General features: G+C 38.6%; 1 protein-coding gene across 1 annotated transcript; it reads right to left on the bottom strand.

The window, feature by feature from the left end:
* Window positions 1-27,995: 27,995 nt before the first annotated feature.
* LOC149253107 (uncharacterized) lies at window positions 27,996-35,975 on the bottom strand. Its single transcript, XM_089454371.1, has 3 exons — window positions 34,106-35,975; window positions 33,829-33,899; window positions 27,996-28,190 (listed from the first exon to the last, which is right to left on the bottom strand). Exons 1-3 carry the CDS (start codon window positions 35,889-35,891, stop codon window positions 27,996-27,998), a joined length of 2,052 nt encoding a protein of 683 aa, XP_089310497.1. The 5' UTR covers window positions 35,892-35,975.
* Window positions 35,976-72,089: the final 36,114 nt, after the last annotated feature.

The raw sequence follows: 72,089 nt of genomic DNA, 5'->3' as shown, positions 1-72,089 counted from the left end.
CTTCTCTCTAATGTCTACACTAGATTTCTCAGAGTAAGAACCCTCTTGATTAATTGAATGGTCTCAGTCCTGTTGGGAATTCCCATGGTAGCTAACTGAGTACTTGTCTTATGATTAAGCACATTAATCATTCTGGTGGCAACTTCAGGCATATTGCTCAGGGCATTCCTTGATCTGTGAATCTCAGCCTGTGCCTTTGGAATGAGCTCTAGCTGCTCATGGATGGTTTCAATATACGGCCATTGGTCAGTAATAGACTGGCCAATATTAGCCCACAACACTGTTCTAAGCTCAGCCACAATTTTATCTAACTTGAGCTCATTTTCCAGCTCTTTGATCTTATCTTTGAGGGCTTTTACTTCCCTGCCCTTTTCTGCCACAGCCTGCTTTGATTTGTCATATCTATCATTGACTTTGGCCAATTTCTCCCTGGTCTCATTTAATTCTGTCATTTGAGCTTCCAGGGCTTGAATCTCAGTCCTTAGCTTTTGCATATCCAAGCTTTGGGCCTGTTCTGTTGTTGGTGGTGCTGAAGTAGAAGGTGCTGCTTGATCAGTCTGCTGAGGAGGAGGAGTAGTAATGGGAGCAGTTTCCTCAAGATTAATGATTTGAGGAGGAGGCTGAGAGGTCTGGCCTTCTTCTCTTTGTTTCAAGGTTGCCTGTAATGCTGCCTGTGCAACCTCTGATTCTCCCAGCTTTTCTTGTGTCTGGATAAGCTGCTTATAGAGAGTCACCAGCAGAGCTGTGGCATCTTTATCATGCCTTTGTTGAGCTACTTCATCTGTTTGAGGGTGAATCGTGGCTGGGAGTTTGATCTTTCTTCTTAGAGCTGCCATATCAGCATCCCTTAATTTCAATATTTCCTGTATTCCATTGATATCTTTGGGATCATGCCCAATCTCAATAATTATATCCTCTAAGGACCTTATTCTGTTGTCCTTTGCCTGGGATGATGCTCTCTCCAACTCTAGTTGAGAGGCTGTATTGTTAAGGCTACTTTGTAGCCTGTAGTTGTCCAATGTTTGGTCTGCCAGGGAAGCATAGACCATCTCACCTGTCTGCTTGTGCAATTCAATTTTATCCATTGGGTGAATGTCCTTGGCAAGGACCTCAAGATTGGTCCTTAGGTAATCAGAAGGGGACTGTGGCTGCAATGTAGTTGGCATGAAGTGGCTCATGATCATCTTGCCCTCACTAACATCAAATGCAGACATTAAGCGCTGCTGGTTGGTGGGAGCCATTTTCAACAGATGGTTATATAGCTGTATTTTTATTGGCTCACTCCTCTTCTTTATTTCAATGAACTGTTGCTTGATGCTCAGTTCACCCTCTCTCTGCTGGCTAGAGGAACTGACTTCTCCTCCCAATGTTCTATCTTGTTCCTGCTGAAAGGAACTGGCGGATGCTTCTCTGCTTGGTGGGCCCATGCCTAATGACTGCCTTATTGTCATATCCTCTTCAGAAAAATCATTCAATCTTTGCCTTTTTTCTCCCTGATTTATAGAAGATGTTAGGGGAGTCTCTCTGTCTCTCTTTCTGCTTACATCCTCCTTTTGTGGAGTTTGGAGGATTGATGCATCAACTGATGTTTCTTGCCTTGGAGGCACAGTTTGTTGTGGCTGTTGCTCAGTGGATTTTGGGGCTTCCACTGTTTGTTCTGGCTGCACAGGCTGTTCCTGCCTTTGTTCTTCCTGTTGTTGCTGTTGTTGTTGTTCTTCTTGCTGCTGCACTTCTCCCTGCTGCTCCATCTCTTTATCTGTTTGTTCTTGAGTCATAGGAGGTAGCTGTTCCTCCTCCACATGCTTTTCTTTGTCTTTGCTGGATGCTTGCTGAGTTTTCATGGCCGCTTGCTGATGTGTTGTTGAAGATGAGGCAGCTTCTCCAAGTTGCCTTTGGTATGAGAAAGAGACCTGTCCACAAGTTTCCAAGTCAGCCTCCTTTTGTAGATTTCTAGCTTCATTCTCTAGCATCTGCTCTTTAGTAATTGGCTCTTCTAGAGTGCCTTCTTTCCAGCTCAAGGCATTAGCATACTTCTCAATATGAGGCAACTTCACATGTGCATATGTGCCTAATTTGTGTTTTATTCTCCTGAGGGAAATAAAGTGATTACGATCATAAGGTGACCATCTGAAGCTGGTTTGAAATCTGAGGCCCTCTAGGATTCTATCTGCCTCCCTCCATCCCTCTTCTCTTTTTTTATATAAGAAAGGACCTAGCTGGCTCCTTACCTTCAGTTGCACCTTCTTGTTTTTACTTTGGAAATGGATGTAGTCAGCATTTCCAAACTGTCTGAAGTATTCTAGGGCAAAGAGCCTCATGGGGACATACCTTGGAAGCCTAAAAGGGTCCAACTCACAGCCATAAACTCTGATTACTGTGTGGTGTTGGTAGAAGTACCAATCACCAATGTTGTAGGCTTTAGAGAGGTGGAGGACTCTTTGCATCTCATCAGTTAGCCTTGGAGGAGGTACGCCATATAGCAAGGTCATTGCTGGGTAAATGAACAAGTCTATGAACTCACAGTATGTGTATGGTGAGAGAGAAGCACAATGAAAAACTGAAGACCAAAAGACAACTGATCTTGGAATTCCCTGGGCATTTAGTTTCTTGAGGGGAATAGGGAAGCTGTCTGGTTGATAGAACAAGAACAGATGGTAGATGTATGAGGTGAATCTGAACACTCTTTCCCTTGGTAGATTCATTAGCTGCTCATGAATCTTTTCTACAATATAGGTAGCATAGTCATAGTGTACAGCAGGAGGCATTCCCCGGGAAAATATGGACAGCATTGCCATTATGGTGTCATCAACATCTTCAATTCCTCTATACCCTAGGACATAACTGATCAAGTCCACTAGCATTCTGCCCAAGTCATTCAGGTACAGATATCTAATAGGAGGAGTTCTTACAGTTTCGGAACCTGAATCTACAAACAACTGGTTGATCTTGACAATCTGGGCATGTGACAAATTAGTTCCCTTCTTTACTAAATCCAGCATGGACAGGGGTGTCAATGGTCTTGCAGTGTGGAAGTGGAGCATCTCATTAATGGTTTCTGGAGTGATGTAGAACAACACTGAACCTGTAGGAGTAAGAACAACTCTTTGGCAAGGATCATAGCATTCCTGGCACTTGTGGATCAAGTCTGGAAGGGGATTGACTTGAGGGAGGTTGTAAATGGGCAAATTTGAATCCCAAATCCCTAAAATATCAGCCCCACTAAGGTGCTGGGCTTTCATTTGATTGATCATATGAATATTATACTTGGAGCCCATTGGAAACCAATCTAACATTTGATAATCCATGTCCCCCAGGGGTTTCCAATCTATCTCTTTTTGAGGGGCATTCAGAGGCTGGATGTTTAGAGCTATTGGTGTCTCCATGGCTACTGAGGCTCTTGATTTGTATGTAAACCGGTTCCAATTGAACAGAACGACACAGAGGAGTGTTTCTTTGCAAGGGAGGTGAAATATAAGAAACAGAAGGCAAATTGAGTAAAACAGCAATTGAAATACTGTTTAAAGGACTGATAAAACAGTAGCAGGACTGAGCAAAGTGTTTTCTGTGGTGAATTTGGTCAGTTAAGGTTCCTAGTTCACGACTGCGCGAACTAGCTGTGAATTTCAACTCAATTTGTCAAATGCGGCCCTGCAGGAGTTTAATGGCTTCACTGGCTGGATATAAGTGCAGGTCACTGTGTGTTTAACGGTGAAAACAGAGTTTTACAGTCTGTTAACAGTTTATTTGCGGAATTATGGATAAAACCAGGCTTATGGGATGATTTTGAAGAATACCTGGTGAATTCGTCGGCAAGAGTTGCGAATGCAGGTGCAATGGAGGCTCTGGCGGTCTCGGAATCGACTTTAGCAGGCTGGTGCTGGTTTGGACGTGAGCAGCATGCAGAAATAGCAGTAGTGTCTTTTGCCAAAAGTGGAAAAAACATGAGATTTTGGCCTAAAAATGGATTTTTGGCAATATTGGCGCGTTTTTGGGATGACGTCAGCGTGACGTCATCGGGTGGGGTCGGAGTCGGATGACGTCAGCATGATGTCACCGGGTGATGTGGCAGGTCCTGGTTGGTCCACGGATATGCTGAAGTGGCGGACATGTCAGCGAAGGGACGGACGAATGAGGTGATGCGACGGCGGGGTGGCAGCGACGTGGCTCTGACGTGGGCATGACATGGGACCAGCAAAACCAGGTGGTAAGTGAAACAGTGGTAACGGTTTTCTCGGACCGCTTACAATACGGCCCCGGTTTTGTCAGAGGCCAACCCGAGAAGCTGTGAGGGCGACACGTGGCGGAGGCCTGACGTCACCCTCTGACAGTTTCTCGGGTGCTAAACGTCGGACCTCGGGCCCAACCCGATATGGATAATAGCCGTCCGATCAATGTTGCCCGATCGGACGGTTGACGGGTTGACGATGTGATCGATCGATACGGACGCGGGCGGGGGATTAAATATTATTTGTTTTGGATTTTGCGCCCGGCGGAAAACATTAGGATATGGTGTTTTGTAAAGCTTTTCAATGTATTTTGAAAAATCAAACATATGCGCCGAAACTTTGGATAAGTGCCAAAAGGTGGGTTTTTGGGTTATTTCACAATTTCAAAGGGGGTTATGGGTAGGAGGGGTTTTTTGCAAGTTTTTTTTTTTTTTTTTGGGCAGAGGGAAGGTGAGAGCTTAGGGGAAAGGTTGTTGCTCATAACCAGAGGTTAGAGCAGCCCCAGGACAGGGTTGACCACAGTCCCAGGTGGACTAAAGTCTCCCTTTAGACAGACATATTTAGCTATAATGCTAAAAGGAGGATATTTATAGAATGCTTGGGGGTTTATACACCATGGTGTTAATAATACTAGGGAAAGGGGTAACATAAGGGAATTACATATTAGAGTTAGGGGTTAATATGGATGAAAGAGTGAATGAGGGGGAAACCACTAAGTTTATTTGAAACTTACTTAGTTTAGGGAGTAGATCAAAATGAAAAGAACTTTAGACAAGAAATGTGGCTTCTAAAAGATTAAGAACCACCATGAAACCATAATTTCTTCCATGAATCTCCACTGATGAGGGGATGTTAGTAATGAAAATGGGAAAGGGGAGAAAGGGAGGTTAGACATGCTTCTTTGCTTCGCTGTCACCTGATGGAGAAGAACAGTTTCTCAAATCATTGATTCTGCTTTGGTAAACAAAGTTAACACACATGCAATTGTAAAAATAACCTTTCTGCAACCCCACCTGCCTACCCATCTATTTACCTAGCATTTTTTATTTCTTCTTGGAGGGTGCATTTAGGCTTGCAGACCCTTGTTTGCCTTTTCTTTTCTTTGGCTTTTTTCCTTTGATTCTCTATCTAACTCTACCCTTATTTCTTCCAAGGTCCCAGATTAAGCTGTTGGGAACCTTTCTTCTCTACCTAAACTATTTGTCTGCCAAGATTAAACAGTTTGGACAGACCTCTTTCTCTATTCTACAACTGAAAATTCAAAACATGGCATGATCCAGATTAGGCTGTTGGACCATCCATCAAATTTGAGCCCACATCAAGCTATAAGCACAGATTGTATTCTCTTGGAAATATGTGATCTTTGAATCATCAAAGCAGAGCATATTTGGACCTTTTCAATGCCGATCATGAAATATGAAACCTATTGGTATAGGTAGCTAACAGTGGCTCCACATGGGGATGGTTTTTCATTTGAAAGACCAAGAACAGCAGGTCAGATTGCCTTGCTCCTTGACTGCTCTTGCCAACCTTGAAGTTTGCTGCTTTGAAATGCCAAAATTGTGTGCTTCTCTTCTTGGTAGACCTCTGATTCTATTTACCTTTTGCTGGCAGTTTAAGAAAACTTTGCGAAATTGCATTTTTACATGTTGACAGAAAATAATATACACATCTGGATATGTACAAGGGAAAACTCAGGCTGCACTTATGGGTGATATTCAAAATAGTGCTTCAGCATCCTGCCATTCACAGGGCCTTCATCCAAATCAGTTTCATTGAGACTTTTAAGGAAATAAGTGTTGTTTCCTTGTACTGCTTGGACAGCAAATGGTCCTCTCCAAAGGGAATCAAATTTTCCATGTTTTCCCTTATCCTCTCTTCTTGAATCCCACTTGAGGACTTTGTCACCAATGTTGAAATCTTCTGCTTTAGTTCTTCTGTCAAAGGCCTTCTTTAATTTTTCTTGTAGAACTTGAACTCTGCTGAAAACTTGGTCTCTAGTTTGCTGTAAACATATAATTTGATTGATTCTTCTTTGCATATCATTTGGTTCAGCTTGGCTTTCTTGAAGAAGTTTCATAACAGGTACCCCTAGTGATGAAGGAAATTTGGCTTCTAATCCATAAACCAACTCATATGAGCTGGTTCCAATTGATCTCTTGGTTGTTAGTCTATCTGCCCATAGAGCATTCACAAGCTTCTTATGCCAATTCTTTTTGTTCTCTTCTAGCACTTTCTTTATGATGTTTACCAGACTTTTATTTGATGACTCAACAAGGCCATTTCCTTGGGGATAGTATGCAGTAGAATGGCCTAAGGTAATGTGAAATTTGTGGCAGAAATTCACCATTTTCTTGGATCTGAAAGCAGCAGCATTGTCTGTTATTATTTTATCAGGACAGCCAAATCTAGCCAATATGTTGTTCTCCAAGAACTGAATGATAGTGGAATCATTTGCTTGTCTGCATGGAACAGCTTCAATCCACTTGGTGAAGTAGTCTGTGGCTGTTAAGATCCATCTATGTTGGCCTGAAGATGAGGGATGAATTTCCCCAATGAAATCCAAACCCCATTGTTGAAAAGGTCTCTCTGTTGCAATAGGCCTCAAGGGAAGTGGCAGCAGCTGTCTCTTTCCCTCAAACACTTGACATTTATGACATGAGGTGGCGAATTTCTTGACATTAGAGAACATGGTGGGCCAGTAGTAACCAGCCCTTAGTATTTTATCCACAGTGGACTTCCAGTACAAGTGTCCACCACAGTCACCTGCATGAAATTCCTTTGTGATATTGTCAGTTTCATTCTCAATCAGGCAGTTTAGCAATATGCCTTCATGGTTTTTCCACAATAGATTTCCATTTATAACACAGAATTTAGAAGCTTTCATTTTTAAGAACCTACATCTAGTTCTGGACAATCCTGGGGGAGCACACAAGTTTTGCAATATATAGCATATATCAGAGTACCAAGGGGATTGTTCAAAGGCTACATTGATCTTTGGAGTCGCCAGCTCCGGTTCACTGTCCAGCTGGTTGATGTCTAAGGCTTGGAAATTTGCTTCTGTCATTAGTTTGGCCAAACCTTGCCCTTTTATTAATTTTGTAGGTTTTATCTCAATATCAAATTCCAAAATGTTGGCAATCCACTTTCCTCTTCTGCCCTCTAAGTTTTCTTGGGTGAGAATGTCTTTGACAATAGGACTTGGTACATAAGCTATCACATGTGAGTAAAGGATGTAAATCCTAAAGTCCTTAATGGCCTTAACCAAAGCATAAGCTTGCTTTTCCATGATTTGATATTTTAAAGGTGCATCTCTAAGAGCTCTGCTAAAGAAAGCAATTGGTTTCTCATTTCCTTGGTCATCTTTTTGTAACAAAACAGCAGCAATAGTATGCTGGGAGGCAAAAGAGAAGATGATAAATTCTCTGTCAAATTGAGGATTGGTCAAGACTGGGGTTTGGGTAAGAGCCAGCTTTATACCTTCAAAGGCTTGATTTGCTTCAACTGTCCATTTTACTTTTGAATCTTTCTTTAGCATGTTATTTAATAGTCTGATTAGTTCAGCTAAGTTGGGGATAAACCTTCTCAAGAAATTGATTTTTCCCAAGAATCCTTGCAGTTCTTTGATATTTCTTGGGTGGGGCATTTGTAGGATAGCTTGTATCATGTCTGGATCAATTCTAATGCCATCTTTAGAAATAATGTGGCCCAAGAGTTTACCTTCCTCTAAACCAAACAGGGATTTCTTGGGATTCAAGGAAATTCCATATTTTCTGCATTTTAGGAAGATCTGTCTCAAATGTTTTATATGTTCTTGGTCTGATTTTGAGAAAGGTGTTAGGTCATCTAAGTAAATGACAAGGAAGTCATGAATCTCTTTGGAAAAAGCAATATCCATTGCTCTTTGAAAAGTTGCCCCTGCATTTTTCAATCCAAAAGGCATTTTCACATATTTGAAGGTTCCCCATGGGGTTGTGAATGTTGTTTTGTCTTGATCATCAGGGTGCACCAGGATTTGATTGAAGCCTAAAAATCCATCCAGTAATGAGATCCTTGAGGCCCCTACCACTCTTTGGAGAATGTGATCCATCTTGGGTAAGGGATAGTTGTCTTTGAGGGATACTTGGTTCAGATTTCTTAGGTCCACACATAGCCTTATTTCACCAGTTTTCTTTCTTGTAGGGACTAAGTTGGAGATCCATTCAGAGAATCTGATTGGTGCTATGATGCCTGCCTTGAACATTTTCTGTACTTCTTGTTCCATTGCTGGGAGAAGCATAGGATTGATTCTCCTCAATTTTTGTTTAAAGGGCTTTTGATCAGGCTTGAGAGGGATTGTATGCTGGATAACAGAGGTGTCATAGGACTTTAGGTCCTCATAACTCCATGCAAAAACATCCTGGAACTCTTTAAAGAGGTCAATGTATTTAGGCTTTTGGTCAGGAGGTAAAGAAGCAGACAATTTAATTATTTTGGGCTTGTCAATGGTACCAATGTTGCATTCTTCAATGGCTGCATTTAAGGGCTGCATTTTTGGTTTTCTGGGAATATCATTTGAATCAAAGATGTCCTCTAGTGGAGTTAGGCCTGTTGGTAGAAAATTGTCTTTCAGCTCTATGATTTCAGTTTCAGCATTGGCCACTTCCTCACAATTGATTGATTGAATTTGCTGAATGCTGTCCTTGTTGAAAATAGTTGGATTTAGCATTTGTTTTGCTGTTCTAGGTGATATTGGGTGAGTAATCTTTTGAAACTGTATTTGTGATGGACTTGCTCTTTCAAGTATTTGTGATTGACTTGCTGTATCAAGTATTTGTGATTGACTTGCTGTATCAAGTATTTGTGATTGACTTGCTGTATCAGTGTCAATATTTAATCCTGCAAATTCTTGTTGCAGAGTTAAAAAATGGTTTATTTGCTTGTCATCCTCAAATACTTGCCAATCATTAACATTGTTTGGAATGGAGGGTCTGTGTTTTACCTCAGTTGTAAAACAATGATGGGGCTCAAAAGGAAGCTTGCAGGTACTTGCAAAGGTGGCTAAACTATGAGCATGCAGATTGTGGGTTCTAGGAATTTTTGTGATTTGGAATTCAGAGAAAAAGTTTAGTACCTCAGCAACAGCAGACCTATAAGTCCTTAGTCTTTTGTCATTGGTGACAAAATTTCCCTTCACTTGTTGGATAACTAAATCTGAATCACCCATGATTGAAACCCTGGCAGCTTGTAAGAACTTTACTAACTTGAGGCCTAGTAAAAGAGCTTCATATTCTGCCATATTATTAGTACATCTGAAGTTTAATCTGTAGGCTCTGCCTTCTGCATGACTATTTTCTTTATTGTGTACCCAAACTCCAGCTCCTGCCCCTAATTTGTTGACTGAGCCATCAAATTCAAGGAACCATAGAATATCCTGTTGGGAAGGCGATTTAATGATCTGTTCATGGGCTGGCAATGTAAGTAGAAGTTTTGGTTTTTCATCTGGCTTGTCTTCTAGGACAGTTTCATCATTTGATTGGGTATGCTTGATATTTAGAACAGCAGCAGTGTCTAGTATTTGATTGACTGTTGTTTCATGGGTGGTAATTCTTTCATTAGAGTCTTCCTCCTGTATGAGTGTTTTGGTTTCAACATCATTTTTTGAGAGAATTGTGCTGTTATTGAAGAGAATGTATGAGTCTATGTCTGAATGGACAGCATATATGGGAAATTTTTGGGGCTTTTCTTCACTGCTGACCATGTATTTCATGAGTGTTTCTCTGTATATTCTTTTTGGTTGCCCAAAAACAGAGATGGTGGCATATGACATGTCTAATTGTAGGGAACCTTGGAGTTTAGCTCCCCAGGATCTTGATAACAGCATCCCATACTTAGGTGGGATATCAGCAACTACCACATCCATTAGGATTGTTTTGTTTGGGTATTGGACCAGAGATACACATAAATCTTTTATGAGACCCAAACACTTGACTTGGCTGGAGTCAAAGGAAAACAGGTCCTTGTATGGTCTTGTTATATCTAGATTCAATCTCTCCATGACTGCTTTTGGCATGAGATTGTGAGAGGCACCTGAGTCAAACATTGCATTATGTAATATTTTATCATGAATATGTAAGCTGACATAGAAAGGTAACACCCCTGTGATTACCGTTTTTCCATCCACTTCTGGGCCGAACAGTAATTCTGGGGTGTCATCCAGCACATTGACATCATCTTTGTTGCTAGCGAGTTGAAGGGACTTCTTGATCTGTAGTTTATAGATGTCATGCTTGGCTAGTTCTGAGAGAGGAATTGCTATCTTTAGTTTTCCAATTTCATTTTCTAGGTCAAAGGGTTTTTCAGATTGGGTCTTAGGGTTATGGATGACAGTCCTTTCCTTGTTCATTAAATCTTCTTCTTGATTTTTATCTTGATTTTGGGACTTGTCTCTTTTACTCATCTCTTGGGGAGTAGCATTTAAATTAGGTTGAGAGGGTGAAGTGGCCATAGGCTGCTGTTTTAAGGACAGTGGTTCAGTGATCTCTTCAATAATCACTTCTTCTGCAGGTGAATTTGTTTTGGCATTAGGCTCTGTGACTATGACTCTTTTAGGCTGCTGATTATCCTTTATCTTTTCAAGCTGATTTACGTTCACAGTTCTGCTCCTTAGCTTGTATTGTTTATGGACTTCGTAGACAGTAGTGTCATAGCCTTGTTTAAAGTCAAAGGATTCACCTGATTTAGTTTGGAACAGTTTGATTTCATCATCCTCATGATCTTCTTGTGTTAAGAAAACTTGACTTTCACCATCTAGACCCATTAAATTAATCTCGGGATCTTCATTGGGCTCAGTTGCGGTGGAAGTTTCTGCATAATTTTCTTGGAAAGGGGGTCTTATGTCTTGATCAGCACTGGCTTTTCCAATGCCTGGGTTTTGAGTTCTCCTAAAATTTGGATTCCTAGGAGGGTTGTTTTGTGGTGCTTCCCATGATGATTTTCTTTGAACCGATTCCACTCTATCACCCAATCTTTTCATTCCATTGAGTATTGCATCCAGCTTCTGATCAAAGGCAGAGGGTTCCTCTTTGAAAACAGTCCTCTTTTCCAACCTTGCTCTGTTTCTTTTGGCAATTAGGTTGGCTTCCACTGTAACAGCAACCCTTTGGGCCTCTGCAAGGGATTGAGGATCTCTCTCCTTTAACTGATAGGCCATGTCAGGGTCAAAACCATCAGGGAATTTGTACAAAGCTAGATCAGGAGGAGGTCTTAAATTTTGTGGGATTGCGTTATATACATTGTTGAATCTTGCACAATACTCCAAAACAGTCTCTTGGGGACCTCTTTTGATAGTGTCATATTCCCCAAGTATGTGCAGAGGATCCTTTTTCTTCTCCCATCTGCTAGTAAAGGCTTGATACAGTTCATCAGGAGTTGTGATGGAATTTGCATTCAGGGATCTAAACCAAGTTCTTACATCCCCAGTTAGGCTTTGCACAAACATCCTCATTCTCACACTGTCATCATCTATTTCATAGGTCTCAAAATGGTCTTGCATCCTTTTGGCATGCTGGACAGCTGTCAGAGGGCCATTGGAATCAAAATATGAGATTTTGGTTTGGTAGTCTTGGGGTAGAGCTGCAGCATTAGATGGTATTTGCAAGGGTGCATATCTGTTGGCCATATTTACAGGGTTTAGAGGATTAACAGGGGCAGCTGGGAGTATAGGAACAGTGGGTACCACAGGGGTAATAGGTAAGGGTGAACCTGGAGTGTTGGTCAAGGGGATATGTGCGGTGGATGAGGATGTGAGAGGAGGACTTTGAGATGTGGATGGTGAACTAGGGGAACTAGGGGTAGACCGGAAAAGAACCTTGCATGGAGTAGAGATAAGGCTAGGATGCTCTGAATCTGAGGTTAAATCAGCAGGCTGCTCCTGCCTTTGCTGCCTCCTGATGTTTCTAGGGATGGTATTTGGATTATCAACAATGATGGGTGGATTAGGGTCAGGATTTGCCCTAGTATGCCGTGGATTTTTCTTGGGAGCCAGCTTCTAACTGTTTTTTAGGATTTTATAGGAAGTTTTTATGTCTGCAAGGACTGGATAAAGATTTTGGAATGGCTATATATATTCCAAAGCTGAGATGAAGACTCACTGAAAAAGCTCTTCCCTAAAGTTGTCAATGTGATACAGAAACAGTTTTGAAGGCCTCCTGACTAATTTCAGGCTTGATTTGCAGCTTTGAGAGATGTATAGAAATTGGAAAATCCTAAGAAGTCCCCAGTGGAGTCGCCAATTATGTTAACACCCAGGTTGTTCCCTATGACTCCCAAGGGAATACGGCCGGGGTAACCACTAACCAATCTTTGGATTACAGCTTCTAGCCAAACTGTAATCAGAGAGGGCTCTCTCTTTATGATTTGTCTCTGTTTTGTTAATGTTTCAGGCTAGCTATTATGCTCAGGTTTTGATTTATGATTTGGGTTGGAGGACTTCTCTCATTGCTTTAAGATGTAATGTTTAAACAGTTATATTTCATTGGGCAATGGAGTCTAGAGGTTTGAAGTGCTTGAAATGCTTGAAAGAGAATGCTTAGCCTGCAGGGCCTATTGGGTATCCAACAAAACAATTTAAACTTAAGTGATGAAGTATGATTAGCCCATGGAAAGCAGTTAAGAATTCTCCATTAAGCTGGTGATGTGAAAGTGAAATATGTTGCCCAGGAGCAAAGTTGAATTCCTGAAAACTATGATCACTGTGAAGGATATATCCTGAAAGTGCAGCAATTAAGAATTACACTTATACAGATTATAGCTGAAGAAAAACATTCATTAACAACATAGATTGAGCCCAGGGTATTCAATGAATAAATCCTGAAGGCTATTCTTTTTCTTTGCAGTTAAACATTTAGAAACTCAGAAACATATATGGATTGCTAAAGATTTAAACACATAACAAAGAGAGTTACAGAAAAACTTATTGTATTGTGAGATGCACAGGGATCCTGCTTTATTCAGCAAACACCAGAATGCATTCAAAGAACTTCAGAACTCCAGAAATTCCATCACTTTCCTTTATTAAACTGTGAAAAGATTACAACAGAAGAACTTCTTCAAGAGAAATTAACATTGATCAACCAACCCCTGCAAGCTTGTGCGAGAGGCAAATATATACAAACAGTATTACAAAATATCTAAGGCGTTGAGTCATCTGAGAAATAAATGTTTTACCAACTTTGTACAGAATGGTAGATAAGAAGTTATTGCAGCCTTTAATAGAACATAAATGATCTTTTAATCTGTCAGAAGATATTTTGGCTTTTGGAGGCCAACAAGTCGGTTGAAATGATCTGCGTTAATGCTGAAGAACGCGCTTTTGGAGCTGCTCGGCTGTAGCTTCTCGGTCTGGACACCTGTAGCTTTTCATCTTGCTTTGTTGGCTGTAGGTTCTGCTGAGTTGGCTCAGCTTTCATCTTTAATGCATGCTGATTTTATTAAACTGTGCTGTGCATGACAATTCATATTTTTATGAACAAAATTTGGTGAATGGCTCACTGTTTACAAAATCGTTTGTATTGCCTTGGTCCACCAGTCCTGTGTAGGTAATTGATGCCTGAGGATTGCATCCATAGTCTCCTCCGCCTCTGTATACTTATAAAAATTTGGAGCTACTGCAAACAAGTGTTTGATTTCATTCATTATAAAAAATAAACTTTCCACTTTGTTGTAGAGAGTATGTCCTGTAGCTGGCCCTATTTCTTCTGAGGTGCTGGGCTTCTCATTGATCTGACTTGTGGCAAATGCATTCACCCTTTTGGCATACTGTTCATGTGTGAATAGTCTCCCTGATCTGTTCAGTAAGCTAGGAAGCCCTCTGTTTTGTAGCACCTGAAACTTCTCCATGAACCTGTTCACCTCAGTCTGCATGTCTTGGGTTCTTCTCTCTAATGTCTGCACTAGATTTCTCAGAGTAAGAACCCTCTTGATTAATTGAATGGTCTCAGTCCTGTTGGGAATTCCCATGGTAGCTAACTGAGTACTTGTCTTATGATTAAGCACATTAATCATTCTGGTGGCAACTTCAGGCATATTGCTCAGGGCATTCCTTGATCTGTGAATCTCAGCCTGTGCCTTTGGAATGAGCTCTAGCTGCTCATGGATGGTTTCAATATACGGCCATTGGTCAGTAATAGACTGGCCAATATTAGCCCACAGCACTGTTCTAAGCTCAGCCACAATTTTATCTAACTTGAGCTCATTTTCCAGCTCTTTGATCTTATCTTTGAGGGCTTTTACTTCCCTGCCCTTTTCTGCCACAGCCTGCTTTGATTTGTCATATCTATCATTGACTTTGGCCAATTTCTCCCTGGTCACATTTAATTCTGTCATTTGAGCTTCCAGGGCTTGAATCTCAGTCCTTAGCTTTTGCATATCCAAGCTTTGGGCCTGTTCTGTTGTTGGTGGTGCTGAAGTAGAAGGTGCTGCTTGATCAGTCTGCTGAGGAGGAGGAGTAGTAATGGGAGCAGTTTCCTCAAGATTAATGATTTGAGGAGGAGGCTGAGAGGTCTGGCCTTCTTCTCTTTGTTTCAAGGTTGCCTGTAATGCTGCCTGTGCAGCCTCTGATTCTCCCAGCTTTTCTTGTGTCTGGATAAGCTGCTTATAGAGAGTCACCAGCAGAGCTGTGGCATCTTTATCATGCCTTTGTTGAGCTACTTCATCTGTTTGAGGGTGAATCGTGGCTGGGAGTTTGATCTTTCTTCTTAGAGCTGCCATATCAGCATCCCTTAATTTCAATATTTCCTGTATTCCCTTGATATCTTTGGGATCATGCCCAATCTCAATAATTATATCCTCTAAGGACCTTATTCTGTTGTCCTTTGCCTGGGATGATGCTCTCTCCAACTCTAGTTGAGAGGTTGTATTGTTAAGGCTACTTTGTAGCCTGTAGTTGTCCAATGTTTGGTCTGCCAGGGAAGCATAGACCATCTCACCTGTCTGCTTGTGCAATTCAATTTTATCCATTGGGTGAATGTCCTTGGCAAGGACCTCAAGATTGGTCCTTAGGTAATCAGAAGGGGACTGTGGTTGCAATGTAGTTGGCATGAAGTGGCTCATGATCATCTTGCCCTCACTAACATCAAATCCAGACATTAGGCGCTGCTGGTTGGTGGGAGCCATTTTCAACAGATGGTTATATAGCTGTATTTTTATTGGCTCACTCCTCTTCTTTATTTCAATGAACTGCTGCTTGATGCTCAGTTCACCCTCTCTCTGCTGGCTAGAGGAACTGACTTCTCCTCCCAATGTTCTATCTTGTTCCTGCTGAAAGGAACTGGCAGATGCTTCTCTGCTTGGTGGGCCCATGCCTAATGACTGCCTTATTGTCATATCCTCTTCAGAAAAATCATTCAATCTTTGCCTTTTTTCTCCCTGATTTATAGAAGATGTTAGGGGAGTCTCTCTGTCTCTCTTTCTGCTTACATCCTCCTTTTGTGGAGTTTGGAGGATTGATGCATCAACTGATGTTTCTTTCCTTAGAGGCACAGTTTGCTGTGGCTGTTGCTCAGTGGATTTTGGGGCTTCCACTGTTTGTTCTGGCTGCACAGGCTGTTCCTGCCTTTGTTCTTCCTGTTGTTGTTGTTGTTGCTGTTCTTCTTGCTGCTGCACTTCTCCCTGCTGCTCCATCTCTTTATCTGTTTGTTCTTGAGTCATAGGAGGTAGCTGTTCCTCCTCCACATGCTTTTCTTTGTCTTTGCTGGATGCTTGCTGAGTTTTCATGGCCGCTTGCTGATGTGTTGTTGAAGATGAGGCAGCTTCTCCAAGTTGCCTTTGGTATGAGAAAGAGACCTGTCCACAAGTTTCCAAGTCAGCCTCCTTTTGTAGATTTCTAGCTTGATTCTCTAGCATCTGTTCTCTAGTAATTGGCTCTTCTAGAGTGCCTTCTTTCCAACTCAAGGCATTAGCATACTTCTCAATATGAGGCAACTTCACATGTGCATATGTGCCTAATTTGTGTTTTATTCTCCTGAGGGAAATAAAGTGATTACGGTCATAAGGTGACCATCTGAAGCTGGTTTGAAATCTGAGGCCCTCTAGGATTCTATCTGCCTCCCTCCATCCCTCTTCTCTTTTGTTATATAAGAAAGGACCTAGCTGGCTCCTTACCTTCAGTTGCACCTTCTTGTTTTTACTTTGGAAATGGATGTAGTCAGCATTTCCAAACTGTCTGAAGTATTCTAGGGCAAAGAGCCTCATGGGGACATACCTTGGAAGCCTAAAAGGGTCCAACTCACAGCCATAAACTCTGATTACTGTGTGGTGTTGGTAGAAGTACCAATCACCAATGCTGTAGGCTTTAGAGAGGTGGAGGACTCTTTGCATCTCATCAGTTAGCCTGGGAGGAGGTACGCCATATAGCAAGGTCATTGCTGGGTAAATAAACAAGTCTATGAACTCACAGTATGTGTATGGTGAGAGAGAAGCACAATGAAAAACTGAAGACCAAAAGACAACTGATCTTGGAATTCCCTGGGCATTTAGTTTCTTGAGGGGAACAGGGAAGTTGTCTGGTTGATAGAACAAGAACAGATGGTAGATGTATGAGGTGAATCTGAACACTCTTTCCCTTGGTAGATTCATTAGCTGCTCATGAATCTTTTCTGCAATATAGGTAGCATAGTCATAGTGTACAGCAGGAGGCATTCCCGGGGAAAATATGGACAGCATTGCCATTATGGTGTCATCAACATCTTCAATTCCTCTATACCCCAGGACATAACTGATCAAGTCCACTAGCATTCTGCCCAAGTCATTCAGGTACAGATATCCAATAGGAGGAGTTCTTACAGTTTCAGAACCTGAATCTACAAACAACTGGTTGATCTTGACAATCTGGGCATGTGACAAATTAGTTCCCTTCTTTACTAAATCCAGCATGGACAGGGGTGTCAATGGTCTTGCAGTGTGGAAGTGGAGCATCTCATTAATGGTTTCTGGAGTGATGTAGAACAACACTGAACCTGTAGGAGTAAGAACAGCTCTTTGGCAAGGATCATAGCATTCCTGGCACTTGTGGATCAAGTCTGGAAGGGGATTGACTTGAGGGAGGTTGTAAATGGGCAAATTTGAATCCCAAATCCCTAAAATATCAACCCCACTAAGGTGTTGGGCTTTCATTTGATTGATCATATGAATATTATACTTGGAGCCCATTGGAAACCAATCTAACATTTGATAATCCATGTCCCCCAGGGGTTTCCAATCTATCTCTTTTTTAGGGGCATTCAGAGGCTGGATGTTTAGAGCTATTGGTGTCTCCATGGCTATTGAGGCTCTTGATTTGTATGTAAACCGGTTCCAATTGAACAAAACGACACAGAGGAGTGTTTCTTTGCAAGGGAGGTGAAATATAAGAAACAGAAGGCAAATTGAGTATAACAGCAATTTAAATACTGTTTAAAGGACTGATAAACAGTAGCAGGACTGAGCAAAGTGTTTTCTGTGGTGAATTTGGTGAGTTAAGGTTCCTAGTTCACGACTGCGCGAACTAGCTGTGAATTTCAACTCAATTTGTCAAATGCGGCCCTGCAGGAGTTTAATGGCTTCACTGGCTGGATATAAGTGCAGGTCACTGTGTGTTTAACGGTGAAAACAGAGTTTTACAGTCTGTTAACAGTTTATTTGCGGAATTATGGATAAAACCAGGCTTATGGGATGATTTTGAAGAATACCTGGTGAATTCGTCGGCAAGAGTTGCGAATGCAGGTGCAATGGAGGCTCTGGCGGTCTCAGAATCGACTTTAGCAAGCTGGTGCTGGTTTGGACGTGAGCAGCATGCAGAAATAGCAGTAGTGTCTTTTGCCAAAAGTGGAAAAAACATGAGATTTTGGCCTAAAAATGGATTTTTGGCAATATTGGCGCGTTTTTGGGATGACGTCAGCGTGACGTCATCGGGTGGGGTCGGAGTCGGATGACGTCAGCATGACGTCACCGGGTGATGTGGCAGGTCCTGGTTGGTCCATGGATATTCTGAAGTGGCAGACATGTCAGCGAAGGGACGGACGAATGAGGTGATGCGACGGTGGGGTGGCAGCGACGTGGCTCTGACGTGGGCATGACATGGGACCAACAAAACCAGGTGGTAAGTGAAACAGCGGTAACGGTTTTCTCGGACCGCTTACAATACGGCCCCGGTTTTGTCAGAGGCCGACCCGAGAAGCTGTGAGGGCGACGCGTGGCGGAGGCCTGACGTCACCCTCTGACAGTTTCTCGGGTGCTAAACGTCGGACCTCGGGCCCAACCCGATATGGATAATAGCCGTCCGATCAATGTTGCCCGATCAGACGGTTGACGGGTTGACGATGTGATCGATCAATACGGACGCGGGCGGGGGATTAAATATTATTTGTTTTGGATTTTGCGCCTGGCGGAAAACATTAGGATATGGTGTTTTGTAAAGCTTTTCAATGTATTTTGAAAAATAAAACATATGCGCCGAAACTTTGGATAAGTGCCAAAAGGTGGGTTTTTGGGTTATTTCACAATTTCAAAGGGGGTTATGGGTAGGAGGGGTTTTTTGCAAGGTTTTTTTTTTTTTTTTTTTTTTTTTTTTTTTTTTGGGCAGAGGGAAGGTGAGAGCTTAGGGGAAAGGTTGTTGCTCATAACCAGAGGTTAGAGCAGCCCCAGGATAGGGTTGACCACAGTCCCAGGTGGACTAAAGTCTCCCTTTAGACAGACATATTTAGCTATAATGCTAAAAGGAGGATATTTATAGAATGCTTGGGGGTTTATACACCATGGTGTTAATAATACTAGGGAAAGGGGTAACATAAGGGAATTACATATTAGAGTTAGGGGTTAATATGGATGAAAGAGTGAATGAGGGGGAAACCACTAAGTTTATTTGAAACTTACTTAGTTTAGGGAGTAGATCAAAATGAAAAGAACTTTAGACAAGAAATGTGGCTTCTAAAAGATTAAGAACCACCATGAAACCATAATTTCTTCCATGAATCTCCACTGATGAGGGGATGTTAGTAATGAAAATGGGAAAGGGGAGAAAGGGAGGTTAGACATGCTTCTTTGCTTTGCTGTCACCTGATGGAGAAGAACAGTTTCTCAAATCATTGATTCTGCTTTGGTAAACAAAGTTAACACACATGCAATTGTAAAAATAACCTTTCTGCAACCCCACCTGCCTACCCATCTATTTACCTAGCATTTTTTATTTCTTCTTGGAGGGTGCATTTAGGCTTGCAGACCCTTGTTTTCCTTTTCTTTTCTTTGGCTTTTTTCCTTTGATTCTCTATCTAACTCTACCCTTATTTCTTCCAAGGTCCCAAATTAAGCTGTTGGGAACCTTTCTTCTCTACCTAAACTACTTGTCTGCCAAGATTAAACAGTTTGGACAGACCTCTTTCTCTATTCTACAACTGAAAATTCAAAACATGGCATGATCCAGATTAGGCTGTTGGACCATCCATCAAATTTGAGCCCACATCAAGCTATAAGCACAGATTGTATTCTCTTGGAAATATGTGATCTTTGAATCATCAAAGCAGAGCATATTTGGACCTTTTCAATGCCGATCATGAAATATGAAACCTATTGGTATAGGTAGCTAAGAGATAGATTTCCCTCCAAGATTGTGTAGTTTTGACCGAAAACCCATTGACTGGATCTGAACCAAGTGCTGGGTTAGCTTGTGGTTGACCAACAGGACAAGTGAATGAACACAAGCTGTTAAGCGACTGATGAAATCAAATAAACATAAGTACCTAATTAGTGCCAGATAAATGTTATGATTTCAAGGAGGGAGGCTCCAAAATGACATGAAGGAAAAATTTTGGAGGGTGGATGTAGTCAATACAACATTAGTGACACACTCATAGAACTCCAGCTCTCTTTATGGACCTTGTTCGTGAAAATAGAGTTGTTGTAGTGGCCACAAATCCCTCCAAAATTTTGGCCTGCATCTAATTTTGGAGCTTTCCCGGGGTTTTTCCTTGATGTTTGCAAGCACTCGGGCTCATCTTGTGAGCTCATGTTGATTCTTTGCACCCTCTTCGCTTGACCATTCATTGCACATATTTTTGCATGTTGGTCACAATGTCATGCTTGCAACCATGTTCTGGCTATGCATGAGGTTTGTCTTCATGTGTACAAGTTGTATTCACTATGTAAACATCCGTTGCACTCACACACGAAGTTGGATGCACTGTCGCACAAGTGTCGTTGCAGTCGTTTAATGATCTATCACAAGTGTTGCGCTTGTCGCTTGCACCGTCGGTCAGTCACACTGAGTGTATGTTGTCTTGATGGTTTGAGGCATATTGTCATCAAATCATGTTGAATGTGTGTTCGCAAGGTCATGCATGTATGAAGTCACTCGTTCACACACAGTCATTTTGTTGAAGCTATGTCGACTAGACCAACATCAACAATTGGACCTACGCTTAGCTACACTGCACAATTTCAACCCTTAGTGAACATGTACTGCTACCCAGAATTGCGCAGAGCTTGAGGTTACTTCCCAGGCAGTCTGCATTACACAATCCTAAGTTGACTTGACTGACAGTCACCAGAACAATGCAGAAGTTTCCCAGCAAGCCATCTCAATCTGCGCTGCCCACAAGCAACATCAACCAATCCACCAGTTGGTCAACCAGAGGGTTTGAAAGGACAGTGACCTTGGGCGTCACTCCTCTGAAAATTTGTGCAGAAGCTGCCAAGCATGCTTGCTTCCATTGGTTGAAGAAAATTTGGAGACATGTTCGATAGACACTTGTTGCCTATCAATGCGCTTCCCTAAAAAATTGCACATTTTTTACAACCACTTGCCCTGTCTACTGACCTGTTGCTCTTGAAAACTATGCAGTTTTCATGAGCAGTCTCCCAGCTGCCCAGCATCCTGCGCAGCTCAGAAACTGTGCAGGGATGTCCAGCAGGCCAGCCTCCTAGCTCTGCACAGTTTTTTCCAGCAGCCTCTTGTAGCCCACTGCCAGGTCCCCGGAGAAATTACGCAATTTTTTCCAATATCCTCTCGCAGCCCGCTGCTAGCTCCCCAGAGAAATTGTGCAGTTTTCACTGCCAGTCTCTCCCTGCTACCTGCACTATCTACCTGAAAACATTACAGATATCTTCCCTCCATCCGAGCCAAATACCTTGGACAATTACTACTGATCCAGATTGCCAATCTCAGCCTCCTAGTGACCTCTGTGCTATTTTCATGGAAAGTGCTTGGAGTTTGCATCTCGACCTTAAATGTCCTCCGCATAGTTTCAAAGCCTTGTCCTCTCTCTCGGTCACTTGCATCCGAAAGAGAAAGACAATGCATCATGGTAGACTAGGAGATTTCTGGATTTGATGTCATCTCGTCATGAATGATTGCAGATATATGTACATGGACGAGACATGGCACGACGATGAACGGGATGAACAAGGAGCGCATGCAAGGAGACTTGTTCATGAATGGATGAACACATGGACCATGCCAAAGTACAAGCGAAGGAGATACATGCACGTGAAACATCAAGTGAACACCAAGACCATTGAAGACTCTGCACACCTTGTCATGCAGAGGTGAAGCTATGATACACCAAGAGAACATTCATCACTCAGTATCACTACAGCTCAGCATGGACACCACCAACAGCATGAACATACCACCTCTGTCATGTTGAGTCATGTCATGAGTCATCTCAACCACACCACTATTGTGGGCCATATTGTTGTAATCAATGTAATGTAACGTGGAAGTCCAAGAGACCCACATGTAAATCTGAAGAGTCATGTAAAGTTGAAGAGTCATGTAAGTTAAACAGTCATGAGGGAAGTTGAATAGTCACAAGGGCCAGTTTTACCCTTGGCTATAAATACCCCTCATTTGTACATGCAAATGACTTTTCACCTTGGATCCTCCCACATAGCCTTGAGAGTTTGTAATCTTTTCTTTGAGGAGAGAGCAGTGGCTCCAACGCACCACTATCGCAGTTAGTGATGTAATGGTGTACGAATGTGTCTTGGGAATTTCACTTAATTCATAAGCCTATTAATAGGCCAACACGTTTTCACGTGTGTATTGTATTTGTTTGTAAGACTATTCTTTGGATGCTTGTAATGCATGTTGTGTTAACCTGTATTAAGACATTTGAACTATTTCGGTTGTTTTAGTACATGTGTTATTAGGAATGTGTTGTATCAGTTGCTAACATTATCTCACCCGTGCGGGCTATCCCTCCGGACACTTGACAGATTCATTCTTGTAATCTTGTTATAACGCCCGTTGCACTCTTGTGGACTATTCCATTGTGTGTTATACGTCCCATTTGTTCACCTTGTGTTTGTGACTTCTGCATCCATGTGGACTACTCCGCTGGAAGCTGCGCATGTCCTGTTATGTTGTGTGTCTCTAGTAGAGTTGGGAGTATTCCCTTTCAACCTGAGACTCATTTCCACCCTCTTCCTCTACAGTGAAAGAACTCTGACACAAGCGACACTGAGCACTCACCAGGCACACAAACCTTGTTTTTTAAAGACAAAGCAAACCACTCTCATGTGCTAACAAGAAAGAGCTAAGGCATATCTTTAAGATAATGGAAACGGGTCATCGTACTCGATGGGACTCCTACACCAAACAATGTGAGGTCTAGTTGGGACTTCATACTGGGGAGATCCCTTGAATGTTGGCAAGTCCAACACCATCAACATTTCTAGTGCTAGAAGGAGGGCTAGATGACAAGTTGAGCTTGTTATATCTGATTTGAATATCTTACAAAATGGATCATACACAATTCGTGCTCCCATAGTGTTTCTCTCATTTCTCCCTTAATCAACTATCAATCCCTGATTAGCTTCTCGATCACTTGTCCTTGTTAAATTTTAGCGGTGAGGACAAAATGTCTGTAACCAAGCATATTTATGATTTTCTTCAGTTTTGTGAATCTGATGAAATCAATAGTGAAGAGCTTGTTTGTGTACTTTTTTTCCTCACCCTTGAAGATCATGCTAATCAGTGGTGTCATACCCTACCACCTATTTCCGTCCATTCCCTTCTCACTCTCCTCAAGGAGCTCCATTAAGCCTTCGACAAGTATAACCACCAAGATGTCCATGAAAGAATCTCTCGTTTGAGAATGAATCCTGGCAAATCAGTTGAGGAATTTGCTACCTGCTTTCTTCACCTCTGTCACAAAATTCCTGAACAATTTTTGGACCTTGACTTTGTAAGCCAAGAGTTGAAATGGTTGGTTCATGTCTCCCGAAATGGTGAACCTCCTAATTTCCCTTCTTCCTCGACTCTTGTGGATCATGAGACCCATTAGTTTACAGAGGAGGAGGCCAACACCCCATTTGTTCCTTGTCCTCCTCCCTTTTCGGTCTCGAAGAGGATGCCCCATCGCAGTGGTCGTAAAGATAAGAAATTTGTGTACCATGTTCCCAACCCATCTTCTCAGCCGTCTCCCAATCCCATGGAGGAAATTCCAGAATGGCTTAGAAAGAATATGGCGAAGGTTCATTCCTCCATTCGGCAAGAGCACATCACCGTTCATAACCCAAGTCTTAAGTCTATCTGCATCTCCGTTATCCTCCATCATCTACAAGCCATGACTCCTTGTACCATGACTTGTTTGATCAATCCGCTTCACAAGCTAGCTGCATAGATTCTCTTGATTCTCAAGTTGTTGCCTCAAGTTATGGTCATGTGCAAGGCAATATCATTATACAGGAGGAGGAGCAGGAAGGTGAAGACACAATCAATTCCTCTTCTATGTTTCAAAATGGTTCACATCAAGACATTGAGCTTCCATTCTTGATCAACTCTCAATCCGCTAATATTGGTGAAACATCATGCATAATTAATTCTTTCGATCAACCTCCAGTATTGGGATGTCATCACTCCCATGCTTCTATATGTTGTATGAAAACCCAAGCATATCATGTGATTTTTTTCTCTCTCGTGTACACTCTAACTCAGATCTGGAATGCACACCGGTCAAAGTAGACGTCCATATCAAAACTTCCTTTGCACCTTACTTTCCTGTGTGTCTACCATTCACATCGCATCTACATGCGGTAGAGATACTCCATGTTCCCTTGCTTCTTCATCTGATGAGTTATTTCCTTGATCGATACTAGGTAATGAGGCTATCCATGATGAGAACAGTCTCAACGCACATAACTCTTCCCACTCGTCATCATCTTGTGTGTTGCATGAAAAAAACTTGTCAAGTCGGCTTGCTGAAGCTAGAAAATTTGATGAGGTCTGTGATAGAGATGGATTTCGTCCTAAGGGCAGTTTTGAAATCAACAACAACAACGATCCTTAAGCCATGCATGATCTAGTTCACATCTTAAAATGAAAATTTTCAATTTTGGAAAGTTCCGCGACGTGCTAGGGAGTCAAGGCACTTCAATGTCCGTTGATAATTATGTCAAGACCTCGTGACTCTGGGAAGAACCTTGAACCAAATCAGATCTCCTTTCTCATGCATAATCTGTCTATTTGCATTGTTGGACTCGACATGGATTCTTGTGTAAAAAATATTTACTATTCTAGGTGTGATATTTCAAAATTTCAAATTTTCACTAATGACTGAATCCATGAGTCTATTACAACATGTCTGTCTTCATGCACTTCTCTTACATCCAATTCGGTTTGGGAGCGTTCGTCTGCCATGCAATCGTGGAACTGTGAAATTGATCATCTCAAAGACTATCTTTGTTCGGAATCATACTTATTATATGTTCTCTCTCGTGATCAGCTCCTTGGTCTTCTTGCGAATATTTCACTTCAAATATGCCCGCTCATCACACTAGCAATCTTCCTGTCTGATGACAAGTGCACAAGCTATCATGCAAATCAAGTTCCTCTCATTTCACCGCACCCCAACTGGCTTCACACAGTCACAGTGCTGGTATCCTTCCCACATTCTTGTGATGACCATGATACCTGTGAAATTTTTCACCAATTGCAGGTGGGTGTTCTATTATATCTAGTGCACAATGAACTTGGTTCCATCGTTCAGAGCATTCGCAAGATTGTTCAAAAATATTATTTGTTCATGTCAAACTAGGAATCTGGCATCTCAACCAACTCGTATGATATTTCTTCTATCCTTGGTGACTGTCATGCAGTTTATCATTTTCCCAACAATACATCCAATGATATTCGCTTTATGCACTATGATATTCATCGTGTAACATATCCTCAGACTTCTGTCAAGTAGGTGAGGCACTTTGGCCTGTGCTGGTGGCTATGGCAGGCCCTCACTATCTTGGCATGACCAATGAGAATGATCAGATCTATTTATCCATACCAGACTCCCATCGTGATCCCCTCTCTTGAATTAGGAACCCATCTTCTCAAATATCATGAGTCTTTCAAAGTAGCCATCATGAATTTTATGATCCAATCGTTGAATGGCTGGAACAGTCTTACTTGGCAAATCGTGTTGTAGGTAACAAGCTTCAGTCCTTCCTCGCACTTGCTAAGAAACTTGGTGCAGAAGAACACACACTAGCAAGAGGCCTCCGAGGTTTGTTGAAAAACGGTAGTCACTGAAGAGGTAAGCATGTGTGTTGGGTGGTTGTAACACATCTTTCTGCACAGAGGTGGGAACTTCTCTCTCGTGTGCAAGTTTGTCAAGTTTTTGTATTTTCTATTGCACACTACTTTTTATCTATTTTAATCGCTTGTATCTTTGTGGTTGTAGGCCGGGTATGCCTACAGTGGCTTCACTAGAAATTTCATTTCACATAACCTCATCTATTTAGCGTAGGAGTAGGAGTAGTTTTTGCTTTCTTTCTTGTCTTTGCTTTCTGGTCTGTATGTTTGTTTGCTTTCTGACTTGGTTTGGTTTGTTTGCTTGCTCGAATTTCTTTCTTGTTGTCTTTTCACTTTACTTTGATATTTTTTCTTTTCTTTGTTATGTTTTCTTGATATCATGGTATTTTTGGTTTTTCAAATAAGTGTTACCCATTACTGATTTCTGAATTTTAAATGGGTATGTGGCTGAGATCCAAGGAGTCTTGTGACATTACAACACTTGGCCAGTCCTGTGTCCGTCTTCTTTGTGCTTGGTTGTAAACTTTGACCGATGAAGCCTTGACGGAAAATATGAGCCATCTGCAAGGGAAGCTCTAGTCCAACCATGAACCTATGTCCACACTAGGAAACCCCATGCCTATACTCAGTCTTCTGCTCTGCGTGTTCAAGCTCATCCAACTAGTAGAAATAGAGAAGGGCAAAATCTAAAAGAGAAAACCTATGTCAGAGGTCTTATATGCTTCTTTGAAGGAACAACCTCTTCTGCCCTCAATAAGTTGGGATCCCTCTTCTGCCCCAAAAATAAATAAGTTCCTATGCATAGTCCTCTTTCAAAAATACAAAGGTGAAAGAAGAGAAAGGCTTCCTACGCAGAGAGGTGAAGCATGCAACTCCACTAGGGTATTGAATAGATTCGTTGGCAGTGGAGAAATGAGTGTGTTCCTATGTAACTTCGCCGAGGAATTGTCTAGGCATGCTGTTAGCGGAGAAACACAAGAGATGAAAACTTATACTCTAAATTTTTTTAACTCGCAAGCCAAACTACCCTTCCTGATTTTGAAACACTATGATCAAGATGAAACTTGTTGTTGTTGTGTTTTACTGAGTTGGCGAAAGGTGAAACATGTCTGTCCATGGGGTAAGTGGGGAAGCCGAAGTAACATGCATAGTGTTTCAATACTCCCTGAGAAATCAAGGCCCTGTGCTATCAATGGACCAAAACAGAGAAGCTGAAGTTCAACTAGTGTGTCACCAAGTGTTGTAGCGGCTGGAACACCCTCCAAAATTTTGGCCTCCATCCAATTTCAGAGCTTTCCTTAGGTTTTTCCTTGATGTTTGCAAGTAGTCAGGCTCATCCCGTGAGCTCGTGTTGAGTCTTTGAACCCTCCTTGCTTGACCATTCATTGGACATATTTTTGCATTTTGGTCACAATGTCATGCTTGTAGCCATGTTATGGCTATGCACAAGGTTTGTCTTCATGTGTACAAGTTCTATTTGCTATGTAAACATCTGTCGCACTCACACATGAAGTTGTATGCACTATAGTGTAAGTGTCCTCACGGTTGTTCAACGATCTATCACAAGTTTCGTGCTTGTCGCTCACATAGTCGGTCAGTCACACTGAGTGTATGTTGTCTTGATGGTTCGAGGCATCTTTTCGTCAAGTCATGTTGAGTGTGTGTTCGCAAGGTCATGCATGTATGAAGTCACTCGTTCACACACTTAGTCATTTTTTTGAAGCTATGTCGACCAGACCAACCTCAACATTTGGACCTCCGCTGAGTTGCACTACGCAGTTTCAACCCTCAGTGAACATGTACTACTACTGCCCATAATTGCGCAGAGATTGAGGCTGCTTCCCAAGTAGTCTGCACTAAGAAATCCTGAGTTGAATCGACTAATTATCACCAAAACAACATAGAGTTTTCCTAGCAATCCATCTCAATTTGCACTGCTGACAAGCAACATCAACCAAGCCACCAGCTATTCAACCGAAGATTTTGACTGGGCAGTGACCCCGGGCCTCACTCCTCCAAAAAATTGCGTAGAAGCTGCCAAGCATACCTGCTTCTGCTGACTGAAGAAACCGCAGAGACATGTTGGATAGACACCTACTACTTGTCATTACACTGCCCTAAAACATTGTGTAGTTTTTCCAGCCAGTCACCCTTGTCAAACGACTTACTGCTCCTCCTGAAAACTACTTAGTTTTCATGAGCAGTCTCCCAGCTGCCAAGCATCTTGATCAGCTAAGAAATGGCACAAGGATGTCCAGTAGGCCAACCTCCCAGCTCTGTGCATTTTTTCCATCAGCCTCCTGTAGCCCACTGCTAGCTCCTCGGAGAAATTGCCCAATTTTTGCTAGCAGCCCGCTGCTAGCTCCCCAGATAAATTGTGCAGTTTTCATTGCCACCCTCGCCTTGCTACCTGCACTGTCTCCCTGAAAAAATCACGTAGATATGCCCTTGAGCCTAGCCAAATCTTGCAGACAGTCACTGACAATTTAGATTTCCCATCTCAACCTCGTAGTGACCATTGCACAATTTTCATGGACAGTGCCCAAAGCCCACATCCTAGCTTGAAATGTTCTTTACGCAGTTTTAGAGCCTTGCCCTATCTCCCGGTCACTTGCATCCGAAAACGTAAGACATTGCATCATGGTAGACTAGGAGATTTCTGGATTTGATGTGGTCTCGTCATGAGTAATTGTAGATATAGGTATATGGATGAGACATGGTGCGATGACGAACAAGATGAACAAGGAGCAAATGTAAGGAGACTTCTTCCCGAACGGATGAACAGATGGAGCATGCCAAAGTACAAGCGAAGGAGAGACATGCACGTGCAACATCAAGAAAACACCAGGACCATCGAATACTCTGCACACGTTGTCTTGCGGAGGTGAAGCTATGATACACCAAGAGCACATCCATCACTCAACAGTACTGCGGCTCGATATGGACACCACCAACAACATGAACATACCAACTCTGTTGTGTCAAGTCATGTCATGAGTCATCTTAGCCACATCACTATTGTGGGCCATATTGTTGGAATCAATGTAATGTAACATGGAAGTCCAAGAGACCCACATGTAAATCTGAAGAGTCGTGTAAAGTTGAAGAGTTATGTAAGTCAAACAGACACTAAGGTAAGTTGAACAGTCATAAGGGCCAGTTTTACCCTTGGCTATAAATACCCCTCATTTGTACATGCAAAGAACTTTGCACCTTGGCTCCTCCCACATAGCCTTGAGAGTCTGTAATCTTTTCTTTGAGAAGCGAGAAATGGCTCCAACGCCCCACTATCAGGGTTAGTGATGCAATGGTGTACGAATGTGTCTTGGGACTTTCACTTAATTCAGAAGTCTGTTAACAAGGCAGCACATTTTCACACATGTATTGTATTCGTTGTTAAGACTTATTTGGACACTTGTAATGCATGTTTCTTTAACTTGTATTAAGACAGTTGACACACTCGTGTGGACTATTCCATTGGGTGTGGTATGTGTTATCTGTTCACCTTGTGTTTGTGACTGCTGCATCCATGTGGACTACTCTGCCGGAAGCTACGCATGTCTTGTTGTGTTGTGTGTCTCTAGCAGAGTTGGGACTATTCCCTTTTAACCTGAGACTCACTTCCACCCTCTCCCTCTGCAGTGAAAGAACTCTGACACAAGCGGCACTAAGAACTCACCAGGCACGTGAACCTCGATGTTCGAAAATAATGAAAACCACTCTCACGTGCTAACAAGCAAGAGCTAAATCATATCTTTAAGATAATGGAAACTAGGAAATCGTACCAGATGGAACTCTTACACCAAACGGTGTGAGGTCTAGTTGGGACTCCATACCGGGGAGGTCCCCTGAATGTTGGTGAGTCCAGCACCCTCAACACGATTCTAAATCCTCCAAAAGTATTATTTGATTCTTTGATCATAATGGCTTTAACACTAAGCTTGAGTTAAAGATATAGTCCCTACCATTCTCTTGATCGGTTAACGCACATACCAAGCCAAGATAACTATGTTGTTTCTATTGGGGATTAAGGGTATATTGGTGCACAAGTAATATATATGTCATAGTTTTAGCTTCATCTCTGGTGTTGCTCTGCTGCTAGTAGTCCTAGACAGTGCCCCGAAGGAGTCATGTAGGGACACAAACATCACTCTGCTGTTAGCGAGCCTAGTCAGTCGTCCGACAAAGTTACTTGCATCACCTCTCTGCACAGGAATCCTTTCTCTTCTTTCACCTTTTTTTTTTCATTTTTCATTTTTATTTTTATTTTTCAAAGACCTGTGCATAGGAACTTATTTATTTCATAGGCGGAAGAGGGATCCTGACTTATTTAGAGTAGAAGAGGTTGTCCCTTCAGAGAATCATTTTATATATAACTCTGACAATAGTTGTTAAGTTTTTCCCCCTCACCTTACTCTACTTGACGGAGCTGACAAGGATTAACCAAAAGAACCGATTAGAGTAGGTGGTACTAGTCAAAGTGCAAGCGTTGTGTTTTCACCAAGACTCACTTTGAACATAACGTATTTTCCATCAGGGTATCATCAACTAAAGACAAGAAGCTCTTCCTAAAGAGAGAGGATAACAAATAACCAAGTGTTGGTAGTTGTACAAGTCCTCTTGTAATTTACCTTTCTTGTCTCGAGAGGCACACATGGTTTCATGCGAAACTAAACCTATGGGTGCATCAACAAGCAAACAAAACAAGAAAGAAAAGGACATAAGTGAATGAAAGCAAAGAAAACAAACAAGAAATGCAAACAAAGTAAACAAAGAAATCATGCAAACAAAGCAAAACAAGAAAGCAAACACTACTCCTACTCCTACAGTAAATAGTGCATGGGCCTCTTCACGTAAAGTGATATTTAAATTTTAACCATCGGCGCATTGGTTGACCCATGTTGGTGACGCGTGGTTTACGAGGAAGGTAAGCATGTAAACCAACAAACAAGAAAAATATAATAGTGAAGACCAACATGCTTCGAATTTAAAAATGTCCACATAAAAGAAAATAAGAAAAGTGCAAGATAACATTATGCAGACTTATCATAGTTATGCAACACACTACACATAGATGATAAGCACATACACTCTTCTGACCATGAAAAATGAGAAAAAATAAGAAAAAAAGACAACTTACATTAGGCAAGAGTGCTTGATGTGTATGATTCCTCCAATGCATGAGCGATGGGATCTGTGATTCAGGTGGAGGATGTGAATTATGTGAACTAGATTGATCTTCAATGTAAACGGGAGAGTGATGAGGAGCCTCGGGTGTGTCAAAAAATATATGATTAGGAGTGGAACTAAGCTCAAGACAATAAGGACCTCACATAACCATCATCTTGGGTTGTCATGCCTCGACAATTTGTGGGGTTTCCATTTCATCAATGGATAGATCATCAAAGATGGGTGGCTTAGAAATATCAACAGTGAATGAATCAACTTCGTGATCGAATGAAGGAGTAAAGAGGTCATGACAACCATGATCAGAAAATTTGATGAGTTCATCGACATCCTCATGATCTGATGAATTGTATAGAGGGGTTGATGAGAAGCAAGAATTTTCACCCTTTGTGTTTCTAGAAATGAAAGATGAAATATTGAGTGGATTTGCAAACACAAATGTGTCCTCTCTGCTATACAATGATAGACTGACATTCAAGGTATTCCATGAATGATCGTTAGTAGATGCATTTGGGAATGAATTCTAACACGAAAAATTAACAATGGTAGAATCACAAAAGATATCAGGGAAAAGTGAATGAGGTTCGGATAGAAGTAGGTCATCCTTCATCGCGAGCTCTTCTTTAGATTCCCACACACTCATCATAAATGATAGCACAGGTTGGATGCTCAACACCAACTCTATTGACAACTTGATCCTCATGAAAAAAAAGTGTGGAGTCCGGAGTGGGAGAACACAACACAATACAATCCAGAGGATCAATAGAAAGTGGGGATGAAGGTTGAGGAAACAAGTCCATGTGACAACCAACAGTCTTGCAAGCCAAATCTGTATAGAAATCAAGAGCAAGTGGGGCAAGAGGATGTGACAGTTCAATAGATGGGTGCGCACCTTCTCCCACATCACACTACGGGGCTAAAGTTGTTTGATTAGATGAGGAAGGACAATCACTTGTGACAAAAACCTTGTCCACCTTGGATTTAGAAACTCTAACACCGAGGTATGCTAGGATGGGTTTGAATGATTCTAACACTTGTGTATTTTCAGTTATGTGAAGAAGATAGTGAAATCTTTCATGAAGATTACAAAAATGATCCCAAAATTGCAAGAAGGATTCATCACGAGTTTTCCGTAATTCCAGAAATTTTTTGTTAAGTGCTTTAGGGTCAAAATTATGGAAAACATTGTCTATCTCTTCAACGAACTTGTTGAGAGAGTGAATAGATTTATCGGGTAATGTGATACACCATTGCAATGGGTGCCCTCGAAGCATGAATGTGAACATTGAACATGCCACATAATCCTCAGTGTATTCCAAGGTATCATAGAGATCTTCGAAAGAAGCTCTATGCCTAGGCGAAGTTGTTCCTCCTTCACCTTCATATGTGTATTGTGACAATTCATCCCAGAACTCACTCGAGACTTCAAACACATTTACATAAGACATACATCTCGAAGGTTGAATTGTAACATAAGTCATGATATATGTGTATGGATTCAAAACATATTTTGAGGACTCAGCTTGTCATCTGGCCCTCCTTCTAGCGCCAAAAATGTTGACTATGCTGGACCCACCAACATGTCAGGGGATCTCCATGATAAGAATTCCCAATTAGACCTTAGATCTTTTGGACTAAAATTCCCAGGAGTGGGTAGTACAATAGCGCCTTGAATTTGATAGCGCGTAGAGGTAAGCAAGATATATTTGTTGGAAGCAATGGTGTGACCTTGCAACAAGTCAAGGGAGATGCATGGGGAGGTTCTAACACACAGATGGGTAAAGAAGCGTGTCCCTTAGAAGCATGTAATAGTACACATCATTAGAGGCAATGTTTGTTTGTTTTGGTTAGAAAAGGGTTTTCTCTTGGTTTTATGTGACTTTCAATTTATCATTTGTAGCATGTTGAGAAATGGGAAAGAATAACATGTCGAATAATTTCAACAAAGGAAGTTGACAAGTTTGAGAAATTGTTAGATGTATTTAATAAGAAAATTGACTCCTAAGAGATACCTTGCTCATCAAATTCAGTGCCTAGTGCTACAACCTACATTTTGATGATGTGAGATATAATTTAAGCTTTTTTTTCATGCACATAAAGTGTGAATAAAATTGAATGATAAAATGAATTCAATGTTTTAAAAAGACACTAGATAGTAATGGGGTAAATATGGGGTAACATATCTTTAATGGTCTAAAGTGATGGATTCATTGTTTATTAACACATTTATTTGGCAATAGTATGTCTTCGTGATGATGACAGGGTTTCACTCAACAACCAGAATGTATCATTGATAACTTTTTCGTAATTTGCACAAAGATTTTATTTTTCACAGGGTGGGAAACCCTATTATAACCAGCGGCGAGGACAACCATCTCTAGCTACTATCTGCTAATGAGTGGAACTCATCACCCTTATTCAAGGAAAACCACGCCCCCTGAAATAACCCGCTAATAATACCTCCCGTAAGGAGATAGGGTTTCACTCTTAACATAATCTCCACAAAGATTTAATATCTATATAACTAAAATGCTTATGATTTAGAGACTTGAATTCATTCATGGCGAAAATTTATGAATTAATAGAATATTGGATTCAACCTCCATTCGAGTTAAAGATTTTAGTGGGACGGTGAATCTGTACTGCTACTGCTGCGATAAAACTACTTTGGATGTCTTCACTAACGCTTTTTCGATTAGGCAATCTTAACCGCTTCGATTAGGCATCGGACAGTAGCACATCATGAAACAACAAGACTTGAAAGAGGAGCAATCAATTCCCTGAATCCGTTGCTTTGGATTGTTGGTAGGAGAGGTAGCTAGTTATACTTATTATTATGTTGGTCCAGTTGAAAAACCTGTTGACCTCGCTTACCCGGGCACTGTGCAGTAGATTATCGCTATTATCCACCAACAGCGAAACAGGGGAGCCGAGGTACAGGGGAGCTGAAAACAGGGGTTTAGTGTTCAAAAATTACTTCATCAGCATTTTCCAATCTTAATGAAAAAAATATTAATTTTACAGGAAGCTCAATGTAAACATAACAACGGAATTCATTCGATAAAAGGTAAGGGGATGAAAACGATGCACAATCATAACCAAATTAAATATAACATTGCATTATGATAATTCACAAAATTATTTAGTTCACAGGTGCAAATTCTCATAGCTTGAGTTAAGTATCGCGACGGAGAGTATGTCCACTTGGCCCTGGCTCCAGCCAAAATAGCGTTGAGGAAAAATGCAGAAGAGTACACTAAAATTCCACTCTCAAATGTATAGCGACCCTTCCTGCTACAGGAATACGGGAGAAATTTATTGTGTAAACGTTGTTGTCTGCTATCAATAATTTCAAAATATTCATCAAGAAGGCAACTGCCAATCCCCCACTTCACCCAAACCAGGCCTTGTAGAGCAGCATATACCCATCTTCCAAACCCCTTGATACCTAATGTTGCTGCTACAGCGATGCCTGACACAATATACACGATCTCCAAAATTATGACTGCCCAAAGCAAATGCCTCATTTTATCACTATTTCTCCCACGCCCACTAATTCTCTTTGAAAGGAAAAACAGATCTAAACCGTCCATGACCAAAGCAGTATCAATGGCTGCCACTATCACAGCAATTCTATTTTTCGATAGTGGCATGGAGTGTATATCATACCACTGGTGCAAGCCCCCTTCAAATGCAACAAGCACAGCCCAAGTAATGGAGCAAATCAAGTTGACACTGCCCACTATAACGGATACAGTCCTTAGGCTTAAAAGAGATGATGTAAAGGTCAGGACCTGGCAAACATGGGTGTAATCAGCATTAGATTTTACCAGAGCTTTGACTAAAAACATATTGGCAGAAAATGTGTTTCTTCTACTGTCAAGAAGATAATCTCTTACTGCCCGTCTTGCTACCAGAGCGCTGGAGAATCCATCCACTCTTAGACAGACAGTTAAAGCAAAATTGATTACTGCTTCTGCAAACCTTGGAAATATTGCGGTGATAACTTTGTATCTTTCTATTGCTGAGCATCCTCCTTTTTTATCCATGAAATTTTGCAAGGCATCCGAAGCCGTGAGTATCTTTTGATTAGCAAATCTGACTTCTGGATCTTCATATCTTGCAGATCTTAAAGACCTGATCAGTAGCTTCGTCCACTCATCTTCCCCTGATGGATGAACTGGAATGCAGATGCAATCAGGTAGCTGGGGACTTGTGCTGAAGAAATCCAGATAAATATCAAGTGTTTCACAAACTGCGGCAGGGGATTCCACCATGGACTCTCCCTCTGTCAATCTCTGGCCTTCCACATGCAACATGCCCTGGTTGCAGCCATGGCATCCATTTTTCAGGCAATCCAGAGATGGGAGTAGGCACAATAAATTAGAAAGTTGCTTTAGAGTCCCGGGCATCCGATGAGCCAGAATGATTGTGATATCCTCTACTGTCCAGAATACAATGCAATTGCATCTCATTTTGGAGCCACCGCTTGAAGTTGTCCCTCCGCGTTCACTGCACTCACAGGTCTCTACAGTGACTGCTGCAGATTCTAAACGAGTGTATTGCAGTATGATGGAATGCAAAGCATGGGCACTAGAGAGATACTTCATGAAATGCATCATGGAAGAATTGGGCGTGTGGTTTGCCAGCATCACAACAGAAGCATTTTGATATTCCCATCTACATGTGCTCAGTCCAAACCCATTTATGTCCTCCATCTTGGGACCTGTGGCAACAATATCTCTGGCACTAATGTCTAAATCAAGCCTTCTTCCCAAAAAACATGTAATGAAAATAGACAGATTGGCTATGCAGGTTATTACTAAATCAGGAAAGTTACCAGAACTTGTTACCCTTTCACTGATCTCTGCCTGCGCTGAAGCAATATGAGATAGCAATCCAAGCCATACCAGCAACTGTGTAATAAACAATTGCATTATGTATAGCCTTTCCTACCAATCTTTAAACACGCCCATTTCAAAGCAGAGGACTTTTACCCGAACTGGTGTGTGAACAAAATTTAGAAGTCTTCCTTCTCTGCTCAATCGATACTGTGTCTACAAAATTTTAGAGCGAAGTTGTGGCCAGCATCCAAAATAAACGATGAGTATCTGTATTCAACAATTTTAATTATACATCTGTTGCTTTCTTATAGGTCATAAGCTTGAAGGCCGAGCACCGAATGATAAGATCCACGTGTTTTTTTCACACTAAGTAATCACAACACTCTCTAAATCCATACGAATTAATCTTAATTAAATAAATTATTATTAAATAATAAATTATAATTTCTTAAATAATAATAATAATTATTTAATAAATTATTATTAAATCTATTATCTACGGAGTGAACGAAGAATTTCTAATACTTGTATCTTGCTTTATTGGGAGTCTTTTCCTGCATAATTTAACTGCCTTGGTGCTTTTGATTAAATACAAGTTCCATACCCTAGTACCTTAGGTGCTTTTGATTATTGGGAGTCTCTCTCGCATGGGTTTGGTGCTCTTAATTAAATACAAGTTCCATATCCTAGTACATGTCAAAATCTAATGAAAACATTGCAGTCCCCCCAATTTTGAAATCTTGAAAAAATGATAAGTCTATTGGATTTTGAGTGAGATATAAAATTTTACTTTCTCCATATGAAGTCCAATGAGGTCGAAATCACTCTCAAACATCTTGAGTCATTTCATGGTAATGTTAAAATTTTAATTAAAAAGATGAAAATGAAAGATAAAAGAGAATGTCACTTTACTTTAAGAATTTAACATTACCATGAACTGCATATCAACATTGGGGCCATAGGCTTGAACATTACATTGCCCCACTCAAAATATTTGGTTTCCAATCTTCAATAATTCCCTCTATCACTCCTGAATAGGTTGTAGAAATTAGTTGTAGATTTGAGTTTTAAAACATAAAACTCAAATCTACTTTACTCATCTGCAAAAAGCATTTCACGGGTGTATTCGTGGGTTGGAAAGGAAGCCATTACATGATGCAGATGTTCATCTTACAGCTAATTGGATGGTAGGGATTGCTATTTGGTATTGCTGTAGCACAGCTAGAATTAAGTGAATCTGTAACTAGTTCGGCTAGTTTTCCTGCCCTGGGAATCACTTGCTTAGGTAATATGGCAGTTTTTTTCACAAGTTTGTATAGAGGAAGGTTGGATCTAGAGGTTGGTGCTCCGGATATTCTGGCCACCGTGACAGGTCCCAAACTGGACAATATTAATGGCTATGGACTGACCACATGTTGGGCAGATCTAAAGGCTGCTTCTGTTATAATGCTATCCACAAGCGTACCCAATTCTTCAGTTAGACAGTTCATGAGGTATATCTCAAATGCCCATGACGTGGAAACCATCCTACTGCAATGTGTTCCTCTAAGATATACAACAGTCATTGTACAGACCTGTGAATGCAATGAGGTGACATGCGGATGCATTGTATTCTTCAGTGGAAGAGATCACAATCATGCTTGCTGTTCAGATGCTTGGAATACTAAAACAATTGTCTGATTCCTTGTGTATACTCCCATCTCTCAATTGCCTATGAGGAGGCTGCCATGGCTGCAACCAGGGCCTATTGCATGTGGAGACTGATGGATTTGGGAGGATAGATTGATAGTGGGTGACTCAGAGGACTCAACTATAGTTTGTGAAACACTTCATACTTTTTCTGAATTCATCGAAGAAGAGCTTATTTGCATCTGCATTCCAGTGCATGCAGCAGACAGAAGTGATGACTGGACAAATTTGCTGATCAGATCTCTCATGTTTAAAGAGGAGTCCAGAGGAGTGAGAGTACAGGCTTTGGGTTCACAAGAAACGTCACAGGTAATAGTGAAATACAGCACTGCCTCCTTGATAGTGCTAAGGCTTATAGAAGTATTGGTCAACTTTCTACTAACTGGCTGGTTCAGATTGGATGGCTTCTGAAACAGAAAATGTTTGATACCCAGAATTTATATATAAATATTTTATTAAGAGATGAAAATTACAGATGATGATGTTTACAGTGGGTTGCCTGGCTTATATACCGCCATGGACACCCTTTAGGAAAGGGCATGATCTTATGATCGTGCCCTTTCGTCTAACTAAACCTAAATTAAATAATAAACCTAAAATTAACTAATTTTTTTACATAACATTGCCTTCCTCTCGAAAGAATGCTTTGTCCTCAAAGCATACGTAACGACGGATGTTGTTGACAAAATGCTTCATTCTCCCAAGAAGCTTCTTCTTCGGGCAAGTCCTTCCACTTGATCAGATATTCCTTGATAGTACGATAACGAAGCTTTCTTTCTCTAGTAGACAAAATACCTTCTGGTTCTAAAATGACTCTTCCCTCATCATCTAGGGATGGAAGTGTTGTTTGCGCTGTTTGATTGTTACCTAGTGCCCTTTTAAGGCAAGATACGTGGAAGACGTTGTGAACACGACTTGTCTCTGGAAGGCTTAAACCATACGCAACTTGGCTAATCTTTTTGTTGATCTGATAAGGTCCATAAAACTTTGGTGCCAATTTGTTTTTTCCTTTCTGTTTTAAGGATAATTGTTTGTATGGTTGGAGCTTAACAAATACCCATTCTCCAACTTCAAACTCTCTTTCGGTTCTGTTACGGTCTGCTTGTTGCTTCATACGATTCCTTGCATTATTTAGATTTTCTTTTAATATTTGGACGATTTTCTGGGTTTCTTCAAGTTGATCTTTAACGGCAGGTAGATTTGTTTGGACAATAGCTAGATCTTTCCATTTCGGGGGTTCATACCCATATAGGGCTTGAAATGGCGTCATTTTTGCTGATGTATGATATGTGGAGTTATACCACCATTCAGCAAGGTGTAACCATTGAGCCCATTTATTTTGTTTTTCTGTAGCGTAGCAACGTAGGTAGGCCTCCAAACATTTATTGACAACTTCTGTTTGGCCATCTGTTTGCGGGTGATAAGCGGAACTCATATTTAAGTAAGTTCCTATATGGTTGAACAATTCCTTCCAGAAATTACCTTTGAACTTGGCATCTCTATCACTTACAATGACCTTCGGAAAACCGTGCAACTTATATATATTTTTGCAAAATATTTCAGCGATTTCTTTTGCTGAGTATGACTTCTTTATTGCCATAAAGTGAGCATATTTGGTGAGTCTGTCGACTACTACGAAAATCTTGTCCTTGCCTTCAGATACTGGTAATCCTTCGATAAAGTCCATTGAGATTTCTTCCCACTTCTGATTTGGAATGTTTAAGGGGTGAAGTAATCCTGGTGTCGTAATATTTTCGCTTTTATTCCTTTGACATGTGTCACACTCTGCTACATACTTCTGAATATCACGATTCATTCCCTTCCAAAAGAAGGATTGACGTGCATTGTAGTAAGTCTTAAAGAATCCTACGTGTCCAGCTGACGGTGAGTCATGTAATTCCTTGAGTATCTTAAACTTAAACTTGGAATTTGTACTTAGATATATTCTTCCCTTATACCATAGGATATCATTCTTCCACTCAAATTTTGAGTTATTGGGAAGGTTATTGATTATTGCTGTTACTTCTGGATCCTTGGCATACTCACTTCGAATTTCGTTAAGCCACTCAGGAACAACAACCGACATTGCAAGTAGTGTTGGTTCTTCATCTTTCCTGGATAAGGCATCGGCTACTACATTGTCTTTACCTCTTTTATGTAGTATTTCCAAGTCAAAAGCGGCAATTTTTTCAATCCATTTTTGTTGTTCTTCGGAAAGCGTTTTTTGTTGAAGGAGATGTTGGAGACTGTTATGGTCTGTTCGAATAGAAAACTTACTTCCCAAAAGATATTGCCTCCACTTAGCTAGTGCGTGCATGATAGCGAGCATTTCTTTGTTGTATGTGGATTTGAGGCGCTCTCTTTTATTGAGCTTCCTACTTTCAAAAGCTATGGGATGTCCTTGTTGCATTAGTACTGCACCTATACCGAATCCAGAAGCATCACACTCAATGATAAATGGTTTAGAAAAATCTGGTGTTGCTAATACGGGGGTATTAGACATAATTTCTTTTAATTTTTCAAAACACCTTCCTGCTTCCTCATCCCATAGAAACGAATTCTTCTTTAAAAGATTTGTTAGAGGTGCAGTTATATGTGCATAGTTTTTAATAAACCTTCGGTAATATCCTGTCAAACCTAAGAACCCTCTTAACTTGGATATATTAACAGGTTTGGTCCATTCTTTTATAGCTTTGATTTTGTTAGGGTCCACCTTTACACCTTCATGGGATATAATGTGTCCAAGGTATTCTACTTCTTCCTTTCCGAAGGTGCATTTGGATTTTTTTGCGTAAAATTGGTGTTCTTTAAGTAGTGTAAGAACTTTATCCAAATGTTGCAAGTGCTCCTTCCATGTTTTACTGTAAATTAGAATATCGTCAAAGAATACTAATACAAACTTTCTGAGATGTGGGCGAAATAATTCATTCATAGTTGCTTGAAACGTTGCTGGTGCATTGGTTAATCCAAATGGCATTACTTTAAATTCATAATGACCTTCGTGTGTTCGGAATGCGGTTTTTGGTATGTCTTCTAATCTTATTCTAATTTGATAGTAACTTGATCTTAGGTCCAATTTTGAGAAATACCTTGCGCCATGTAGCTCATCCAACATTTCGTCGATAAAGGGAATTGGAAACTTATTTTTAATTGTTATTTTGTTTAATCCCCTATAGTCAATACATAGCCTGAATGACCCATCTTTCTTCCTTACCAACACCACTGGAGCAGCGTAAGGACTTTTACTTTTCGAGATGATTCCACACCTTAAGAGGTCTTGGATTAATCTCTCGATTTCTGTTTTTTGGTGATGTGGATATCGGTATGGCTTGATGTTAACCGAGTCTGATCCTGCCTTCACTTCTATTGTATGCTCAATTTCCCTATTAGGCGGCATCTTTAGAGGTAGATCTTGAAATACTTCTTCATGTTTCCTAATTAGTTCTTGTATCTCTGGTGACTCTTCACTGGTCATATTTGCAAATAACATTTCTAACTGATGACATTGTACTACATAAGCAGGTGCTCCTCTTCGAATCATCTTCATCATCTGAGATGATGATACAATTTGATTTTCTGGTGCTTGGAACCCATGTAATTTGTACTTTTGACCTCCCCATTTGAATTTTATAAATTGTACTTGGTGGTTAGCGGCATAAGTACCTAAGGTTCGTAACCACTGGACACCTAAGACTACATCTACTCCTCCTAATGGTACTGTGAAAAACGAAGACTCTAAACTGAAGTCTTGAATTTGCAATTTAACCTTATGACATTTCCCCACTTTTTCAATCCTCTTACCGTCTGCTACCATTACCTTCATGCTTGGTAAGGGAAATGAAAAAATATTGAGTCTCTTGGCCATGGTTGCATCCAAAAAATTGTGTGTGCTACCAGAGTCAATGAGAACCACCACGTTGTTCTTCTTAATGTGTCCCTTTAACTTTAGAGTCTGAGGTTGTGATATACCTGTTATGGCTGATAACGAAACTTGCGGAATACTTTCGTCATCTAATTCTGGTGAGAATTCTGGGGCATCTCCTGTTTCTTCTATGTCAGAATCTTCACTGTTTGAGTCATTGGTTGCTTCACAATTATATAGGTTTTTTGGTTCTTTTCCTTTAGCACACCTATGTTTGGGATCCCACTTTTCACCACAACGCTTGCATTTACCCTCCTTTATCCTTTGCGCTTCCACATTAGATTTTTCATCTTCACGACGATGTGGTGGAACATATCTTGTATTTTTTGCGTCTGCATACTGAGGTGTTCTTCGTCTTGCATATGTTTTTTCGGCTTTTGACCAAAATATTTGTTCGAATTTCTTTTCGGCTGTTTTTGCTTTTCGTCTTGCTACTTCTATTGATGAAATGTCATGCATCTCAAGTTCTACTTGTAAATGGGTTTTAAGTCCCGAGATGTATGACTGAATTAAACGAGATTCTGATAACCCAGGCACTCGAGTTACTAAGGTCTCCCATTCTTGAGTGTATTCATCCACACTTCCTTTTTGTCGTAATTTGATGAGTTTTGAAAAGAACTCTTCTTCCTTTACACCTTGGAATCTTTTGAAAAATGCATCTTTAAATCTCCTCCAGCTAATGACGTGTGTTGTCTTTTTCCACCACATATACCAGTTATATGCTTCTCCCTCCATTTTCATGGATGCATGTCTGAGCTTTTCGTCATCGTCAGTGATGTCATATATCTCAAAGTATTCTTCTGCTTTATTTATCCATGCAACATTGTTTTTTTCGTTCCCATCGAATTTAGGCATCTCAACCTTTACCCTCTTCTGGTATGTGGCTAATGGTTGAGCAAAAAAAGGGTGTTGATTATTAAGGGTATCCCAAAGTTGCTTGTTTGTAAAGGCAGTGTTACTTGCTTCTTGGTGGGGTGCCGCTGATTTTCTTGGGGATTCAACCTTTTCATGAGAATTTGTTGACTTTGTTGAATCTGATGAGAGATGTTCTTGATTTTCTTCACCATCTTTTAATAGCTCTTCGGGTGTACAATTCGACTTTTTACACAGACTTTTCAGCATTGTTAAGACTTCTCTGAAGTTTACTCCTGTTTGGACATGTTGACTTTCCATCTTTATCTCTATTCGATTTGTCGTATCTTCAAGATTTTTGATTTTGTCCGCTTGCTCCCCAAGCTTGCTCTCGACTTCATTTAATCTTTTACTGACCTCGTCGTGGTTGTTATTTATCTTTTGCTCTGCATCCAACAACCTTTTTTGGAAATCCGCCATTGTCATTGTCGACATTGAGCGGGTTTGCGGAGGCGTGTATTTATTTGCCAGCTAAAATATTTTTCCTTCCCTTTTTTTTTTTTTTTAAATAATTAAATTAAATTAATTTAATAATTTAATTTAATTAATAATAATTTTTTTAATTAATTATAAATTATAATAATTATAATTTATAATTATTAACCTTATATATATAAATTAAAGTTATAATATAACTTATAATTAAATTATATATATATATATATATATATATATATATATATATATAAATTAAATATGATATATATATAACCGAATCACGTTATAATTATAACCTACGAATGGACAGTCACGTCTTTTCCTCCTGTCCTGAAACTTATCGAACACGCTAATATATTTCGTTAAACTCTGAACAGCACGTCGCTTATATATATCACCGCCGGCTGGGAATATATGTCACCGCAGGCACTCTGAACAGTCCGTCGATGACTAGTAGCTTTGTCACGGACGAGAAGGCTACAATTTGAGCCGTCGCAACCAAAGCAGTGATTTGTTGTGAGACGGTGGCAGTGAAACAATGTGGAATGGTCAGCGCAGATGCGGAGGACGACAGCGGATTTCGGTACGGACAATCGACAGGAGGACGGGGGACTGTGGGCAGCGGACGGACGGGCAACTCTACACCGAGAATGAACCGCTCTGATACCAATGAAACAGAAAATGTCTGATACCCAGAATTTATATATAAATATTTTATTAAGATATGAAAATTACAGATGATGATGTTTACAGTGGGTTGCCTGGCTTATATACCGCCATGGACACCCTTTAGGAAAGGGCATGATCTTATGATCGTGCCCTTTCGTCTAACTAAACCTAAATTAAATAATAAACCTAAAATTAACTAATTTTTTTACATAACAGCTTCTCTAGCTCTCTCATATCGAGAAGGGCATTGAGAGACTATATTGTGGACAGTACAGGAATAGGGTTTGCTGCCAATGTGTTTTTAGCAAAAGCTCTGCTAAATTCTAATGCTGATCACACCAACGCCAATGCCTGCCAAGTGCTGATCTTTAGAGGTACTGTTCTAGGCATCCAAACCTTATCGTTTATAGTGGGTTGTGGAAACTTGATTTGCTCTATTAGTTGGGCTGTGCTTATTGCAACTGAAGGAGGTACTGGCAAATGGTATGATTCTCACTGCATGCCACCCTCTAAAGCTAGAGTAATTGTGATAATGGCAGCCATTGGTACTGCTCTGGTCATGGACTGCTTGGATTTGTTTTCTCTTTCAAAAAAATTTAGTGGAAGACAGAGTGTTGCAAGGGGTATTAGTGAGAAAAGGAGGTATATGCTTTGTACAGTGATAGTCATGGAGATAGTATGCATTGTAACAGGGAGCGCAGTGGCTGGAATTTGGGGTATAAGGAGCTTTAAGAGATGGGTGTATGGTCTTATGCTTGGTCTAGTTTGGGTGAAGTGGGGAATTGGTAGTTATCTTTTGGGTGAGTTTTCTCCTGAATATGATTCAAGGCAAGGTAGTTGGGGTATTGATGGTACAGTTGTGGTGTCAAGTGCTGGTACGGTGAGTGGCAATAGATTTGGGAGTGGAACTTTGGTGTATTCTTCTGCATTTTTAGTCAATGCTATCTTGGCTGGAGTTCAGAGCGAATGGAAATATGTACTTACTAAGGATAATTAAGATGAGTCTGTTTTTCAAAGACGGATGTCAAGTAAAACATATCTATTATGCATCCCAGAGTTGATTAAATAATACGGTCAGCAAACTTGGTGCTCGTTATTTTGACACTAAATCTGCATATTCTGTGTGTTGATTGCATTAATTAATGTTATTGTTAATTTTGAATGGATTATACTTATCTTTGTGTTGATTGCATTATTTAGTATTATTGTTAATTTTGAATGGATTATACTTATATGTGTGTTGATTGCATTAATCAATATTATTGTTAATTTTGAATGGATTATACTTATCTCTGTGTTGATGGCATTAATTAGTATTATTGTTAATTTTGAATGAATTATACTTATTTTGGAATTTAGTTTTAATTAACTGACTTGCATGCAATCATGCAATAATTTTTTATGATATCTTTTTAATTATTTTTATTAAATCAAAATTGATTTCTATTTTTTAAATATCATTAAAATCATTATTGAAAAGTGATCTAACCCTCATGAAACAATAAGCTATTTAACAATAATGAAACAATAGAGTAATTCAGATTACATTGAAAAGGTAAAAATAACGGTAAATCAAAAATTATTCTTATGGTTTTATATTCCGATTACATTAAAAAGGTAAAAATAAGGGTAAATATTTTTTATATATTATGGATTTATATGCAAGTGTAATGCTTGATTTTGAATATATGTTAATAGAAATGATAAATGGGAAAATTATTTTTTTGATAAGATAAGATAATATTGGAAAGTTATTTTTCTCAGTATTATAATTTAGTATAAATTATACGGTTTAACCCATTATTTATAGCTTCAAAATATAGAAAGAAATTTTATGTTGGTAGTTAATTAAATTAAATTTTTATATAATGATTCTTAAAAAGCTAAAAACACAAATTTATATAAAAAAAACTCATTGAATTTGTTAAGGATTTATAGGAACATGGTTATTCTAAGGCCATTTGTTTATATATTAGAAAGAAACTTTATGTTGGTAGTTAATTAAATTAAACTTTTATACAATGATTCTTAAAAAGCTAAAAACACAGATTTATATAAAAAAAAATTAATTGAATTTGTCAAGGATTTATAGGAACCTGGCTATTCTAAGGCAATTTGTTCTTTATATATATATATATACAAAATGTCATCACATTAATAAGAGGATTGAATATATGGCTTTATGGATATTGAAAAATATAAAATACATGTTTTAATATTTTACTTGTATCCGTAGACTTTAAGCTTGGAATGAATTTGATTTTTTTAATATCAAATATGATTTTTGAAATAAATTTAATTTTATTAATATTTTTTTCCCACGAATATATAATTTAATGTGAAAAAATGGCTGTTTTTATTTGGTTAAGAGTTCTTTTTCTTTGGAGGTAAGAAAACAGGCTAAACGACCCAAAACTCACACCTTGCAAGAGCAAAAGTCTTCCCCTATGGACTACCAACATGTAATTCTAGGTGGCGTGGTTTTCCTTCAGTAATGGTGATGAATTAGGTAGATAGCAACCAATAATAGTTGTACTCACAACTAGTTTGACAACTAAATTATGATAAATTTTACCACTATGAAAAAAAAAAAACAAAAAAAACAAAAAAACAAAAAAAAAAAACAAAAAACCTGAAGTAAACAAAACTCATTTTACACTAACATTTTTCATATAAAAATTTAAAAATAAATAAATCCAACGTGAAAATGGTTTTCCCTCTATCATGTAATGTTTAATGTAATTTGAAGCTTGAAGATAAGAAGGATGTTTAATGTAATTTGAAGTTTGAAGATAAGAAGGTTGTGTTCCAACTGATAGTACAATGTCCCTTCTCTGATCTCAACTGGGTCTCTATCTGAACTGACATGCATCAGTTATCCATGAGTGAATACACAGTTATCTGAAAATGATAGTTGTCACATGCATGCAAACATCAACAAACTATATCTCATTAATTTAACAACTTGTTAAATTAATCTAACTGAACTTGACTAAGTTAAACTAAGTCAAATGGTCCTCTCAATAAAGAATTCATCCTTAATTCCTCAATCAATGGAGCAAATCAAGGACACATTCCCCAATTAGTGGAGAAATTATTGCATGTTCTCACAAAGACTTCAAGTTTGATTTTCCTTAACTAATTAACTCATGGAAAATTAATTAATTAATATTCAAACTGTTGGTAAGACCAAATTCGAATTTACTTCCTATAGATAGACCAGGGACTGCTATAAATAGGAAGGGACCTAGAAATGCTATTTTTAGAAGATGTTAATTTTAGCAGTTTCACTTCTCACCCAAGGTGGTCAAAATGCTCATTGGCCAAAATGCTATTTCTAGAAGTGCTATTTTTAGTAGTTCTATTTTTAGCACTTCCTAAATTTAGCATTTCTTGTTGCACACTTTTCAACAGGGTCTCACTGCAGCTTTTCCAAGGCCTCGTCTTTTGCTTGCAGTTGTATTAGCAAACATTGTTTCTCCTCTTTCTCTTCATCTAAGCACATCTTCAATTCATCATTCTCTGTTTGAAGATTATGATTGTTTTGCTTCAGTTCCTCCATGGCCTCTTCAGTGGCTTTCAACTGAAGTTGTAACCGTTCCTTTTCCTCTGTTTCTTTCTGTAGATTTTCATACACAATTTCCACTTTCTTGGAAATGTTAAGCATGGTCTCGTACATTGATTTTTCATCCTCTGTCATTGTTCACGCTACAATTCACATCAACGTAAAGACCACTCTGATACCACTTGATCTAGGTCCGGGTGTGAAGAAGGACCCTTCCAAGACCTTTTACTTTCATGATGTGTTAAAAATTCTTTTTAAAAGAACATTAATGAATACATCTGCATTCGGAAAAGAAGAGGAACAAGACAATCATTAGCACATGAAAAAAAAAATCATTGATAATGGAGTTCATCCAGGAGGGACTACATCTCCGGGCCCTAGTGTCAAGATGGTGTAGGCCACTGCATTAAGTGTTGTCACTAATGGTGATGTACACAGAGATGATGTCTCGATCATACAAGGAAAAATTCCCTCACGCAGGAATGGCTCTAAGAGATGTTCCACAACTAGAACTCTCAATCAAAAGACTTCTATCAGTATGATACAAAAACATGCATGCTGCGCAGCCCTCCAATATGGCACAAAAGGGATGTCAAAGCAAAACACATGCATGACGACAACAAGAGTATCCTAGAAACACACAACAAGGGATCTCAAAGCATAACATAAATAGTTATGACAACAAGTACATCATATGAAAGATTCCGCATAACGTGAAGCAAGGAATCATGACAACATGAAATAAACAAGATACTGCATCAACATCAATCATGGATCTGTACAACATAATGCAGAAAGAATAAGTACATGAACGCATCATATACCTCACAACCAAGGGCCATCCGAAGAAGTGGATGTCACACTGCTGAAGCTACTCGGACCATTGCTCTCAAGGCATCGATCTTCATGAAGATGGTTGCTCGCACATGAATGTGGACATCTGCACTGGCACTTAGAAAATTGACTAGAAGATGAAATGAGGGAATAAGAAATCTAAAGACACCATCAGATTTGTGGCATCGAGTAGTGCTAAATCAACTATCCAAAATCCAAATTCTGAGAAGTGGAGAATTCTGGGCTCAAGGAATCTCCTAGATTCCCCTGGGATTCCTCAAAGATTTTGTTCCATGGATGGATAGGATATTTGCAACTCAGATGGCGAATATGATCTTGCCATTGCAATCCCTGCAGAAAACCATGAAAAACAAGTATAAACTTGACTATATTCTGAAATGTCAAAATTTTACCTCCTTGGGAAAATTTCATGGCTCATGGTTCCGCTCCCTGTTTTTGCTGAAATCATGGTTCCACGTGCATTCTGGAAATGACTGGAAAATGCAGACCTCTGATGAAGAAACAAATAGCACCATTGTGTTCGTGGCGATGAGAGGTGTAAAAACCATATAAAACTTGTCAAATTCTGACAAAGTGAGAATTTTTCCCTCCTGCAAAATTCATGGTTCCTGCATTAAAATATTAATTAATTCACTGCCTTGAAATTCATGCCTACATTATTCCTCTAAATTCATGCCTGCAGTCTCTCTCCTCCTCAAACTGCTTGCAGAGGGAAACTTCCGAGTTTAAATAAAACTCATCGGCAGATTTTCCAAGGTAAAGCAGTTATGGCTCAATGGTAAAAGAAGGCATTGGTTGAGGAGAGGTCGGGGGATCAAATCCTGCCCCTCCATAGATAAACCTTTTAACCATAATGATGCATGTTAAATTTGATGGATGGTTTGGTTTTGAAGTTCCTACCCTATGTTATGAAACTAGCTTACAAAAAGATAGATAGATCAACACCTTAGAAATAAGCCTCTTCGAGGGGGCAACCTCTTTTACATTGCACAATTGAACAATTCTTGGATGATACAAATGACAAGACCTCCTTTCTATATATAGGAGTCTAAGGGGTCATAATATAATTAGAGCTGACATAACAATAATAATATAAGGGCACAACAATAACAATAGTGGGCTTCTATGGGGCACAATAATAACAATATTGAGACTACATGGGCACAACAATATATTAAGGAGGTTGCACTAATAACAATAGGGGTTACACTAGCAGTATAGGGACCTAACATGCCCCTCTCCTTCAAAAAGTGTTGTTCTCAATCTTTGAGTAGTTTTGGATTCTTCTGTATAAATTTATCATCCATCCATGTGGAATCTTCAACAAGTAAGTTCCTCCACTTGATGAGATACACTAAAATTGATCGCTTTCGTAGTTGTTGATTTCTCGGTTTTATGATTGCTTCAGGTTCCAATATGATTTTTCCTTCCTTGTCAAGTTCTGGAAATATTGTTTGAATTGGGATCTTCTGCAACTTTTGAATGAGTTCGCACCCTGCTTCGTTATTCTTCCATTCAACCCTTGCTTCATTTATCGAATTTGGTTGGATAATTATACCAACCTCTAGCATTTATGCAACCATATGTTCAGTTTCACTCCTTTGGGCATATGGATATCTATAAGGCCTGATTTTTTGAGGAACACTTTCTGGAATCAAATGAATAACATGATCATGATCACGAATAGGTGGGAGGCCTTTGGGAGTCTCAAATACCTTGAAATGATTATCCAAGAATTTTTGGAGATCTGGAGAAATAGATTATTTCGATGTGGGAACCTCTAGCAAACATAATTGTGCAATTACGTTTTGTTCTTTCTTTAGAAGCTTTGTCATTCCATTAGAGCTGATTATATTTCCCGGTTTCCCTGTGATACTCCTTAATTCAACTTCCTTTTCTTCCGAAGAAAATTTTATAAAAAGTTCTTGAAAATTAAAAGCTATTGTACCCAAGGATTGTAGCCATTGGACTCCTAGTACAACATCAGCACCACCCATTGGAATGGAAAGCATTGGGCTATTCAATACATATTCTCCCATGGATAGCTTGATATTATGGCACTTTTGTAATATCCCTTCCCTTAATAATACATAATAAATAATAATATAATAATATAATAATAAATAATAAATAATAAAAATAATAAAAAATACAAATAAATAATAATAATAAATAATAAATCACTTAATAATAAATAATAAAAATAATAAATCATAAATAATAAATGAATTTAAAAATATACAAGAAAATAAATAAAAATAATAAAAATAAAAATAGTAATAACTATACTAAAACTTTAAATAAGAATAAATAGAAATTAAAACAAGAAAACTATCAAAAAGAAAGAAATAAAGCAAGAAAGCTAAAAATCAAAAGAAAAGTAAAGAAATAAAACAAGAAAGCTAAAAATCAAAAGAAAGTTGCATGTAGACACATGGAGTGTGTGCATGTGGTTCCCCTTCCAATGTTGTTCTATTTAATAGATGGTGAGGAATATGGGAGGCATTCCTGCATTCTATCATTCCGAGATTCTATCTTTCATTCTCTTGGGAGAATGGTATACTAAGACTTAGGAGCACTGGCAGTAGTACGTTGATTGAGGGCTCGAGGGTGGCCAGTTGTAGTAAGACGTTGCACAATTGAGCCTATGGTTGGGTGGAGAGTCGTCCCCAAAACCTTGTTGCAGATAGCAGAGTTCAACCGAAATCACAGATAAGTGCTCTAATCATAATTTTGAACTTGAAGTTAATTAGTTGAATTGCATGTTGAATATAAATTACTTGAATAATTACATGTTTATTTTGAGCTGTTACATGTGGTATCAGAGGTTAAGTTTAACCCTTAGAGCCTATGGGCATCTGAAAAATTTATTTTGTTGGAATTTTTAACTATTTTAAAGTTACAGGTTGATTACTTCGGGAGGCCGCACTATGCACGTAAATTTTCCTTATTCAATGCATACTTACTGCATAGTTATATTTTGATTGGTTTTGGTGATTACTTTTCTTTATGACTTAGAATACAAATGGAATACTATAACATTCTTTTTACAGGGATTACAATATAGATTATCCTAATAGATACACAACTAACTTACTAGTTCTTTCTGTCACTGCTCAACGTGCCTTCACACCTCACCATTGCGCAAGTCTATTATTTGACCAAAAAAAAATCCCTGAAATTGTTTATAAAGTGTATTTTTACTACAATTTTGGAGTACAAAAGACCATATAACCTTTTAACTTGTGAGAAAAAGCCAAAGGAAATTTCTGACATTGCTCTTATTTCATAGTTGTTCCAAGCTATTTTACATGCATAAATCATATTTCTGGTCTTTGATTGTATAACCATGCACTTCGTGATTGATTAGATTATTTCATTAAATCTTAAACTACACATTAGAGGCTTATGTGAACCAACTGTGCAATTCCATGTCTACTTTTTTTTTTTCAAGTCACGGAGCTTTTTCCCTTTATTTATTGTGCATATCCTTCACTATGGTACCTTACTATTGAATGGTAACATGATCTACCTTGTTTATATTACAAATTGCAATGCGCAAAGTCGCTAAGAATGGTGAATTCGCTCCCAAAAATTGATAAGTTATGTCCCTGTGATCCTAATTTTACTCCAGACTTTATCAAAAGAAAATAGAATAGAAAGAGAGCCAATTCATTTTACACAACTTGCTCCACTCAATGACCAAAAAAAAATGATAGAGATAATGAATCTTTTTGAATTATTTTTTTAAATATATTAAACCGAACGTCATTTTTGATTTTTTTTTTGTTTTACTCGGATGGTTTGATGGAAAAAAAAAATAAAAAATTAAATTCTTGAAAAATGAAATGAACCATTATGATGGTTGACCTTCCACGACAGCGCATTAAATATAAGGCTGCAGAGAAGAAAATCTGTATTTGGTGAACCTCTGTTCTTGTCAATTATTCAACTGAGTGAATTTCCTGACAATTGCAAGATTTGCAATCTGTTTTTGTCTTTGCCCATATAGTGTTGAAGGAGTCTTGGTGTTTATCGAATTTCTTCCTAGCTCATTTGATTTCTACCTCCAATATTGATTTTCCTCTTAGATCTGCTTGTTGAAGTTTATTATACTCTCCACCCAAGTCCTTGAATAAACCCTTCTGCAACATAACGTCTCTCAACGTAAACCTGCTTAATGAGGGTTCGCAGTCTCCCAACATTGTTGCTGTCAGGCAGGCCGTTTTTTTGAAAATCCCAGTTCTTCAAGTAAATTTCTCAGTGTTAACTTCTGTCGTGCTAAACTTGGACATCGATATTGATTTTATGCGGTGAGTGAACTCCTGGTGTATACCGCTGCATGTCAAACATACAAAGGTCCAGAAATTGGTACACATGCACTGAGGAACTAGAGTGTTATAGTTGATGCACTTCTTATTCTCAGACGAGTCGCCATTATTTTTCAAATTTATATTACCCCACCGTTTATGGCATCCACATTCTTCAAATCTCATAGAACCTCCAATTAACTTCGATTTCTGCAACAGCTGTGTCGTCTGAGAATAACAGACACAGAAAAATAGGTCTGATAATTGCTGGAGTCACCCACATTCAAAACTTTCCACTCCCACTGCGCCACTGTCGGACACCGCAGTAACTCTTTCAACCTTTCCTTCTTTAAAGCTTTTGCCATTGCAACTACTTCAAGGTCTTCAACGAAATTTCTCTGAAACCATAATATCTGTAAATTGTAGGCCTAGGGGTTGTTGATTTCACCCACATGGATACTCTACAAAATAAAAATAATTCAATGTTTACATTCAAACAATCAATTGTTGATGCAGGCCTATTATGCTATTCCTGTTTTTGAAACTGTTCCACTGCATAGTCCATTGAGCAGGGATTGGAATCGTTTTTCTTTTGGTATTGCCAAAACCAACACCCCCACTATCTAGATTCCCTGCTCAACGAGGTCCTAAGATTGTGTGCCACATGTCAGACAGTAATAGAACCCATCTCCTCCACTCTCCAGTCCAATGGTTCCGCATACACTGCACAGAGTTGTCGACATTGATGACGATGATTTTTAAGGCTGAACTACTTGTCACCATTAATTAAATCATTCCTCTGTATTATACCCTACTATGCTAAGGTTGAATTGGACTGAGGGCAATGCCTGCTTCTGATGGTTAAGATAGCCCAGAACACACAAAATTGAGTCCCTTTTTCCAGGAGGCCTTGGAAGAGAAAATTATGCTACTCGAATATGTTGGTAATATGCTTTCAAAAACACTCTGATGCCCTTTTCGCTGTGACAAGCCTATGTAATTCAGTACCTTGCTGCTCGTCTCTTTGACTTGATCCAGTTTTTTTTAATTAAATATTATTTTGTCACTTCCGTCCGTCATAGAAATTGGCCAAGCAATACAATCAGAGCTCCACTCAACCCATTTGATTTTTAAACTTGTGATGAAAGTTCGAACCAATTGCACTGGCTTTGGAATTTTTAAAAAATTTTGATGTTTTATGTTTAGAAACTAAAACGTACTATTTATATATTTTTATATTTAAAATTATTTGATAACTTTTCAAGATAATATCCAATGAGTGTACCTCTTTTTAGAATGCGTAACGCAAAATAAACTTTGTGGTTTGTACAAACGATGTGCATTCTTGGTTTGTCCTGGTTAATTATTTTTTTCTTTCTAATTATAAAAAAATAAAAATCGTTGCTTTTCATGTGATTATGTTTTGTATTTGTGTTTTAAATATAACATTGAAGTTGTTTTTTTAGTATCATAGATTACAACTTAAAAAAAAAAATATTCAAATTTGGTTGAGGTGTTATTATATATATATATATATATATAAATATTATGAAGTTATTATTTCAGTGGAGATGAAAATATTTGAATAAGAAATGAAAAATGAGATATTCATGTAAATTTTTAGTGTATTTAATGTACATTTTGTAATAAATATAGATATGGATTTCAAGGATTTTAGTTTGAATTTAGTTTTATGATAAAATTTGACATAGAAAAGAATGAAACTCATAAATTAAATAGTTTATGATATGATATGCGCTGGATTGGGGTTTTGTTACACAGAATTATTAATGGATTTGGTTCGAGGGATGTGAAGTTAATGGTGGTGGATTGGAATTTTAATTTTAAATTTTGATGGCTAGTTTAAGGGTTGTGTTATTAGTAAGAGATAATATTTATTAGATTTTTGCTAATATTATCGAAAAATGTAGTTTCCTTTACGAAATAATCATATATGACATGAATTTGACCTATAGATGTATATGAATAATTGAGGAGAATGGTGTTTATGAAACCATTGTAAAAAAATTAAGATGTATTAAGAGCATATTACTAGGGTATATTAAAAGTGAATGGGGTAGAATGCTACAATGAGACATGTGACAAAAAGTTAAATCTTAATTAAAATAAGTGGCGATAAGGTAAGTCTTGGAATCGGATTCTATGACTTGTACAACCCATTAGAATATAAAAACATGTAATTAGACATGATTTTGATGAGAGGTAATGATGTATACGTGGTGCTTATTTATTGATTTGTTATGATAATGATATTGAATGCTCAAGATGGATATGATATGCATAGGGATCATGAGGTTATGATGTGATGTATACTGATACGTGGTTCATTTATTATGTGAAGTCATGATATGTCTTTGATGCACATATGTTGATGTGCTAACTTATGAGGGTATTTCATGAGGTGAAGCATGTGATAAGCATACAAATTTATGACATGCATGAGCATGCAGTTCGTCATTATTCATAATGTTGCGATTAACAAGGATGAATGTTCTCATGATGACATGCAAGACTTGGCATGTGGATTATTTTTTATGATACTATGATGGTATAGCTAATCCATTGGTTGCATGTTGAGGTGTGATGATTGACAGGACTCCACAAATGGGCCAAGAGGGCCTGTTTATTTGATGATATGGTTAATGCATTGGATGCATGTGGAGATGTGAGGATTCACAGGACTCCACAAATGGGCCGAGAGGGCCGGTTTATTTGATGATCTCGTGTGAGCCCATACGCACGAGGGAGAATAAGTAACACCATATGGGCTGGGGACAAACTCAATCAACACTACATATGCCAGTGGTTCCTTTATCTTGTGTATAGCTCTTGATGGATAGCTCTTGAAGAGCTATGAGACCATCTTGAGGAGGCCAAGTGCCTGATGTTCTAGGCTTGGTGCCTAGTATTGGATTGGGATGCCGAAGTCTGGAAGGGTTGTATAAGACTTCGATTCCTGCGGCTGTGCGCCTTAGTAGTTGTGGAGGGAGTGGGCCAGCCTTGCCAGATGCCCGGGGTCATTGAGTACCGGACCGGATGCCTGCCTTGGGGCAGATGAGGTCTGAGTCAGGCGCGAGCCTTGGGGCCAGCCTTGGACTAGGATACAGACCGGGTCAGGCTTAGCCTGGTGCCGAAAGTGGGAAAAAGGACAGAGATTCCTTGAGATTTCCCGGGGTGTTGGGGACTTTCGATGCCTGCTGGTTATACTAGTTCAGCAGAGGGTGTTGGAAACAGGAAGTAAATAAAATAATAAATAATAAATAATAAAAACAATACATAATACATAATTCAACATAACTTCGGGACGAAGTTCCTTAAAGGGGGAGAGTATGTAATATCCCTTCCCTTAATAATACATAATAAATAATAATATAATAATATAATAATAAATAATAAATAATAAAAATAATAAAAAATACAAATAAATAATAATAATAAATAATAAATCACTTAATAATAAATAATAAAAATAATAAATCATAAATAATAAATGAATTTAAAAATATACAAGAAAATAAATAAAAATAATAAAAATAAAAATTGTAATAACTATACTAAAACTTTAAATAAGAATAAATAGAAATTAAAACAAGAAAACTATCAAAAAGAAAGAAATAAAACAAGAAAGCTAAAAATCAAAAGAAAAGTAAAGAAATAAAACAAGAAAGCTAAAAATCAAAAGAAAGTTGCATGTAGACACATGGAGTGTGTGCATGTGGTTCCCCTTCCAATGTTGTTCTATTTAATAGATGGTGAGGAAGATGGGAGGCATTCCTGCATTCTATCATTCCGAGATTCTATCTTTCATTCTCTTGGGAGAATGGTATACTAAGACTTAGGAGCACTGGCAGTAGTACGTTGATTGAGGGCTCGGGGGTGGCCAGTTGTAGTAAGACGTTGCACAATTGAGCCTATGGTTGGGTGGAGAGTCGTCCCCAAAACCTTGTTGCAGATAGCAGACTTCAACCGAAATCACAGATAAGTGCTATAATCATAATTTTGAACTTGAAGTTAATTAGTTGAATTGCATGTTGAATATAAATTACTTGAATAATTATATGTTTATTTTGAGTTGTTACAACTTTCCAGAGCAATTTATTGTTCCTCCACTTGCAACCATCACTTGACACTCTGGTGCTGGATATGGGAAGCAATTCAATTCTTTGGCTATCTTACAATGAATAAAATTATGAGTACTGCACGAATCAATCAACACTATTGCTTTTTTCTTCTTGATATGTCCTTATATATTGATAGCTTGAGGAGTGGTAATTCTGGCCAATGCATTACAAGATATGGTCGGATTCATTTCTTCTTTCTCTAGGGTTTGTTCCTGGTGTATATCTTCTTCTTTTGATGTTTCTTGTTCCTTTTCTTCCTCTCTTCAAAATCTATGTAAATTAATTTATTCTCAGCACACTTATGACCTTTAGTGTATTTTCTATCACAACTGTAACAAATCCATTTTTCTCTTTTTTCTTCCAATTGTTGTGGTGTCAACCTTGTAGGTTGTGGAAGGCTAGGGGCAACAATACTTCCATAGTTGTGAGTGGTAGGCTTCCTTGTTGCCATAATTTTTCTTTCCATTTTTCTTGCCAACCTGAATGCCTTCTCCAATGAATCAGGCTCCCAAAGGCGAACCTCATGTTGGATGTTATCCTTTAAAGTCCCTATGAACACATCAATCCTATGCTCTTCTGGAATATCTTTTACCCTTATGTTCAATTTTTGGAAGTTCTCAATGTGCTTCATCATTGGACCCTTTTGTTTGAGATTTATCAATTGGCTAAAAAAGGTGCTGCTTTTTGTATCCTCATAATGTGCTATCATTTCTTCCGTAAAAATTACCCAAGTGACAATTTTTTTACGAGAGCAAAGCCATCAATACCATACAAACTGATTTGGTTCCAAATAAAAAGTTGGAATACGTACCTTTTGTGTGTTTTGCACATTATGGAGATCGAAAAATTGCTCCATCAGTAGTATCCATGTTCCGGATCATTTCCATCAAACTTCCTCCTATCGATCTTTGGAACATGGTGGGTCTTCAATCCAACGTTAGAGTCTATGGAATCATGATTAACATTTATTTTGTTCTCATCATGAGTTTCCTGTACTGCCTTTTTTCTGTTCATAAACATTTCTTGTAGCAACTTTGTCAAATCTGTCTTCAAATCATCCATTTTGCCTTCTATCTTAGCTTCCAAACCATCCATTTTAGCTTCCACGACATTCATCTTAGCTAGGGAATTTAGACTTCTGTGATCCATAACATTGTTTAGAAATCTTTGGCAAAATCACATAACCAATCTTTTGTCGACGCGTTTCGAACCAACCAGTGTGGTTCATCGTCAGGACAAGTTGAAGAACCAATCCAGCTTAGCTTGATTAAATAGAGTGTGCAGAGACTCCAACGGCTATAATGCCAACGGCTAATTTGACCAGAGGTCCTAGTCAAACCACTAATTTAATTATTAATATTCTTAGAAATAGCTAAAACCTATACTTCATTATTATTAGTTCGTATATTAAGAGAGTTCATTGGTTAATTAAAATATAAAATTTTTTAATCCCTTTTCTTATTAATAATAATCTATATTATCATTCAATATTATTTAAATAATAGTATTAAATCACTATTATTCTAAGAATTTTGTTACCTTAGGTAATTTGTGTATTTATTTAATTAAAAAGGTCAATACCCTAAATTATAAAAATTATATAATCCATTTTTTCATTATTTAGACATAATAGATATGTATAATCGTTCATATTTTCTTATTAATTAATCTATATATACAATATTATTTAAATTTTTAAATAATAGTATTAAATCACTATTATTATACGAATTTTGTTACATTAGGTAAATTGAGTATTTATTTAATAATTATTTAAATCAAATGGTCCAAAGGTAAAAAAATTTAAAACTAATTCAGTATATCTAAAATATAAAAAAATTTATAATCATTTTTTATTATTTAGACAAAATAGTCATGTATAGTCGTTCATATTTTTTATTAAATAATCTATATATATTATCATTCCAATATTATTTAAATAGTATCAAATCCCTATTATTCTAAGAATTTTGTTACATTAGGTAAATTGTATATTTGTTTAATAATAATTATTTAAATCTGATGGTCCAAAGGTAAACTCTAATGTATTATTTTTATTAATTGTTTAATTACAATGGCCCTAAAAGAAAAATATACAATATTTACTTTTAATTTCTTAATAAAATTATTAAAGTTAACTCTGTCGTTAGGTAATTATATTAATACTAATACGGTTTAAAACGAGTTTTCTAGACAATAGTTAAAGTGAATATTAATTTTAAATTTAAAGTTATAGTAGAATTAGAATTAAAGGCATAAATGGTTGAAAATATGGAAAAAATTCTAATCTAATTATAATATATCCAAAAGTATCATAACGGGATAAGGTTAATTAATTAATAACTCAATAATAACTCAAACACTTCAAGATACTCCTATTATTATGAAGTGTTTGAGTTATTATTGAGTTATTAATTAATTAACCTTATCCCATTATGATACTTTTGGATATATTATAATTAGATTAGAATTTTTTCCATATTTTCAACCATTTATGCCTTTAATTCTAATTCTACTATAACTTTAAATTTAAAATTAATATTCACTTTAACTATTGTCTAGAAAACTCGTTTTAAACCGTATTAGTATTAATATAATTACCTAACGACAGAGTTAACTTTAATAATTTTATTAAGAAATTAAAAGTAAATATTGTATATTTTTCTTTTAGGGCCATTGTAATTAAACAATTAATAAAAATAATACATTAGAGTTTACCTTTGGACCATCAGATTTAAATAATTATTATTAAACAAATATACAATTTACCTAATGTAACAAAATTCTTAGAATAATAGGGATTTGATACTATTTAAATAATATTGGAATGATAATATATATAGATTATTTAATAAAAAATATGAACGACTATACATGACTATTTTGTCTAAATAATAAAAAATGATTATAAATTTTTTTATATTTTAGATATACTGAATTAGTTTTAAATTTTTTTACCTTTGGACCATTTGATTTAAATAATTATTAAATAAATACTCAATTTACCTAATGTAACAAAATTCGTATAATAATAGTGATTTAATACTATTATTTAAAAATTTAAATAATATTGTATATATAGATTAATTAATAAGAAAATATGAACGATTATACATATCTATTATGTCTAAATAATGAAAAAATGGATTATATAATTTTTATAATTTAGGGTATTGACCTTTTTAATTAAATAAATACACAAATTACCTAAGGTAACAAAATTCTTAGAATAATAGTGATTTAATACTATTATTTAAATAATATTGAATGATAATATAGATTATTATTAATAAGAAAAGGGATTAAAAAATTTTATATTTTAATTAACCAATGAACTCTCTTAATATACGAACTAATAATAATGAAGTATAGGTTTTAGCTATTTCTAAGAATATTAATAATTAAATTAGTGGTTTGACTAGGACCTCTGGTCAAATTAGCCGTTGGCATTATAGCCGTTGGAGTCTCTGCACACTCTATTTAATCAAGCTAAGCCGGATTGGTTCTTCAACTTGTCCTGATGATGAACCACACTGGTTGGTTCGAAACGCGTCGACAAAAGATTGGTTATCTGATTTTGCCGAAGATTTCTAAACAATTCATCTTAGCTTTCATGTCTTTCTTTAAACCATCCATTTTATCTTCCGTGTATTTCTTTAAACCATCCATTTTAGCGTCTGTTACTTTTTGTAAGAGTGAATTTTGTTGCACTTGGTCTCGTAATTTTGATATATCATGTTGCATTTCTTCATCTTCATCATGAGTCATGCTAGATCTTTCAGGTTGCTTACTAGGTGTTTCCATTTTCTTTCTTTGGGGAATCAATTAATGCTAATAATGCTTCACTATGCCATTTGAATTCCTTAAAACTAATTTTTCAAACCAATTTTATGCAAAATTAAAAAGAAATTACACACCTTTTTCCACTTTGTAAGAGCTCAATATTGGATCTACTATATCTCTGTAATTGCGACTATCCAGAATCTGAAATTACTTCCTATGGTATTCCTCTGAGTCCTCTTTCCAATGCCACCAGTCTGATCAAAATTGGATTCTCCAAGAAAGAGTTATTCCCAATCTCCTAAGATGACCTAATTATATAATGTTTCAGTAGAGAGAACTTGTACGACGTGCCACGTGTCACTGTTTCGACCTTCAGATCTAAAAAATATACCCCGAAAATTACAGTCCGTCCTATTTCTGCAACTTCTTATGAAATTTCAATCTGATGCTCAAAGCAAAATTTATGACGATTTTCCCACGGTTACCTATTTAGAATGTAATTCGAGATTCTGCAAAAACCCTAACTTCCTCAGATTATATCTCCGAAAATATAGTGAAACAAGATCTGAAATTCAGACCTGAGTTTCACCACGATTTCGGCTCAAATGGGTTTTAATTTCGGAGTCCAACCCTTCGTAGAAAAAAAATTATAGCGAAAATTACACGATGACCTGTTTGAGATGAAATTCTGAAACTTGCAAAAACCCTAACTTCCTCAGATCATATCTCCAAAATATAGTGATACGAGATCTGAAATTTGGACCCGAGGTTCAGAACGATTTCTTCTCAAATGGGTTTTTTCTTAGCTTCTGAAGCTTCGTAGCAAAAATGCCACGATGACCTGTTTGGAGCAGTGAAATCCTAGAATCCAAAGCTCTGATACCAAATGTTATGAAACTAGCTCACAAAAAGATAGAAAAGATAGATCAACGCCTTAGAAATAAGCCTCTTCGAGGGGGCAACCTCCTTTACATTACAAAAATGAACAGTTCTTGGATGATACAAATGACAAGACCTCTTTTCTACATATAGAAGTCTAAGGGGTCATAATATAATCAGAGCCGACATAACAATAATAATATAAGCGCACAACAATAACAATAGTGGGCTTCTATGTGGCACAATAATAACAATATGGAAACTACATGGGCACAACAATATAATAAGGGGGTTGCACTAATAACAATAGGGGTTACACCTGTAGTATAGGGACCTAACACCCTATATGGCACATTAGGGGTTCTTATTTATCCATAAGCTTAGTTGCTTAGTTTAAGAGTTGCTACTTGTGTGAGCAATGTTATTAAGCAAGATAGATAATGCTATACAAGCAAGATAGATAATGCTATGTTATTTGTTAAATAATGTAGAAAATTATCATAATTTAGTTGTCAACTAATAGTGGAGACAACTATCACTCACTTTTATTCGGGAATGTGGGCTACTTCTGTAGGAATTTACAGGGTAAGTTCCTCAGAAAGAATACCAAAAGGACACCGCTCACAACCAGATCTCAAATCAATACACCAGTATTTTTGACATGGTTAAAACCCTCAAAGTGCAAGGAGGGAAACAGTCCACGGCCTGTCCCAACGTGGGTACTACAGGCAATTTATTAATCAAAGAATGAAAATTTACATAAGCTTCTCTCATGCACGGATTACCCGAACAATGACCCTCCATGCGCTTTAAATAGAACTCATGGACCAATCGGGTGTCAAGCCACGGATCAAGTGTCGGTAATACCGAGGTGAGAGTGAACCGTCGGATCACTACATATCGTGACCGTCGGATTGTAAGTTACAAAATGTACAACGGTAAAGAAACACACTTTACCTAACTCTAACCTAACTCTATACTAGACCAAGTTGAACTTAACTATATCCTATGTGTCGGAATATCCTAACATCCCCCCTTAAGAACAACTTGGGATAGGATTGAAGGATTTACAAAATATGACACAATAGGAGAAGGAAGGAGGCACTAGAGCCTATCCCCCCTTAGTGACAACTTCCTGAACTCCAAGCATATATCGAAGTTTAGTGAAATTCGCCTCTGTGAGAGCCTTTGTGAAGATGTCTGCAACCTGATCATCTGTTGGACAATATTGCACTTCAAGAACATGGTCATGAATGAGCTTTCTGATGAAGTGCATGTGTAGTTCAATGTGTTTGCTGCGCTGATGCTGGATTGGATCTTTGCATAGCTGAATGGCACTTTGATTATCACACCAAAGTGTGGTTGGATGCTGCTGCTCAAAGCCAAACTCTGATAGGATCTGACGAAGCCACAAGGCTTCCTTACTAGCTTCCACGGCACCACGATACTCTGCTTCTGCTGACGAAAGAGAAATGGCAGCCTGTTTCTTACAAGCCCATGTAATAGGTCCTGAACCAAGAGTGAAGACATAACCGGCAGTAGACTTCCGATCATCAGGGTCACCAGCCCAATCAGAATCAGTGAAACCAACTAACAGAGGAGTTGCTTTGGCACTGTAATGAATCCCAAACTGTATTGTACCTCGAACATAACGAAGTATTCTTTTAGCTGCTTTCCAATGACTTTCACGGGGGTTTTGCATAAAACGAGCAACAAGGCCAACAACAAAGGAAAGATCAGGACGAGTATGGGTTAAATACAAGAGTTTTCCGACAAGTTGACGGTATAAGGTAGCATCAACTTCAGGAGAAGTACAAGAGACTGAAAGTTTGACTCCAAACTGAAAGGGAGAAGGGGCTGGCTTACAGTCTTCCATGTGAAAATGACGAAGAATATCACAAGCATACTTGGACTGGGAAAGGAAAATACCCTCCTGGGATTGCAAGACTTGAAGACCGAGAAAATAGTGTAAGTGTCCTAAGTCTGTCATTTCAAATTTCTTTTTAAGGCTGGACTTCACATGGTTTATAAGGTTGGGATCACTACCAGTAAGAATAAGATCATCAACATAAAGAACAAGGATGATAAGAGAGTTGCCCACTTTCTTGGTGTAGACAGTATTGTCAGAATGACACCTAGAAAAGCCAGATTCTAAAAGAAAGCTATCCATTTTGGCATACCAAGCCCGAGGAGCTTGCTTGAGGCCATAAAGGGATTTCTTAAGTCGACAAACAAGGCTGGAGTCTGTTTGTATGAAGCCAATGGGTTGTTCCATATAGATTTCTTCCTGCAAGTCCCCATGCAAGAAGGCAGATTTAACATCCATCTGATGGACTTCCCATTTTAAAGAGGCAGCAAGGGAAAGAACAAGGCAGATAGAGTTCATTTTGGCAACAGGGGAGAAGGTTTCAGTGTAGTCAATGCCTTCAACCTGTGAAAAGCCCTTAGCAACGAGACGAGCTTTATGTTTATCAACTTTCCCATTTGGTCCATACTTGGTTCTGTAAACCCATTTACATCTAACAAGTTTGCGTCCCTTTGGTAGAGGAACAAGATCCCATGTATCATTTGTCATCAATGAATGATATTCTTCATTCATAGCTGCTTCCCAATGTGGATGGCCTGAAGCTTCTGCAAAAGTGTCAGGATCATGATTTACTGGAGCTTGAGCCAGTAAAGAAGAGGCTCTTTCAAACTGAGAACGTGTACGTCGCTGATCTGTAGGATCACCGGCAAGATCACCTGCTGCATCCCGAGTAGCACGGACCCATCTTGGAAGTTGAGGATCCTGAGAAGGTGGGGGAGGATTATCATCCTCGCTTTCATCATCTGAAGAAGAAATTTTTCAAAAGTAGAAGAGATAGGAAGAGGTGGCACATCCGCCGGACTAGGCTCGCAGGCCGATTTATTTTCATCAAATTTTACATCTCTTCTAATGATAACATTTTTGGACTTAAATGGAATAAGTCTATAACCTTTTACATCTTCAGAATATCCAACAAAAGTACATTTCTCACTCTTAGGTTCTAAAGCTTTATGCTTTTCATCTGGAATATGGGCCCATGCTTCACTTCCAAACACACGAAAGTGACTTACATCTGGTTTAATGGAACTCCAAGCTTCTTCTGGAGTGATATTCTCTAGAACCTTAGTATGAGTGCGATTGATTATATAATTTGCACAATTAATTGCTTCGGCCCAAAAACTAAGACTGAGTCCTTTAGATTGCAGCATACAATTAGCCATTTCCTTTAAGGTGCGATTTTTCCTTTCAGCTACACCATTTTGTTGTGGAGTGTATGGAACAGTATGTTGCATTTGAATTCCATTTTCGGTGCAAAAGTTGATGAATGTGTTTTTAACATATTCTCCACCATTATCAGTTCTTAGCTTAAGAATTTGATGTCCAGATTGTTTTTCAACAAAGGCTTTGAAGGCCAAAAAAGTGTTAAATACTTCGCTCTTGAGTTTTAAGAAGTATACCCAAGTGCGTCTGGAGAAATCATCAATGAAAGTTAAGAAGTACTTGCAGCCAGAGAATGAAGCAACAGGAAGAGGACCACATAAATCACTGTGCACAAGCTGTAAAGGGGCTGAGGCGTGCCAAGAGGCACGTTTGTCAAAACTGTCCCGATGATGTTTTCCGAGTACACATCCGGAACAAACACCATCTCTGCAAGATACCATAGGAAGACCTGTCACCATATTTTCTTTACATAGATGCTGAAGGGAGCGATAGTTTAAGTGACCAAATCGCTCATGCCAAAGTTTGCTCACTTCATCATTATGAGCAACAAATACTGAGGGAAGATTTGATGACCCAAAGTTGTGAAACTTATACAACCTTTTGGAATCATCAGCAAGACCAGTAGCTAGAATCTGTTTAGGATCTTTTAGATCCTTGATTACAACATCATGAGGTGAAAATTCAACAATTTTACCTTCACCTGAATGAGTTATCTGATAGAAAGATAGAAGGTTGCAGGATAAGGTTGGAACACATAATACATCATTAAACTGACCATTGTCTAGATGAACAGTTCCAGTCCCTACAACATTAAGAGATCTATCATCACCAATATATATTTTTGGTGTTACAATCATTTAAAGAAGAAAACATGGCTTGGTTTTTGGCCATGTGACAAGAGGCTCCAGAATCAATGAGCCACTCATGAGAATGAGAAGAAGAAGAAGATACATTTAATGCATAACCAGACTGAGATGATTGACAATGACATGCAGAAAGTGCCATTCCGGAAGTTGAAGTTGAAGTAGGCTCCACATGGATGTTATGTTTCTTCATTGCGGCTTCCAAGGCTTCCATCTTCTTAAAGCATTTAGATTCTAAGTGGCCATCTCGATTACAAAAGTTACAATGTCTATCAGTCTTCTTCCATTTGTTTTTATTGGTCTTATCATTTTGCTGAAATGATCTTTCATTTTGAGGCTGAGATGGTTTAGGACCATTCTTTTGAGGATATGACTTCTTAGGATTCTTTGAATTTGGTTGCTGCTGGGCGGCTAACGCTTTCGTGGAAGAGTTTCCAAGATTAAGAAGACCAAGGTGTAAGAGTTTTTCTTGTTCTCTTATTAAGGAATCACAAAAGGAGTCAAAGGAAGGGGCCTTGTAGTCTTGTCCTTGACAAATGAAAGCTTCCCTTGTAGAATGGAAAGTGGAAACAAATACAGAGTAGGCTGGTCCCAACTTAGTAAGGATGGAATAAATAAGGTTACCATCTTCTTTCTTAACTTTAACACCTTCCAAGAGATATCTAAGGGTCTTGAATTTGGACAAGAAATCTTCAATGCAAGAAAAATTATTAGGATCCAAAGTAAGCAGCTCATTTTCAAGTTGATGGGCTCTAATTTCATTTTTAATCCCAAAAACTTTAGCAAGTTTTTCTAATGCTTCATGAGGAGTCTCAAGTTCTGCAATGTGGAATCTAAGATCAGGAGAAATAGACATCCCTATCAAACCACGTGCTTGATCTTGTCTATTTTCCCATTTTGCCGCCTTTTCTTCATCTTTTGGTTTCTTCTCTTGGTCTGTGGCTATTCTAAAGAGACCTTTACTTCTAAGTAAATCTTCCATGTAGGCTACCCATTGGAAGTAGTTAGTGCTGTCAAGAATGACTTGGCATGGACTTTCCATTTTAAAAAAAAAACTAAAGCTGAAGATGCTGAAAGTAAGTGTTCCAATGGATAGATCTCGAAAAAATAGGCGGTTTTAAAAAAAACGGCTCTGAAAAAGGCTTCCGGATGAAGAAGTTATGGCTTTTTGAAAAAACATTGTTGACGTTGCTGGCAAAGTGCGCGAATGTGCGGGAATGAAAAAAAAATCCACCCCCACAAAATGGAGACTTGAACCCAAGACCTCTACTCTCTTAAAATAGCTTTGAACCAATTGATCTATACAAAAAATTTGAGAGAGAGAGAGAGAGAGAGAGAGGGGGGGGGGGCCTTGGTTTGCGTGCTTGCCTTGAGAAAGCTCTTTTTCCCTACAAAACACAAAACACAACACGAATATGCAAAGAAAAACGAACCTTGCGGCTCAAAGTTAGCTTTAGCCAAAAAACTAGAAATTTAAAAAAAATCTCAAAGTTAGCTTTAGCCGAAAAACTAAATATTTTTCTCAATGTTTCTGATTTTCCGAGATCACACTAAGGTGCAGGGAAAAGAGCATACGCATGAGAAAAATCCTTCCTTTCTGTTTCTGATTTGCCCAGATCGCACAGAGTCGCAGGGCAAAGAGCATACGCAGAAATGAAAGGTATAGATCCGGTTAAAAAAAAAAGGCTAAATAAACTGAGACCGAAATAAGCAGAGAGAAAATAACAGTAAACTGCAAAAAACACTGTATACCTCCCGATCTGAAAAATGACGCAGCTAGGGCTACCAGAAACCTTTCGCGTGAAACGAAAGGGGTTCCTCACTGGAACAGATGCTCCGAACGCAACAGAGCAGTCCTCTCGGCCCGAAAGCAGTCAGAAACAACAGATCTAGGAAACGATAGCCGCATGCAGTTCTACCGGCTTCAGATTTGGATCACCAACGGACGCGGCCCTCAAATATCTCTGATACCATGTAGGAATTTACAGGGTAAGTTCCTCAGAAAGAATACCAAAAGGACACCGCTCACAACCAGATCTCAAATCAATACACCAGTATTTTTGACGTGGTTAAAACCCTCAAAGTGCAAGGAGGGAAACAGTCCACGGCCTGTCCCAACGTGGGTACTACAGGCAATTTATTAATCAAAGAATGAAAATTTACATAAGCTTCTCTCATGCACGGATTACCCGAACAATGACCCTCCATGCGCTTTAAATAGAACTCATGGACCAATCGGGTGTCAAGCCACGGATCAAGTGTCGGTAATATCGAGGTGAGAGTGAACCGTCGGATCACTACATATCGTGACCGTCGGATTGTAAGTTACAAAATGTACAACGGTAAAGAAACACACTTTACCTAACTCTAACCTAACTCTATACTAGACCAAGTTGAACTTAACTATATCCTATGTGTTGGAATATCCTAACAACTTCATCACTGTTATTCAAGGAAAACCATACAACTTGGAATAGTTCTTTGGTGCTCCCTAAGGGGGCAAGGGAAAACCATACAACTTGGAATAACTTGTTGGTGCTCCATAAAGGAGCAAGTTTCTGCTCTTGTTAGATGTCTCTATGTCTTTATGTGCTAACTTGTTTTCTTATGTCCAAGGAAGACAAGCTATTAGCCATGTAGAAGTTGTTTAAGTCTATTCTAGGACCAAGATCCCAAATGAAGTTAGCAAGGCCAAAATAGACTTCCTTATGCAAAGAAAATGTTGAAAAATGCAACAAGAAATTCTCAATTTGATATTGCCTTGATTAAATTGAGAAAACTCGAATATCCACATCAAAAGACAACTTGGATGCAATTAACTTGCGTGATGTGGCTTGTGTCATCCAGTTTACTTAGTAAATTCGAGTTGAAGGAGTTAGAGTTAAGTTAAACATGTGTGATTGCTAATTTGTAGCAATCAAGGTCAGTTATCTCAAGTTGTTTTCAGTGAAACTAGTTCCAACTGTTAGAGAAATTAGTTCCAACTATTGGAGGAACTAGTGGAAGGTCAGTTGTGCAGTGGGACTTCAGTCTAACTCAGTGATAATTCAGTTAACTAATCAATCAACCCAAAATAACTACTGCATGCAGAGAATTTGAGTTCCTCAATTGTGGTGGAGATTCCAAGGCAGTGTAATATTAGTTGTAGACTAGTCTTGAGTGTACAGGTGTTGCATGCGATCAGTGATCAACCTTGGGAATTGTGTAATCATGTTGGAGAAATTCCTAAATAATAGGGGCCTAACTTCTCAAGGAATTACGCAAGGAAATAGGGGCTCAAGAAGAGGCATAAATTGACTAAATCTGGGTCAGAGTTTCTCAGCGAGCAAAGAGATATGTTATTCACTTGCAAGTTGTTCTTAGTTGAGCAAAGCAATTGTAATATCTCTATTCATCAGATTAATGCAAACAAGCATTGGGGTTTTTAGTGGATTGCTTTCCTCAGAAAAAATATTGTGTGCATGTGTGTTATTTCTCATTGCATGCTTGTGATTGATGTTCCAAATTATGAATTGAATTCCCCGAAGCAGTACAGTAGGTTTGTGTCTTGTGATTTTGATTAAATTTACACCATAATTTCTACATGGTATTGAATCAGGATTCACATTAGAGTAGGAATTTTGAAGTTGTTTCTCAGGAGGTTCGGATTTGTAGTTCGATGTAGCAGGATCTCTTCATAGCTAAGAATATGACCTTTAACAGGTCGAGGCTACAGTATGCCTTGGAAGGCAGATATAATTTCATTGCATGGAAGGATCACGTGGAGGTGATATTCGAAGACAATGGATTGCTAGAATACATCAAGAGAGATGTTGCAAAACCAGAGAAATCTAATCCCCAGAACCTTGCTCAGTGGAAGAAAGTTGTAGCCAAGGTGAGGAGAATAATATTGGAGGGAGTACGGGACCACATTATCACTAATCTCCATGGGAAAGAAAATCCTTATACAATGTGGCAGGCACTGACAGATCTGTTCCAGAATGGTAGTGACCATAGGAAGTTGGCGCTCAAGGATAAACTTCGAAATATCAAGTTGCAGAAGAATGACACTATCCCGCAATATCTGATCAGTTTCACACAAGTTCGTGATGAGCTTGCATGAGTTGGTGTTAGTGTTTCATAGGATAACTTGGTAATCCTAGCCCTTTTGGGCCTTCCCAAGAGACGGCATAGGTATTAAGATTCAGTGAATGGGAGGTAGAAACTACCGAATTGGGAACGCTTATGGTCTGATTTGGTACAAGAGGAAATAAGGCGGAATACCATAAATGGGACTTCATCCAAGGGTGAGGATGGAGAAAACTTTGCATTGGTTGGAAAGGGAAAGAGAGGAAAAGGGAAGAAATCTCAAACCAAACTAGAATCTATCCAAGAGGGGAAGAATAAAGCTTTGTCCAAAATTAAATGTTTCCATTGTCATGAATTTAGGTACTATGTCACGAAGTGTCCACATAAATAGGCAAGCAAGAAGACCTCGGGAGGAGAAACAAGTGAAGCCTTGGCATCAAAGTTCGAGCTTGACTTTACCCTTATGGCATGCATGTCCAACTTAGTGATGGGGAGTGTGTGGTACTCAGACTCAGGTGCCTCGTTCCACATGATGAGTTGTAGAGATTTTTTCAGTGACTTGGAGGAGAAATATTTGCAGATGCACATCGAGTTAGGGGATGACGTAAGGTACAACGCGACTGGGATTTGTACAGTCACTTTTTATAGGGAGTCAGGATCCCCTCTTAGACTCAAGGATGTCATGTTCATTCCGGGCCTAAAGAAAAATCTCATCTCTGTTGCAGTTTTGGAAGACTGTGGTTATGTTGTGATCTTCAGCAAATGAAAATCATCCCTGAGACACATTACCACGAGACAGGTGAAGCATATTGGGGTTCGTGCGAAAAACCTATATAAGCTAGATGTGGAAGGCTGTGTTGCATTAAACACTAAGGCAGATAAAGTGTAGGGCCGCGATGTCAGTGAACTTTGGCACAGAAGACTTGGCCATTTGCATCATGGCACCTTGAATATTATGCAGCAAATAACCATTGGCCTCCCCAAAGTATCACTTGAGAAGCAAGATGTATGCAAAGGATGTACCTTGGGGAGGTACACAAAATCCACATTCTATGATCGAGATAGCAAAGCACATGCATTCTTAGAAAGGATCCACTCTGATGTCTATGGACCTTTCTCAACAGCCTCTACTGCCGACACAAATATTTTGTCATTTTTATTGATGACTTCTCACGCAAGTGTTGGATCTTCTTCATGCGGAAGAAAGATGAGACATTATCCAAGTTTATAGAATTCAAGGCGCTAGTTGAGAAAGAAACTGACAAGAAGATGAGGGCTCTCATGAGTGATAATGGAGGTGGGTACGTGTTAAATGAATTCAAAAATTTCTGTGTGAAAGAATGTATTCGACGAGAGTTGACAACACCCCACAACCCACAGCAGAATGGGGTGGAGGAGAGAAAGAACTGTAGCATTGTGGGAGTAGCGAGGGTGATGTTGCATGACCAAGGCCTACCTCAACATTTGTGGGTTGAGGAATGCAACACAACAATCTATTTGCAGAACCAGAGTCTTCATTGGATTCTTGGTATAATTACACCAAAGGAGGATTTCTCGAGGAGGAAGCTGGATGTGTCACACTTCAGGATTTTTGGAGTCTCTATTTACTACCATGTCTCCAAAGAATCAAGGAAGAATCTTAAGTCGAAAACAAAGTTGTGGGTATTTGTGGGTTACACAAAAATTCCATGCAACTACAACATGTACTTGTCATCCCTTAGAATGAAAGTTGTGCGAAGGAACGTAAAGTTTGATGATGAGAAAGCGATGTGGTGCTCTCCTGAGAGGGAGCTTCAGATCCCACCGAAAGAGGAGATGTTAGCCCCAAAGAAAGAGCCTCGGGAAGTTTTGGAGTAGCCACAAATCGAGGAGTAGAGAGTGGAGACATCCACTCAAGAAGAACCATCCAGAGAAGGTAGGAAAAGAACTATGGAAGTCGATAGACTTGTGCAGGATGCAAGGGATAATGTGGGAGTTCCTTGAAATTTGCGTAGGCAGAGAAATTCACCTGATCGGTACATTGCCTACATGGCTCTAATGACTGAGCTTGTAGAGATTGAGTCATCCTCTTTTGAGGAAGTAGTAAAGAAACGTATATGGGTTGATTCAATGGTGGAGGAATATGAATCCACTGTAAAGAGTAGATTTGGGAAGTGTTCCCAAGACTAGCAGATAAATCAATAGTGGGTTCGAGATGGATCGTCAAGGTGAAGCAGACAATGGACATAAGCATAGAGAAGTATAAGGCCAAATTTGTGGCCAAGGGGTATTCTCAAGTTGAGGAAATTGACTATGAGGACAAATTTTCTCCTGTAGCAAGTTACTCATGTTGGCCTACAGTTTTGGAACATCTTCTGTCTCTTCCTATACAAAATCATCCCACAATCTATCTCAATTGGGTAGATTTTCCCGTGCGATGATCCCATCAATAAAGGCATCCCATTTTAGACGAAAACACTCAAGGCTGATATGACCAATTCTTCTCTATTAATAGTTTCCCCCACCACTACTAAGTCATCTCTAATCTGAGTGATCCCGGTTAGATATGATGCAACTGTTTCAGTTTTAAACATCTTGGCATTTCTTGGTTTCTCCTTCAATAACATCTTTCTATTTTGGTTTGTACTCTGGTACAACTTGGTTAAGGATGCCCACATCTCAAAGACATAATTCTTCCCCGTCACATGAGGTATAACATGGTCTCTAATGGAGTCCAAGATTATTCTCTCGGCCTTCACATTCATCTTATTAAACTCAACCATCTAAGTAGGATCTGCAAGAATTGGGACAACCTTCTCCATGATGTCCCACAACTCCTATTCCTAAAATAACAGACCGCTCCTTATGGGGGCTAAACTTTCCTACCCTTTCCAACCTATCCTCGTAACGTAGCTTAGTAGTCATCTCTGTCAAACTAGCTAATAGTTAATGTTCACCCTCTGCACATTG

This window comes from Pinus tabuliformis, chromosome 7 (genome assembly GCF_031772625.1).
Source record: "Pinus tabuliformis cultivar Carrire ecotype Pingquan chromosome 7, CPIR1, whole genome shotgun sequence".
Classification (NCBI taxonomy): Eukaryota; Viridiplantae; Streptophyta; class Pinopsida; order Pinales; family Pinaceae; genus Pinus; species Pinus tabuliformis.
Note: the sequence above shows the minus strand (reverse complement) of the source record. Positions and strands in the feature narration are given on the sequence as shown.

Coding starts and splice junctions, on each gene's coding strand:
- LOC149253107 (XM_089454371.1), bottom strand. CDS start 35,891: ATGCAATTGTTTATTACACAGTTGCTGGTATGGCTTGGATTGCTATCT. Junction 33,900..34,105: donor AGCTATGAGAATTTGCACCT/GTGAACTAAATA, acceptor CCCTGTTTTCAG/CTCCCCTGTACCTCGGCTCC. Junction 28,191..33,828: donor ATCTACTGCACAGTGCCCGG/GTAAGCGAGGTC, acceptor TGATTTTTTCAG/GGAGACAGTGCAGGTAGCAA.